General features: G+C 40.8%; 1 protein-coding gene across 1 annotated transcript; it reads right to left on the reverse strand.

The window, feature by feature from the left end:
• Window positions 1-22097: 22097 nt before the first annotated feature.
• Window positions 22098-54875, reverse strand: ETNPPL (ethanolamine-phosphate phospho-lyase). The gene is made up of 13 exons (XM_075860517.1): window positions 54720-54875; window positions 45361-45479; window positions 45037-45196; window positions 44154-44228; window positions 43766-43859; window positions 42630-42746; window positions 38226-38308; window positions 36366-36591; window positions 32086-32240; window positions 30098-30187; window positions 28271-28401; window positions 24808-24869; window positions 22098-22792 (listed from the first exon to the last, which is right to left on the reverse strand). The coding sequence occupies exons 1-13, from the start codon at window positions 54773-54775 to the stop codon at window positions 22679-22681; spliced, it is 1482 nt and encodes a 493-aa protein (XP_075716632.1). The 5' UTR covers window positions 54776-54875; the 3' UTR covers window positions 22098-22678.
• Between the last annotated feature and the right edge of the window lie 17214 nt (window positions 54876-72089).

Here is a 72089-nt window from a genome sequence, read left to right on the forward strand (position 1 = left end):
ATCCTAATAATACTGGGGCCTCCCAAGGGTAGTGGGCCTCGGCACTTACCCGGGTTCGCCAGGTGCAGACACCGTCCCTGGTTAAAACTATATTGACCTATTATACCAAAACTCTAATTTTGAGATTTCAGATTTCTTCCAGGTCTGTATGCTCGACTTTCTTCTGACGCATGGTGGCTTATTGGTGGTGATACAAACCTCAGGGGCCCTATAAGGAGCCTGCTGTGCCATTGGTTAACCTCTACCATATTAGTGAATTTTAAAATAATTTTGACCTGCTCAAGCTGGAAGATGTGGGAGGAACCCTAGAGGGCTTTGAACATTTTGTTTTATAAGGCTCAAACATTTCTAATGCCGGCTTTGATAATTTCACACCATTTTGTTCAGTACTGAATGATAAAAATTACCCTAGCTACCATTTCAAATTTTTTTCAAATCGCCTTAGTGTAAAAGCTACATTCTGATGTAGTGAGGTTTGGAAGCTCTTTTTTTTTGCGTCAAGTAAAGGGGGTTTGATCATTTCAACATTAGGCTAATGTTTCAGGGCCCATGGTCAAAAGGGCACAAGAGTTACCCCTGATTCTGATGCAGGTTTAAGCGTGGGGTATGCAACATAAAATACCCAAAAACAAAAACAGACAAGAGCCGTATAACAATACAGTATACAATTTGCCTAAATAGACTACATAAAGCAGATCTGTCAGGTCTCCTTGTGTGGGCCATAAAAAGCAGGACCCACATATTTTCTCTAATAGTCCTGACAGCATTTAAACAGGTTTTTTTTTTTTTTTTTATATCAAACCATAGAAAACTATATAACCCCAAGCTCAGTGTCTCTCCCTGTATTATATTCTGCCCTCACGGTGGATAGCATAGGAAACCTGATAGATCCACTTTAAATTGAAAATTCTGCCATTTGCAGAAAATATAATAAATACAACAGTGACAACTTCCCTGTGTTTTACTGGACCAATGACAGACATCACACCTGACTGAACACCTCAAAGTCATGTGCGAGGACCCCATACAGCAGCACACAGAGTCCCTACCGATCTGTTTTTACAAACCACTTAGCACTCCTACTATTTCGGAAGAAGGGCTTTCCACATTACTCTCCAACTCTCCGCCATCACCTGCGTTCTGGAACCAATCCCATCTCATGTCATCTTCAAATTAACATTTGCATTAATTTCAGTCCTAACCCATTTCTTCAATCTGTCAATCACTCTCTGCGTCTCCCGTTCATCATTCATACATGTAACCATCACACCCACCCATAAGAAGCCATCCTTTGACCCATTCTCTCTGCCAAGCTACTGCTCCATCTCACTACTCTCCTTTGCCTCAAAGCTTCTTAATCAACATTTCCACCTGAACTGTCCTCCAACTTCTCATTCAACACTTTTTTACCCCCTATTATCTGATTTCCAAACCCACCATTCCACTGAAATTATTCCACGATCTCTTACAGGGGTCATCCCAGTATTTACACTTTCAGGACCAAGCTAATTTTGGCCCTTGAGGACCAGCCGCATTTTTTCAAATCTGACATGTGTCATTTTATGTGGTAATAACTCTGGATGCTTTTGCCTATCCAAGCGATTCTGAGACTGTTTTCTCGTGACATATTGTACTTTAAATAAATATTCATTTTCATTTGTGAAAAATCTACTTGTAAAACAGATAGTTATACCACACAAAATTGTTGCTAATTAACATCCCCCATGTGTCTACTTTATATTTGCATAGTTTTTTTTAACATTATTTTATTTTTCTAGGACGTTACAAGGCTTAGAACTTTAGCAGCAATTTCTCACATTTTCAAGAAAATTTCAAAAGGCTGTTTTTCAAGGACCAGTTCAGTTCTGAAGTGGCTTTGACGGCCTTATGTACTAGATAGACCCCATAAATCAATCCATTTTAAAAACTGCACCGCTCAAAGTATTCAAAAAAGCATTCAGAAAGTTTCTTAACCCTTTAGGCGTTTCACAGGAATGAAAGCAAAAGTAGAGGTGAAACTTATATTTTTGCCAAAATTCATTTGTAATAAAAAAAAATCTGGAACACAGAAAGTTTTACCAGAGAAACGCAACTCAATATTTATTGCTCAGACTCTGCAGTTTTTGGGAATATCCCACATGTGGCTCTAGTGTGCTAATGAACTGAAGCACAGGCCCTAGAAGCAAAGGAGCACCTAGAGGATTTTGGGGCCTTCTTTTTATTAGAATATATTTTAGGCACCATGTCAGGTGTGAAGAGGTCTTGTGGGGCCAAAACAGTGGAAACTCCCCAAAAGTGACATGGTTTTGGAAACTACACACCTCAAGGAATTTATCTAGGGGTATAGTTAGCATCTTGACCCAACAGGTCTTTTCTGAAAAAATATAAAAAAATAAATTTTTTACAAGGAATAAAGAATAAAAGCCCCCCAAAACTTGTAAAACTACTTCTCCCGAATATATATACAATACCCCATCTGTGATAATAAACTGCTGTTGGAACCCACGGCAGGGCTCAGAAGGGAAGGAGCGTCATTTGGCTTTTGGAGCGCAGATTTTGTTTGGTAATAGTTCGGTTTGGGGTTTTGCTGGTATTTCAGTTTATTATTTGGGGGCATATGTAAGCTTTTTTTTTTACAGTGTTCACCGTGCGCTATAGATGACATTTTATTTTATTCTGCGGGTCGATACGATTACAGCGATACCATATTTATATTGTTTTTTTTTATGTTTTGTGACGTTTGCGCAATAAAATCACTTTTCTGTAAAATTATTTATTTTTTGTGTCACCATATTCTGAGAGCCATAACTTTTTTATTTTTCAGTCAAAAAAGCTGTGTAAGAGCTTGTTTTTTGCGGGACGGTTTGTGGTTTTTAATTTTTTTTGCGGTGTTCACTGTGCGGGAAAAATAATATTAAAGTTTTATAGTTTGGGTCGTTACGAATGCGGTGATACCAAATATGTGTACTTTTTTAGCGTTTTCATTTTTTTCCTATAATAAAAGACTTTTTAAAGGAAAAAAAAGCATTTTTTGTTTTTGTAACTTATAACTTATTTTTACACTATTATAAAACATTTTTATTACTTTTTTTTTTTTTCTACTTGAACCTACCTAGGTAGTGTAATGTGTTATAAATTGTCAGCCTCCGGCTGGTCCTCATAGGCTTCCATGCATGGCAGACCCGGAGGCCGTTGTATGGCCTCCAGTTTTGCCATGCAACCTACGGCAGGACCAGCAATCGGTCCCCGGGAAAGTTTGTTGTAGCAACAAACATTCCAGTTTGTTGCTACAACAAACTTTCCCTGCGATCACATGATCGGGACCTGAAGCAATCAGGTCCCGATCATGTCTCCGGGACCAGACACCCGGATCGCGCTTTTAATACCCACTGTCAGTTCACGTCGGTGCTATACAGAGCCCAGCAAGCACCGACGTGAATTTACAGTGGGTGGTCAGGAAACAGTTAATAATGGTGATCATATTCTCTGTAGCTGAACCAATTGGTTCGGCTGTCAGAGAACAGGTTGCTGGGGTGCCGGAGACACTGACACCGCCGGCGTCAGAGCGCTCTCCCCAGCGCTATGCCGGCAGAAGCAGAGGTCTGCAGATTCACCTCCTCGCTGCATGGGGTATATGGACGTGAATCTACAGATTGTCGGCATGAAAGGGTTAAATGTTATTGCAATATAATTCAGCAGTAAAAAGTAGTTTGTTTAATAATTTATCTTATGCTACAAAAATACTCCAGTTGCAAGATATTCCATTTACTTCATTATAATGACGCCCCCCCCCCCCCCTGTGTTCAATCTGTGGGGACATTTGTAAAGCTTCTCCTAGAGAGGAGTATGAGGCAGTGAAACTGAATGATCTGCCTATACAAGCTATGACAGGGAGGGGCTGCACCAGAAAGGACACGCCTCCTGAGCTGCCAGCCTGAAGAAAATCTAGCAGAGCAATGAGATCTCTGGATCCATGTGAGATACAGGGCTGGTTCTAGCGTTGGTAGAAAGAGGTTGTCATGCACTACATTATGTCAGATTTTATTTTTTTTCTCATTAATTTTGGGAAAACCTCTTTAACTGCTAAAGCCATGTACTCCTTTTAGACCTGTCCTCAGCCTTCAACACAGTCTACTACTACTTTCTATTACAAATTCTCTCAGCCCTTGGCATCACAAACTTGTATCTCCCCATACCACATCAATCCAACATCTAGTGTTTTACTCGCACACCGCCTTCTTTTTCTGTTGGTGCCCCTCAAGTTTCTATCTAGAGTTCAAGAGCTATCTTCTCCCTCTATTCCCACTTACCAAAACTCAACAATGACAAAACTGAACTAATCCTCTTTTTAACCCGTCTACTTGATTTCAATGGGGTTTTTGAGGCGGAAAACGGCTCAAGATAGGGCATGTCGCTTTGTTTTCACGCGTTTTTTTTTTCTTGCAGTAAAAAAAAACGCCTCCACCTCCAATTGAAAACAATGGGAGTCTGTGTGAACAGGGCCCAATTCCTCACCATTTTTAAGATCTATGTTTGCTGTCAGCAAATGAAAACATTCTTTTTTACATCAGAGGCTGAAAACCGATACATACCTAATCCTCGTGTCAGATGAAAGGGGATACAATTGCATCCAGTTTAGGTAATGCTCTGTGAACTAAACAAACTGATACATTGGATTATATTGTAGCAAATCTGAGAGATTAGTGCTGCGGTTTATGTGTTTAGATCACTGAGGACTACCTAGTTTACCTTACATAAAAGCACAAAATATCTTTAAGGCTGGGTTCACACACCCTATTTACGGACGTAATTCGGGCGTTTTAACCTCGAATTACGTCCGAAAATACAGCAGGAAAGCGTCGGCAAACATCTGCCCATTCATTTGAATGGGCTTTACGATGTTCTGTGCCGATGGTCATTTTTTTAATGCGCCGCTGTCAAAAGACGGCGCATAAAAAAAATGCCTGCGTCAAAGAAGTGCCTGTCACTTCTTGAGACGTAATTGGAGCCGTTTTCCATTGACACCATGGAAAAACAGCTCCAATTACGTCCGTAATGGACGCAGCGAAAAGCGCCTGCACTTGCCATTACGTCTGAAATGCCGGAGCTGTTTTCTCCTGAAAACAGCTCCGTAATTTCAGCCGTAACGGAGGCTGCCGTGTGAACATACCCTAATGCTTAAAAATCCAATATCCTGGACTATACCGAATTAGTGCCATGTTTGCCTCAAATAATGATATTCTTAGAATTACAAAATAAACAGTGTGAAATAGGTTCTCCAGAATTTTCTAATATAATAAGAGTTAAAAGTGCAGTAGAATCATGCTTCAGCTTTACTAATATGCCCTTTGTAAGGAGAGAGGCTGGTTGTGTTTTACATGAACTACCTGCAGGATCATTTGGGCAGTCTGCTTTACTTCACGGGAAGAAAGTTTTATACAAATTCAATTCATATTCAAACCGTACAGGGAGTACAGAAATCTATTTGGGCAGCTGTGTTGCACAACATCTTCTTATATGGTTAGGGTGCATGTCTTTAAGACCTCTCCTGTAGGCAGGTGATAACAGCAGCATTCTTTGACTAAAGACAGCACTCGCGATATCATGCTGTGACAGGACTTCCTCCAGCAGGTCCTTCACCGGAGCGACGGAAAAGATTCAACAGACATCGCCTCCAGCCGTGCCAGGATGTTTATCCGAATCTGCAGAGGCTGGAGGGGACGTCTGTTCAGTCTTCCATGGCTCCGGTGAAGGACCTGTGAGAGGAAGTCCCGTCACTGCGTGATCTCACGAGATCACGCTGTGCAGTGAAACAAGCTGGGCATGAATGAAGAGAAGTGTATACACTTTTCTTTACAACGTCCACTTGGTGAATAGTAGAAAAAACACCCAATTGGGCATTTAGAACAAATTAGCATAAAACTAAAAATTATCATAAATTGGTCAACGCTTCTATGAATAAATCACATGCGTCTCGGGTACGATACATTCCTCCTACTCCAACTAGTCTACAGGTAGCGCGTTCCTTTCAATCCATTGATGTTATAGATATATGGCGGGATTTAAAGAGGCTCTGTCACCAGATTTTGCAACCCCTATCTGCTATTGCAGCAGATAGGCGCTGCAATGTAGATTACAGTAACGTTTTTATTTTTAAAAAACGAGCATTTTTGGCCAAGATATGACCATTTTTGTAGTTATGCAAATGAGGCTTGCAAAAGTCCAAGTGGGTGTGTTTAAAAGTAAAAGTAAAAGTCCAAGTGGGCGTGTATTATGTGTGTACATCGGGGCGTTTTTAATACTTTTACTAGCTGGGCGCTCTGAAGAGAAGTAACATCCTCTTCTCTTCAGAACGCCCAGCTTCTGACAGTGCAGATCTGTGACGTCACTCACAGGTCCTGCATCGTGACGGCCACATCGGCACCAGAGGCTACAGTTGATTCTGCAGCAGCATCAGCGTTTGCAGGTAAGATCGACTTACCTGCAAACGCTGATGCTGCTGCAGAATCAACTGTAGCCTCTGGTGCCGATGTGGCCGTCACGATGCAGGACCTGTGAGTGACGTCACAGGTCTGCACTGTCAGAAGCTGGGCGTTCTGAAGAGAAGAGGATGTTACTTCTCTTCAGAGCGCCCAGCTAGTGAAAGTATTAAAAACGCCCCGATATACGCACATAATACACGCCCACTTGGACTTTTACTTTTAAACACACCCACTTGGACTTTTGCAAGCCTCATTTGCATAACTACAAAAATGGTCATATCTTGGCCAAAAATGCTCGTTTTTTAAAAATAAAAACGTTACTGTAATCTACATTGCAGCGCCTATCTGCTGCAATAGCAGATAGGGGTTGCAAAATCTGGTGACAGAGCCTCTTTAAACCCTACCGCAAGGGATTATACCCTGTTTTCTTCAGGTCATAATATTCATACTCGCATCAATCATGTTTTGCTTTCCACTAGTTTGCTTCCTAAATGATGCTAGAATTTTGGCTACCTCTTTGTCTGATCATGATCCGATTGTGGTTAGTTTATCTGATTTTTGTGGTAGACCTCCTATCTCATCTTGGAGATTGAACGAGTCCTTACTTTCGGACCGAGAGATAGTCAAAGAAATTCAACAGGAATTGGAAACTTATTTCTTACTTAATAAAGCCCAGGATACTTCGGTAATGTCCAATTGGGTGGCTCATAAAGCTGTGATTAGGGGTAAGATCATTCAGATAGCCTCACGTACTAAGAAACGCTCTAAAGATTTATTAGCTTCAAAGAAGAAAAAGTTTGCAGATTTGTCAAGTCTATTTAAAAGAGACCCATCGGGAACCACAAAAGCCCAACTTGTTGAAGCACGGACTGAATTGAATTTGTGTCTGACTAGCTGGGTGGAAAAAAGCCTCAGGTGGTCACAGCATAAATTTTTTTCACAAGGGGATAAACCGGGGACTTTACTTGCTAGACGTCTCACTCCTAGATTGGTTGACTCAACACCTCCGAAATTGCATTTAGCTGATGGAACTCTTTCGCAGAATCCCACAAAGGTTTTGAAGACCTTTTACGATTTTTATACAACATTGTATTCGGCACCATCTAGGTTTGATGTTAATGCCGCTGAAGCCCTTTTGTAGACTGCTATTCCTGCTCGGCTTTCCCAATTGGATAGAGATGTGCTTGATGCAGAATTTAGTCTGGATGAAGTGTTAGATGTTGTTAAAAATCTGAAGGCTCACAAAGCCCGGTACCTGATGGTTTCTCTTCAGGACCTTATAAAAAATTTCAAGATGTTCTGGCACCACATTTAGTGGAGATGTTCAATGCATATAGGGGGGGGGGGGGGTTTATGGTTTGCCTCCCTTTTCAAATTTGGCTTACATATACCTTATTCCTAAACCTCATAAGGATCATACCGACCATTCCAATTATCGTCCGATTTCCCTTCTAGATGTAGATCTTAAAATTATGACTAAAATTTTGGCAGCCAGATTGAACTCCTTTCTCCCATCCTATATTCACAAAGATCAAACGTGTTTTATTCAATTTCGTTTTTACTGTTTCTGTGGTAGTTACAGCAGAGGAAGCGTAATCTCGCGAGATTACGCTGTAGATGACAGGTTACAACAGGATTACGCTTCCTCTGCTGTAACTACCATAGAAACAGTAACGAAGTGCAGAGATTGTGAATAGACATCCCGTGGAATGTCTATTCATTGTCTAAACACTTCAGTATTGTTAATGTGTTACTATAAGACAGCACATAGCGATCTAAAAGGATCCCTATGCGCTGACTAAATGAATGGAGAGGAGTGCAGGACGCTGATTGGTCAGCGTCATACACTCCTCTGTACAACGCCCACTTGGTCTAAAGTAAAAACACGCCCACTTGGGCATTAAGCAACTCATTAGCATAAATCTAAAATCGCTAATAAAGTGGTGAAAACAGATCGTTTTTTTAAATAAAAAGCACTGCTGTGACCTACATTATAGCGCCCATCTTATTATGTAGGAGATAGGGCACTTATCATGTGGTGACAGAGCCTCTTTAACAAAGGGTTCTACAGGATTAAGGATTTCTTTATTAGGGGGGACATTAAAACTTTGGATTACTTTAAAAAAATCACATTTGTTGCCTCCATCGGAACATTTGAGATATATGCAGATACGCCATTTCTTGTTAGCCTGGAAATCCAAGATGGAGGATGTCAGTACCTTGACTACCTTTGAACGTTTTTGTTGGCTCCCTAATTCTAGACGTAAGATATCTACTATTTATTCAGATCTGGTAACTCCTGTGGGTAAACTTCCTTACATGACCAGTTGGGAGGGTGATTTGGGTTCTGAAGTCGACCTGGAACAGTGGAGAGAGATGGCGTATCTGACATAGAAATTATCGATTAATATATCCTTGGTTGAGGCGGGTTATAAGGTTTTGATGAGTTGGTATATGCTTCCGACTCGTATAGCTCAATTCTATCCTTCTGCTTACTCCCATTGCTTTAGGCAGTGCGGTGCTGAAGGCACACTTTTGCATATTCTATCGGAATGCCAAATCGTCGTCAGTTTTTGGCGACATGTATACCAGCTCATTCAAAATGTTATTCAAGTTGAACCTCACAATAATGTTGTTACGGCACTGCTATTTGGTCCCATTCCGTCAGTTCGAGCATACACGCGTAAATTCATTCAATATGTATTTTTGGCAGCTAAAAATTACCATTGCTAGGGCCTGGCGTTCATCTACATTATTTATGGAGATATTGATCTCTACGATCTCGTGGATAATGGTCAATGATCGCCTTACACAAATTTGATAAAATATGGGATCCATGGAGGAACCGTGCACTTCCGTGAATACATAGAGGTGGTTATGACCCCCTTCTACCCTCTACCTTTCCTCCCTCCCACATCTTTGCTATTGTTATTGTGTGTTTTTTCTTATCCTATGAGGATACTTAGGCCTCATTCACATGGCAGGGTTTCCCGGCTGGGTGCCGGCCGTTCATAAATCGGCCGGCACCCGGCTGCATTAGGAATAATAGACCCCTAATGGGGCTATTCACACGACCGATTTTTTGACGGCCGGGAAAACCGGGCGTCAAAAAATAGGACATGCTCTATCTTTGCCCGGGTACCCGGCCGCCCGGCTCCCATAGAAGTCTATGGGGCCGGGTAATACACGGCCATCACCTGGATGTGTCCCGAGTGATGGCCGGGTTTTCCGGCGCTTGCGCTCTATCTCCTCCTCCTCACAGCGCAGAGTGCATGTGAGGAGGAGTTGATGCCATTCTGATGAATGGCATCGCTGTACACTGTGTGGCAGGGCCGGGGTGTACAGCAGGTGGAAGGGAGCGCTGCGCTGGCTCCCTTCCCCTGCTTGATTTAAAAGCACCCTGGCCCGGCGACACCTTCCATGGCGCCGCTAGCAGCTGCTGCTGCTGCGGCTGCTACTACTGTAGCGACGCCACTATAGCAGAGCAGGGAGGTATCTCCCCGCTCTGCTATGTGCTAGCCGCACTTTAGCTCCTTGAAGGAGCGGAATCCCCGTGTGTTCGGGGATTCCACTCCTGGACAGAGCGCTTGATGTCTCTGTCCATATCTGGGCAGTGACATCAGGCGAAACTCCTGAAGCGGAATCCCTGAACACATGGGGATTCCCCTTCAGGAGTTGCCGCTGATGTCACTGTCCGGATCTGCCCGGCCCGGCACGGATGCAAAACTTAATGCAAACCGGCTGGGCAAAATGGCCGATTTTACCGGCCGACACTCGGGCTCGGGAACGGCCCGGTCGTGTGATTCCCGCCTTAGTGTACCTCTATAAGAAATGTGATGCCGATGATAGTTACCTATTTTTGATACGATTGCATTTACATGTTTTATATTTTGCAGGATTTTTTACATCATAGATTTCATGTAATGTGAATGTGGATAAGGGGCCATGTTGGCCTAATTCATTATATACTTTGTATTATTGTATTTCAATTTATGTGACTCTGCAATTCTGTATTTTTGTTACTTTCTCAAAAAAAAAAAAATTAAGAAAAACTGTTCAATAAAAATCGATTGAAATAAAAATAAAAGTTTTTTTTTAAAAAAATAACAAAAACTTTGCAGGCTTTGTAGGCCAAGGCAGATGACCTAGAGACATTGGTTACACCAAAATAACATGCATACTAAACTAGTGGAGAGGTCTAACTCTGATAACTATTGTAAGGAGTGGATTTTAGAGACATTCAGCAAGGACAATCTGATGCTACTCTATGCGGTGGAAAGGGCTCATAGGGTTCCTACTCGCCAATGGCCTGCAGGAATGGCCCCCCTCATCAAGGTATATGTTAAAGAGGCTCTATCACCAGATTATAAGTGCCCTATCTCCTACATAATCTGATCGGAGCTATAATGTAGATAACAGCAGTGGTTTTTATTTTGAAAAATGATCATTTTTGAGCAAGTTATGAGCAATTTTATATTTATGCTAATTCGTTTCTTAAAGCCCAACTGGGCGTGTTTTTACTTTTTACCAATTGGGCGTTGTACAGAGGAGTGTATGATGCAGATCAATCATTGACCGATCAGCGTCATACACTTCTCATTGTTCCAGCCCATTGTTACAGCGTGATTGTGCAGTGAAAGAAGCTGGGCTGGAACAATGAGAAGTGTATGATGCTGATTGGTCACTGATTGGTCAGCATCATACACTCCTCTGTACAACTGGGCGTTGTACAGAGGAGTGTATGATGCTGACCAATCACGCCCAGTTGGGCTTTAAGAAACGAATTAGCTTAAATCTAAAATTGCTCATAACTTGCTAAAAAATGATCGTTTTTCAAAATAAAAAACACTGCTGTTATCTACATTACAGCGCCGATCAGATTATGTAGGAGATAGGGCACTTATAATCTGGTGACAGAGCCTCTTTAAGTTCTTACTTTACAAAGATAGAAATCTTAGACTGCGACAAGCAAGAGGTTGGCGAGACATCTGTATTAATGGGACTCAGGTTTCCTTTTATCCATATTATTCAGCAGAGGTTCAATGCAAGAGGCTGTATATTCTAGACATCACGAAATGGCTGAGGGTCCTAGATGTGCGATACTCTATGCTGTACCCGGTGAGGCTGAGAGTGGTGGTGCTGGGGTCTACGGTTTTCTTTGACACTCCAAGGGAGGCACTTCGGTGGCTGGACACACATGAAAACCAACTACGCCGTTCTCAGTAGGTAGCTGGAGAGTAAAATGCTACATTTGCCAGACATGTGTCTGGCTAGGATACGGAACTGCTCGATGGTTCTGCTGGTTTTCCAATGTATGGCCTGATTTTGTTTCTGCTTGTTGCTGAGATGGACTGTTGTGATTATTTTATTACTGCGGTCATTATGCTGAGGAAGAAGATTGTTTCTCTTAAAGATTGCTTATACTCCGGATTGCAGAGGACAGTTACCAGGAAAAGGATTGTCTGTTTGATCTCACTGATAGGATCGAATGTCATACCTTTCTCAGTGCTACGCTTATGGTTGAGGGGAGAGATGGCAATCTTCGTGCAGGAGACAACTAGAGATTCAGCTCAACCCTATAGGGAGGGCAGGTTTACAGTGGGGCTGTTCTTGAAGAGTTTTATTGTTTAGGGGGGGAGTTGGGGGAAGGGTGCAACTTGCATATAAAAGATGGGTTAATGCTAATTTGGAATGTATGTGCCTAAACATTTTGATATGCCATATTATGATGGGGATAAGGTAAATTTCTTATTGTGGAATGTTAGGGGGATGGGTGACGTCACCAAACGTCATGCGATTTTTGAATGTATAAAGAAACATGCTTCGGCTGTTACAGGAGACAAACACCACTAGTGGTACAGTTCAGAGTCTACATAGAGTCTGGATCAGACATAGTTTTCATTCATTCTCTTCTTCTTACTCTTGTGGTGCGAGTTTACTGATTCATAGAGATCTCCCAATTCAATGTTATGAATCTTTCACCGACACTGAGGGAAGATATGTTGGTTTTTACTGTCGGTGTCACGTACTTTCTGCCTGCAGCTTCCTCGGTCTGCAGGACATCGAGAGTTACTCGCTCGGGCATCGCCCGGCCTGGCAGACTGAGGCAGTCTGCAGCCAATAAGAGCTCAGGAACGTCAGGCCAATCAAAGCCTGGCTGATGTTCCTGAGCTCCCGCCCTCTCCTTATTTAGTTCAGCCTGGGATAGTAGGCCTTTGTCTGTAATTAGAGTTACCTTGCCTGGTGCTTTCCCTTGTTTCAGACTCCCCTGAGCTACTTGAATTTTGACTCCTTGTGACCTGACCCCGGCTGGACTCCTGACTTTTCTTTGCCTTCTGACTTTTGTTTGCTCCGCTCTCTCCCTGTTTGACCCTGCCTGCCTTACTCCGCCTTTTTCACCTGGACTTGTCCGCGGCGCAATTGCCCTGCCTCTCGCTCCGTGTACTTCCCAGGTGACCCTTTGTTATTTCGTACTGTCTCTGTCTTATCCGTTTGTCAGTTTCACTTGTACCAGAATAGGGAACGCCGCCCAGTTGTGCGCCGTTGTTTAGGTCGGGTCGTACATGTAGGTAGGGACAGAGGTTTGGGAAGAACAGGGACCTCACTGTTCAATGTATATTTGTTCATGACAGTCGGGTTTATAACTGGGAATGCATAATTGTGGTGATGTACACCCCCCCCACCACATTCTAGTGTCCTGTTGAGACAGGTATTAGAGCGCTTTGCACGACTGCCTGAGTACCAACTTTGTTCATGGGGATGTTAATAATATACTGGATTGGGGCTTGGATAGATTTCTGGTTGAGGTTTGGGAGGGGGAAGTTGGGATAACTCCATTTGCTAGATTTATGCAGAAGGTTGGTCTAACTGAGGTGTGAAAAGTGAAGTGGCTGCCTACTAAGCAATACTCATGTGTATCATCAACATATTGTACATTGTCTACGATTGACATGTTTTTTTGCGAATGCCCTAGGGCTAACCTTTGTAGACCATAATGAAATTCCTGCCTAGGTCCATATCAGATCCTTCCCCACTGCTTATGAGAGTTCAGTTGGAATTCCATACTAGACGTGGGGGTTGAAACTTAATCCCTTCTGGACCCCTTAATGTATTCAGAGCCCAAACCACATTACTAAATTAATTAATGCTCCAGATCAGACCGCTAAATTAATTGAGACCCCAGATCAGACCCCTAAAAAAATTCAGACCCCCAGACCAAAGCCTTAAATTAATTGAGACTCCAAACCAGACCCCTAAATTAATTGAGACACAAGACAAAACTGCAAAATTAACTCAAAACCCAGAATTATTTTAGACCCTAAACCAGACCCCTACTTTAAATTAGGACCCCAGACCAGTCCCCAAAATAAATTAGCACCCTAAATAAGAAACAAAAATGTAATTCAGACCCCAGACCTGACTGCCCTATTTACTTACAGCTCCTGGCTTCTCTTCACTACTGAGCCCCGTACATTGTATGAACCACCGCCTCTCAGACCGGATTCACACGAGCGTGTGCGTTTTGCCCGTTAAAAAAACGCTGCGTTTTGCGCACGCAAAAGGCAATTGACAGCTCCGTGTGTCAGCCCCTTATGATGCGCGGCTGCGTGCTTTTCGCGCAGCCGCCATCATTATGACACTCCGTTTGGATGTTTGTAAACAGAAAAGCACGTGGTGCTTTTCTGTTTTCATTCATCCTTTTCACAGCTGTTGCGCGAATCACGCTCATCCCACAGAAGTGCTTCCGTGTGGTGCGCGTGATTTTCACGCACCCATTGACTTCAATGGGTGCGTGATGCGCGAAATACACCCAAAGAACTGACATGTCATGACTTTTTCACAGCGGACTGACGCTGCGGAAAAATCATGCAACTGTCTGCACTGCCCCATAGACTAATATAGGTCCGTGCGACGCGCTTGAAAATCACGCGCGTTTCACGGACATATATCCCGTTCGTCTGAATAAGCCCTTAGTGTCAGTACCTGGTATACGCCACCTCAAACAACAGCCTGATGCTGGCCAGTTGGCTAAAGCACTTTATGTGGCACTTTAGGGCACGGTTGCAAATGTAACCCCTATAGCTATGCCCAGGGGCGTAGCTAAAGGCTCATGGGCCCCGATGCAAAAGTTCTTATTGGGCCCCCCCCGCAAACTCCTCATGGCCGACGGTCCGCAGCTTTCAGCTGCATCGCTGGGTCTCCTAAGTGACCCAACAATGCAGCACTAGCAGCCGGGGTGTCACTAAGGCTGGGTTCACACACCCTATTTACGGACGTAATTCGGGTGTTTTAGCATTGAATTACGTCCGAAAATGTGGCTCAAAAGCGTTGGCAAACATCTGCCCATTCATTTGAATGGGTTTTACGATGTTCTGTGCCGACGGTCATTTTTTTTACGTGCCGCTGTCAAAAGGCGGCGCGTAAAAAAGACGCCCGCGTCAAAGAAGTGCCTGTCACTTCTTCAGACGTAAATGGAGCCGTTTTCCATGGAAAAACAGCTCCAATTACGTCCGTAATGGACACAGCGAAAAACGCCTGCACATGCCTTTACGGCTGAAATTCCGGAACTGTTTTCTCCTGAAAACAGTACCGTAATTTCAGCCGTAACGGAAGCTGCCGTGTGAACATACCCTCAGGCCTTAAAATGTCAGGGGAAATAGCCCCAATACATATGTGTCCACCCAAAAAAAATAATGTGTGTATAGGAGACAGCATAGCATATCTATAGCACTACGACCCTATCAACTATGGATAGGATTAGATACATTGGCTCAGCAGACAGTATCACTCATGATAGGATTAGATACAGTGGCTCAGCAGACAGTATCACACATGATAGGATTAGATACAGTGGCTCAGCAGACTGTATCACACATGATAAGATTAGATACAGTGGCTCAGCAGACAGTATCACACATGATAGGATTAGATACAGTGGCTCAGCAGACAGTATCACACATGATAGGATTAGATACAGTGGCTCAGCAGACAGTACCACACATGATAGGATTAGATACAGTGGCTCAGCAGACAGTATCACACATGATAGGATTAGATACAGTGGCTCAGCAGACAGTATCACACATGATAGGATTAGATACAGTGGCTCGGAAGGCAGTATCACACATGATAGGATTAGATACAGCGACTCAGCAGACAGTATCACACATGATAGGATTAGATATAGGGCCCAGCAGACAGTATCACACATGATAGGATTAGATACAGCGGCTCAGCAGACAGTATCACACATGATTGGATTACATATAGGGCCCAGCAGACAGTATCACACATGATAGGATTAGATACAGTGGCTCAGCAGACAGTATCACACATGATTAGATTAGATATAGGGCCCAGTAGACAGTATCACACATGATAGGATTAGATATAGGGCCCAGCACAGTATCACACATGATACGATTAGATACAGGGCCCAGCAGACGGTATCACACATGATTGGATTAGATACAGGGCTCATCTCGCTGACATTGCGGCTCCAGCGCTGGACCCAGGAAAGGTAAGAATAATAATTTTGCTTCTTTATGTGTTACTGATTATTTTTGTGTGTTTGTGTTTTTTTACAGGTTCGGTTGTTGGACTTCGGATTCGAGGACTTCAATGACGGCGTTTTTTTTATTCTCAATAAAATGGTTAATGAGGGTTGTGTTTTTTTATTTCAATAAAATATTTTTTCTATGTGCTTGTATCTTTTTAAACTTTATTATCACCGCCTTAGTAATGGCCGCTGGCTGATTGACAACCTCCATTACTAAGGCGGAGCTTAATGTTAGCAGGTGCAGAGGCTAACACTAACCCCCATTATTACCCCGGTACCCACCGCCACCAGGGGTGCTGGGAAGAGCCGGGTACGAACCAGTACCCGACCATCTGCAGTGACGGTCAGGCACCGGGGCGGCCGCAAGCTGGTAGTATTAGGCTGGGGAAGGCCAAAAACAGTGGCCCCTACCACCCTGGTAATGCTGCCTGCTGCTGCTGTGTTGTATCTGGCTGGTTATGAAAATTGGGGGGGACCCGACATCGTTCTTTCCAATTATTATTATTTTTATTTTTTTTTAAATGACGTGGGGTCCCCCCATTTTTCATAACCAGCCAGATACAATAAAGCAGCAGCAGCAGCCTAGCATTACCAGGGTGGGAAGGGCCACTGTATCTGGCCTTTCCCCTCCTGATAATACCAGCCTGCGGCCACCCCAGTGGCCGACCATCACTACAGATGGTCAAGTACTGGATCGTACCCGGCTCTTCCCAGCACCCCTGGTGGCGGTGGGTACTGGGGTAATAAAGGGGGTTAGTGTTCGCCTCTGCACCGGCTAACACTAAGCCCCGCCTTAGCAATGGATACTGTCAATCAGCCGGCGGCCATTACTAAAGGCGGTAGTAATATAGTTTTAAAAAAAACCACAAAGACATAGAAAAAATATTTTATTGAAATAAAAAAGCCCCCACACAACCCTTATTAACCATCTTATTGATAATAAAAAAAAAGCCGTCATCGAAGTAGTCCTGGAATCCGCCATAGTCCAACGACCGAACCTGTAAGAAAACACACAAGAAAAACGATTAGTAACACATGTGTTAGGCTTAGATACAGGGCCCATGTGTGATACTGTCTGTGGGACCCTGTATCTAAGCCTACCACAAGGTAGGCTTAGATACAGGGTCCTTCAGACAGTAATCTTATACAGTATAAGATTACTGTGTGCTGGGGCCCTGTATCTAAACCTACAGTGTGGTAGGCTTATATACGGGGCCCATCAGACAGGATCACACATGGGCCATGTATCTAAGCCTACCACGTGATTGGCTTAGATACAGGGCCCAGCAGACAGCATCACACAATCTGTGATCCTGTCTCATGGGCCCCCTAAGCCTGCTACATCGTAGGCTTAGGGGTTGTGCAGTCCCTAAACATTGATGGCCTATCCACAGGATAGGCCATCAATAGCTGATGTGTCTCCCGGGACCCGCCAATCAGCTGTTTTGAAGGGGCTGCAGCACTCGTACGAGAGCTGCTTCCCCTTCATTTCACTACTCGCTCACACTGTGAATCGCCGACACCGATTCACAGTGTGACCGGAATTAAGTGACCGGAATGAAGGGGAGCAGCTCTCGTACGAGTGCTGCGGCCCCTTCAAAACAGCTGATTGGCGGGTCCCGGGAGTCGGACCCCGCCAGTCAGGGCTAATCTTACCTTCCTCTTCAGCCGCGGCGGTAGTTCTGTCCTCTCGATGCTGTACGCAGCGCATAGCGCTGTGACGTCATGCGCTGCGCACAGCGCTTGACGTCAGGACCACCGCTGCGATCCGGAACCAGGAAGGTAAGTAAAGTCTGTTACTGTAGTAACAGGGGCCCGCGGCCCGAGTTACTATAGTAACTTTTTATTGATGTGGTGCGGGGGGCTGTGGGCCCCCCTGGCTTTGGGGCCCGGTCGCAATTGCGACCGCTGCGACCCCAATAGCTACGCCAGTGATGATGTTAAGGATCTGCCAGGCACAGCTTCTGTATCCACGCCCATAGGTAATCAGTCTGCACCTGCTTCTATGTCTGTGAGACTGACTCCATCTTCCACCACTAAGGATGGCAGGCTTAGGAGTGGGAAAGCCTATAACAGCCTGGCCAGACGGAGCTAGCTCCCGCCCTCTGTCTATTTATACCTGCCTTTCCTGTTCCTCCTTGCTTGTGATTCTTCTCTGTTGGTTTCCTGGCCCTGCTGCAGCTTCTTGAACTATTTGTCCCTGCTTCGTATTGACCCTGGCTTACTGACTACTCTCCTGCTCTGCGTTTGGTACCTCGTACACTCCTGGTTTGACTCGGCTTGTTCACTACTCTCCTGCTCTCCGTTTGGCACCTCGTACTCTCCTGGTTTGACTCGCCTCGTTTACTACTCTTGTTGCTCACGGTGTTGCCGTAGGCAACTGCCCCATTTCCCTTTGTTCTGTGTTTCCTTGTCTGTTGTCTGTCGTGCACTTATTAAGTGTAGGGACCATCGCCCAGTTGTACCCGGTCCCCTAGGGCGGGTCGTTGCAAGTAGGCAGGGACTGAGTGGCGGGTAGATTAGGGCTCACTTGTCTGTTTCCCTATCCCTGTCATTACAGATGAGAGATAATATTTCTGGTGTAAATAAAAGCAATAAAAAAAAGGCCAGAACTCAATGTGGTAAATATGGTATTTTCCTGAAGGGCCTCTATACAGTATATAGGCCTGTGACTGTTGTGAAATTACTCTTGGCCTATTTATAGCATTCCTGTCTCATTTTCTTAGGGTATGTGCACACGCTAGCTTCCTTTTACGTCTGAAAAGACAGACTGTTTTTAAAAGAAAACAGCTGCGTCGTTTCAGACATAAAAGCTCCTCCTCGCATTTTGCGAGGCGTCTTTGACACCCGTAATCTTGAGCTGTTCTTCATTGACTTCAATGAAGAACGGCTCAAATTACGTCCAAAGAAGTGTCCTGCACTTCTTTGACGAGGCAGTCATTTTACGCGTCGTCGTTTGACAGCTGTCAAACGACGACGCGTAAATTACTGGTCGTCGGCACAGTACGTCGGCAAACCCATTCAAATGAATGGGCTGATGTTTGCCGACGTATTGGAGCCGTATTTTCAGGCGTAAATCGAGGCATAATACGCCTCGTTTACGCCTGAAAATAGGTCATGTGAACTCAGCCTCAGAGCAAAACGCAACTGCTATAAATGGAATTGTTTTCTATTTGACTGCTCTATACAACTGACTATGTAATGATGATGTTGGGACCATATGTACAAGACAGCAGGACTTTACAATGTCTTATTAGAATCTTTATATTATAACCATGCTTTGCTTAATGTTGCTCTTATGGCCCAATATCAACTTTAAATGAATCATAATTTGAACTGATGCCAGTCTTAGGAAGAGGATCCAAGAACTGTTCCTAACCACAAAAATAAACTGCATAAACAACCATCTATGCTTATGAGAAGTTCACGTCAGGACAGCTCAGGATGTCACGGGCCAAGACACGCAGAAGCACATGGAAATAAAAAAAAGTGGTTGGTTACATAATATAATACATACAGTACTATGATATGTTTATACATTTGAACTATTATCTCTAAACTTATTCTTTAATTAAAATGTAACTGCACCAAAAGTACAGAATTCACTATTACTTTAGTTTATCATTTACCGGTATTTCTTTGCAGACATTTTATGCTATGCTGCTGAGTTTAAGAAATATTACAACCTTTGGCAACCTTTTTATGCTAATATTATATGTGCGATATAGGCTCTATAGTTTTCACAGTAGGGGAAGATGAGGATGCAAAGGCCGCCTAAGTGGATTAGTCCATATCCAGCAATGTCCAACAATGGCATACAAGTTGACATCAGCAAAACTTTATCTGTATTTTTATGGCATATATAACACCAACAGGTAACGTTTTGGCTTATACAAAAGTGATTTTCAAACAATGTGATAGGCATAAAGCTCATGTATATATGTAGACATATATATATACACAGCGCATTTGTCAGTGCTGCCAATTAGTGGGCTGATTTAAGTGCGTCCATAGTAATGGTGTAAGTACAGATTTCCACTCACACAGTAGCTCTGGAAGAATTATACTGAGTTCACACGTCACGATTTGTGTCGTGTTTCATATGCCATTTTTCAGGATACGGACAAAAAAGGGAAGCTTACCCTGTTGACAGGACAGTGTACACTGATTGGCCGCCCCCGATTGAAGGCCCTGTTTAACTGAGAGAAGCGTGGTTTCTAAGGCGACATAGAAGCCTGGACATGTGCACAATGACTGATATACGCAGTAGTGACTTTAAACGTGGCACTGTCATAGCATACCACCTTTGCCACAAGTCAGTTTGAGAAATGTCGGATCTGCTAGATCTGCCTAGGTCAACTGGAAGTTCTATTGTGATTTGGAAGCATTTAGGAGTCACAACAGCTTAGTCACAAAGCGGTAGACCATGCAAATAGGAGAAAGGAGATGCCAAGGGCTGCAGTGCATGGAGCATAAAAATTGCCTATCCTCTTTTTCCATCACTCTCTACAGAGGTTCCAAACTTTCTCTGGTAGTGACATCAGCACAAGAAGTGTGCATCCAGAGCTTCATGAAATGCGTTTCCATGATCAAGCAGCTATACACGAGCCTAAGATCACCATGTGCAATGCCAAGTGTCGGCTGAAGCTGTGTAACACCGCCACGGCACTCTGGAGGAGTGAAAATTTGTTCTCTGGAGTGATGAATCACATTTCACTGTCTGGCAGTCTGATCGATAAATCTGGGTTTGGCAGATGCCCGCAAAACATTTCCTACTGGAATGCATAGTGCCTATTGTAAAACTTGATTTAGGTGGAATAATAGTCTGGGGCTGTATTTTAGGGTTGGCTTTGTCCTTTTTTTTTAATAATGTTTATGTTACAGCATACGAAGACATTTTAGACAATGTATGCCTTCAACTTTGTGACAACAGTCTGGGAAGGCCCTTTCAGCATTACTCTGCCCCAGTGCACAAAGCAAGGTCCATAAAGACATGGTTGAATTTGGGGTGGAGGCACTCAAATTGTCTGTCCTAAACCCCAATAAACACTTTGGGATGAATTGGAACACCAATTGCTAAGATAGACTTTGTTGTCCAACATCAGTGTCTGACCTCATAAATGCTCTTTTGGTTGAATGGACACAAATTTAACAGACACACTCCAGAATCTTGTACAAAGCCTTGCCAAAAGAGTGCAGTCTCCAACTATTAACAACCATGGTGTTCCCAACAAGCTATTATAGGTGTAAGGGTATGTGCACACGTAGTGACCAAAAACTTCTGAAAATACGGAGCTGTTTTCAATGGAAAACAGCCCCTGATTTTCAGACGTTTTTTGAGCAACTCACGTTTTTCGCGGCGTTTTTCGCGGCGTTTTCGCAGCGTTTTTTACGTCCGTTTTTGGAGCTGTTTTCATTGGAGTCTATGAGAAAACGGCTCCAAAAACGTCCAAAGAAGTGTCCTGCACTTCTTTTGACGAGGCTGTATTTTTACGCGTCGTCGTTTGACAGCTGTCAAACGACGACGCGTAAATGACAGGTTGTCTGTACAGTACGTCGGCAAACCCATTCAAATGAATGGGCAGATGTTTGCCGACGTATTGTAGCCCTATTTTCAGACGTAAAACGAGGCATAATACGCCTCGTTTACGTCTGAAAATAGGTCGTGTGAACCCAGCCTGATGGTCAACACTACAGTAAAAAACACTAAAAACATAGGGTTCAATAATAGTATACAAGTTGACATCAGCAAAACCTCAACTTAATGTTCATGTTCCATACAACACCAACAGGCAACGTTTCGGCTTAGACAATACATTTTTCAAGCAATGTGATAGCCAGTAAGGATAGATAGATAGATAGATAGATAGATAGATAGATAGATAGATAGATAGATAGATAGATAGATAGATAGATAGATAGAGAGAGAGAGAGAGGGATGGATGGATGGATGGATGGATGGATGGATGGATGGATGGATAGACATATTTTGCATTGGGGCACAATCACACCTCTGGATAGAATCATGTTAAATGATACACATCAACTAAAACAAAAACTGTTAAATGAAATAGTTTATTGACATTAACATAAGCTAAATGTTCCAGTACAGTATTATTCAACATGCATATCCCATTAAAGTACACATTAAGTTAACCATATCACTAAGAGTTCACCACACGATTTCATGAATTATACAGTACTGTAAGTTGTTCTCCACTTGAAGTGAAAGTTTATTCCTATTACTTTATTGCATGATTTATTGGTTAGACTTTGGATTGTGAAACAGCCCTTCAAATAGAATGCTAGATAAATTAAGAATTCAGCATATTAATTTGCAGAATCTGATATCATGATGAAATATTGTAACTAGGAAATATGTATAAAAAGGTCATCTGATGGCATCCCACTCCCATAATGCACTGCCCCATAACCAGAAATATGTTAAATTGTATTATATGTTTAAGCCATTAAAACATGGATATAGTTTTCATTCCAATATGATATATTGAAATTACAGGCACATGCAATTCAGATTGTAGTAAAACCATGTTGCTCTACATTTAACAAGCCATACACAGGCATTTCATCGCAATGTTGGAAGAATTAAAAACTAAAAATGAATCTTGCATCTTATTTATGTTCTTATTCTTTTGTTGGTTTTATGATTTTCTGAGTGAAATCCACTTCCTTGGGTTCTGCAAGGATTCCCGTGTAAATTCTTAGTGCTCTCATGTACGTGGCTGGTATCCTGTAAAGACAAACACTTTATGTAGATGAGGGTTGCATGTCCATAGCAAATGATAAAGGTGTTTGTGGTCAGCTTTCTGATATGAGCTATATTATATCTCAAAAGGTGACATGAATAGAAATCAGCCTATGAGAATGGCTTTCCCACTTCAAGATCATTTGTTTTTTCAACCACTTACTATGCATTGAATTCTAAATAGGATACAAATACCTAATAGATTGGTAGAACTGCTGTCTTGCACCATGGCTGTGGCTTAAAGAGGCTCTGTCACCAGATTATCAAACCCCTATCTCCTATTGCATGTGATCGGCGCTGCAATGTAGATAACAGTAACGTTTTTTTTGTTTTTTTTAAACGATCATTTTTGGCCAAGTTATGAGCAATTTTATATTTATGCAAATGAGCCTTTCTAATGGACAACTGGGCGTGTTTTCTCTTATTTCCAACTGGGCGTGTATTGTGTTTGTAACATCTGGGCGTGTTTACTTGTTTTACTAGCTGGGCGTTGTGAATAGAAGTGTTTGTCAGCATCATATGTCAGCATTATACACTTCTATTCACAACGCCCAGCTAGTAAAACAAGTAAACACGCCCAGATGTTACAAACACAATACACGCCCAGTTGGAAATAAGAGAAAACACACTCCCAGTTGTCCATTAGAAAGGCTCATTTGCATAAATATAAAATTGCTCATAACTTGGCCAAAAATGATCGTTTTAAAAAAAAAAAACACACGTTACTGTTATCTACATTGCAGCGCCAATCACATGCAATAGGAGATAGGGATTTCAGAATCTGGTGACAGATCCTCTTTAACTAAAGCAACATCTGTTATGGACACCTATGGCACCACTTATCTTCTGAAGAAGCAAAAGTTTGGGAATTCTGAGCTATTGTTTCCGGTAAATCTACATACATCTCAACGGAAACCCGACAGCACCCATTAAAGTTATGGTTGTCAGCTGGTTGTCCCCGTTGTTCAACAGTGCCTGTGTTTCAAGCATTTCCATTGTTCTGCTCTTCTGATGGAGTACAACAGAAACCCCAATACAGATCTGAACAGGGCCTCATTTGCCACAGTGGCAGACATTGGGCAGGAATCATAGACATGATACTGTCTGTGGGTCACCATAATCCTGCACGCTGGCAAAGACCAATGTGGATGACAAACTGCGTTATGTAAATAATTAAAGATAACTAATTTAAAGACATAAAGGAGAAATTATTAAATATATATTTAGACATAGAATAAACGCATACGTGTCTCATGTAAACAGCATATACATAGATATAGAAGACTAAGGGCGCAATTTATTAAGTGTAACACATTTTTTAAGAGGTGAAGGCCCCTCAATAAATGTGTTGCATCTTTCGGCAGGACCATGCGCCACACTAGTGGCACAAAAAATGTGGCCATACTCATTGCTCCTCTTCTCCCCCTCGGGGTCCCTTCATCATTATAGCGCGGCTCATCAAAGGTCCTGAAACCAAGCAGCGTTAAGACCTTATATGCGATGCAGCACATAACGTCATCAGTGCTGCATCAGATACAACATCCTGACACTGCCCGGCGTCATTAAGTTGTAGAAACCCGTGCTGGAATGATGAGGGAGCTTGAGGGGAGAACAGAAGCGATGAGGTGAGTAAATTTTTTTTGTCATATTTTTGTTATTATTTTTATTTACTGCCCATTGGGGGACGGGGGTTAATTTGATCGGAGGAGGCAAAATACGAGGTCCAGAGCTGGTCTCTACCTTGCTGTGCCCCATAGAGTGAAATTATGCTAAAAATTAGAATACATTTGATGGGCTGCTGTGGCCATGACCCCTTTCCTCGAAGCCCCACCTCCTTCACAAAAGTGGTGCGGGTTGCGCAAAAAGGCGTAGAAAGGTTGATAAATTACCCCCAAGTATTTACTCACAAGACACTGTATTTTGTATTTGCTAGCCATTAAACTGAATGCTTACATTGCTCAAAGGATACAATGCTAAAAATCTGCATGTTAGATACTTACTTTTCTTTTGTTCGCAGTTTGTGCATTCGCAGCTAGTTTTGTTCCTGTTGCTTCTTCTATAGCTGAAGACAAACAAGTAAACAGATGTTGTTTATGACCAAGGTTTTACATTACACAAGGTCATATAATTGTAGTGTGCTGTAAAGCGTTATCTGTTGCAATGATGGTTCATAAAAGTCTGAACTGAAGGCAAAATAAAGCAGGCTGCAATTTTCTTAACTCTTAACTTTTTACTTAATTACTTATATATACACTACCGTTCAAAAGTTTAGGATAACAGAAATTTCCTTATCTTTTAAAGAAAAGCACCGTTTTTTTCAATGAAGATAACATTAAATTAATCAGAAATACACTCTATACATTGTTAATGTGCTAAATGACTATTCTAGCTGCAAACGTCTGGTTTATAATGCAATATCTACATAAGTGTATAAAGGCCCATTTCCAGCAACCATCACTCCAGTGTTCTAATGGTACATTGTGTTTGCTAACTGTGTTAGAAGGCTAATGGATGATTAGAAGACACTTGAAAACCCTTGTGCAATTATGTTAGCACCGCTGTAAACTGTTTTGCTGTTTAGAGGAGCTATAAAACTGACCTTCCTTTGAGCTAGTTGAGAATCTGGAGCATTACATTTGTGGGTTCGATGAAACTCTCAAAATGGCTAGAAAAAGAGAGCTTTCATGTGAAACTCGACAGTCTATTCTTGTTCTTAGAAATGAAGGCTATTCCATGCGAGAAATTGCCAAGAAACTACAACGGTGTGTACTACTCCCTTCAGAGGACAGCACACACAGGCTCTAACCAGAGTAGAAAGAGAAGTGGGAGGCCCCGCTGCACAACTGAGCAACAAGACAAGTACTAGACAAGTATTAGAGTCTCTAGTTTGAGAAATAGACGCCTCACAGGTCCTCAACTGGCAGCTTCATTAAATAGTACCCGCAAAACGCCAGTGTCAACGTCTACAGTGAAGAAGCGACTCCGGGATGCTGGCCTTCAGGGCAGAGTGGCAAAGAAAAAGCCATATCTGAGACTGGCTAATAAAAGGAAAAGATTAATATGGGCAAAAGCACACAGACATTGGACAGAGGAAGATAGAAAAAAATTGTTATGGACAGACGAATTGAAGTTTTAGGTGTTTGGATCACACAGAAGAACATTTGTGAGACGCAGAACAACTGAAAAGATGCTGGAAGAGTGCCTGACACCATCTGTCAAGCATGGTGGAGGTAATGTGATGGTCTGGGGTTGCTTTGGTGCTGGTAAAGTGAGAGATTTGTACAAGGTAAAAGGGATTTTGAATAAGGAAGGCTATCACTCCATTTTGCAACGCCATGCCATACCCTGTGGACAGCACTTCATTGGAGCCAATTTCATCCTACAACAGGACAATGACCCAAAGCACACCTCCAAATTATGCAAGAACTATTTAGGGAAGAAGCAGGCAGCTGGTATTCTATCTGTAATGGAGTGGTCAGCGCAGTCACCAGATCTCAACCCCATAGAGCTGTTGTGGGAGCAGCTTGACCGTATGGTACGCAAGAAGTGTCCATCAAGCCAATCCAACTTGTGGGAGGGGCTTCTGGAAGCATGGGGTGAAATTTCTCCCGATTACCTCAGCAAATTAACAGCTAGAATGCCAAAGGTCTGCAATGCTGTAATTGCTGCAAATGGAGCATTCTTTGACGAAAGCAAAGTTTGAAGGAGAAAATTATTATTTCAAATAAAAATCATTATTTCTAACCTTGTCAATGTCTTGACTATATTTTCTAGTCATTTTGCAACTCATTTGATAAATATAAGTGTGAGTTTTCATAGAAAACACAAAATTGTCTGGGTGACCCCAAACTTTTGAACGGTAGTGTAACTTTTGTATGTTGTATTTGGAATAAGGCAGTGCTTTCAAATAAAGGTTCCCTAGGTGGTTCCCTGGCAGACAGAATCACTTAAGCTGCAGAGAAAAATGGTCTTGTATGGACAAATCATCAAACAAGTCTTATTCTGCCAATACTGCCCTAATAGTTTGTCCTCCCACTGAGTGTCTCCGAACAGGCTGAGATCAGTGTACATTGTGGTGAATTTGTCCCAATGTTATATGTGTTGTCCACATGAGCACGTGTACTTTGTTGGATTGGTTTACTGCAATGAAGATAATTCTTTGTCTTGGTCACCCCCTTATTAGGTCACATAGACTTCAAAGACCGGGGGAGGGGTGAATGTGTCAAACCATCAGGCAATTGTAGATCTTGTTGGCACTTAGGACTGTTTTTTTAAATTAATAATATGTTGTAATACAGAATCGGGAGATCTTTTCAAAAAGACATGCTAAATGTTACTGAGGAATATCTGAAAATGGACATTTTAGGTGAAATGTTCCACAGAGCTGAAAACCTTGTAAGGTGTAAAACATTCTGCTCTAGTATATGTTTGCTTGTGGGTTAAGTGCTCATAATTTTTTTAAAAACACCATAAACAAATTACAGTTTAAAATAAATTATTAATGAATTAGGAAAAATGCCTAACACAAAAAATGGCAATGCAATCTGCCTAACCTTGCTCATTGCAGATTATTGCACATATCACTAGTTGTCAAGGCAATAAACGTTAGCGTACAGATATATAAACAAATTGTAGACATAAACAAGTAGTTCGTTACTCTCTGTACATGTGTGAAGGAGATAATTTTAACTATATGGCTTGCCTTGCTATATCACATGGGTAGTATGCGTATCTTATAACAGATAAGAGGCCCAAGAACTCCACCTACTTCTTTATTGACCTATTTTCTTCTTTTCAACACTGTGAGCTTTTTTAACTGTTTTATTACAAGATTGTTCCCTATCAAGGTGATGTCCGTATGGGCTGTCATTTACAGCAGCGAGCGCCGATCAACGAGACATAATATATCGGCGCTCGTTTGCTCCTGTCACATGGAGCTATGGATGGGGACGAGCGGTCGTTACTACGATCGCTCGTCTCCATACATTATTACTGTTTACACTGGGAGATGTGCTGCCGACAATGATAATATTTCACTTTTTTAAAACAATACGACCAGCAGATGATCGAGCATTTGCTTGTTCATCTGCTGATCGTTCCCCTGTTTACATAGGACAATTATCGGCAACAAGCGTTCTATGAATGCTTGTCTACCAGATAATTGTCCAGTGTAAAACCCCCTTTACTCTTTCCATACGCAGTATTTCTGTAATATTACCCTAATCATAAGGGAATTAGACTAGAACTTTTATCACATCTATTACAATACAGTACTGGAAATGGTTATATAAACAGAGACATTCTCCATTGATCATATCTTTATATGATAACATTAGTCGTTTGCACTACTTATATCTACCAGTTCATATATTAGGGCAGTTGTTGGAATGGTCTCCCTAGATTCTGATCTGAACATTTCTCATAATAGTGGTTATACATTATAGCAAAATTTGTAGCCCTTACCAGTAAGAAGTTTATCTATGGCATCCACCACCATCGCAGCATCCTCCATTGTAAAGCACATTGGAGGTTTAAATTTAAGAACATTTCTATGTGGGCCGTCTGCACTCAGAAGAATACGTTTTTCTTTCAACCTAAAATAGACAATTTTTTTTTTTAGCATTTCATGTCATCTTTAGATTGCCATAAATGCAAAACGATAAAACTCACATAATGAACAAAGGGCCAACAATTATGTTGTAATATCTTCCAGGTAAGTCAAGAAACGTTTTTTTTTGTGAGCTATAGTTATAGTGTTGAAGTGGTATTCTTATCTCAGATAGTTATGGCATATCCACAGAATGTCTAAAAGGAGAACAGGGATCTGCTTACTTGGATTTTTCTGTCAAATCCGTGGCCCCTCTTTATTTATTCTCCACCTGGATGTGGTAACCACCTCACCAGCACCCACACCTATCAGACATTTATGGCATATTCTGTGGATTTGCCTTAAATGTCTGAAATGGGAATACCATTTTAAGTTGACTAATGACCTTGCTAAATTGACAGAGGATTTTTTTTCTCTTAGCAAGGAAAATTATTAAAAGTATAATTATTTTAGGTAACATGTACAGCAAAAGCTGTAAATCATTTGTCTCACCAAGACAATACCTTTTGTAAAACAGCCGCCCATGCCCTCAGGTCTGGCCCCTGGAACGTCAGCTGTTATAGGTCACAGCTGCTGCATTGAAAATGCAATATTACATGGCGCCCCTTCAAATGAATGGGTGACCATGTAATACATGACCAGGCCAAATCCGCCAAAGCAAGAGCCACTCAATGGTGAAAATTAATCATTTATACATATAAATTATCATGTGTGCTTCAATTTTAACACGTAAATGGTTATTCTCTGACTTGACCTACTTATATATATTACGAGTATAAATCGTGTTATTCATACTATGTAGATAGTACTAGAGGTGTAGGCCTAGGCAGCCATGGTATGGTCTTAAAGGGGTTTTCCAGCCAGTAAAAATGTATAGCCTATCCACAGGATAGGTCATCAATAGCTGATGGGTGAGGGTCTGACTCCCGGGACCCCCACTGATCAGCTGGGAATCGGACCCCGAACCATCAGCTATTGATGGCCTATCCTTTACTAGCTAGAAAACCCCTTTAACAATCTTGGTAGTTGACCATAGTAAATTTTAGAGTGTAATAGATTTGATTAGGTATTACTCAAAATAAATGTAAGCCTTATACATACCCTACCATTTACTATTAACTGTTTTACAGCAATTTCCTAACATATTTTAAATGGCTGGACAACAACCCCCTCCATATGTTCATATGAACATCATAGAGGGGTGTGCTCTGCTAGGGACCCCACTCTATAAGAGAAAGAGCGGCTCTAGCTCTGTTGGTCCCAGGCCATCCATTTATTACACGGTTGGTCATTCATATGAATGGCCGACATGTAATATTACATTTCCCCTGAATTGGGCATTGTATGGTTGGCTACAGCTTCCCCGGGAACTATAACAATCAGCTGATTGACATGTCGACTTCAATTTAGAAAAAGGTTGTTTACATGAGACAGCCACTTTAATGAGCAAATATTAGAAACAGAACTACTTGATCACATTCACACTCTAGTTACAAGAACTTAAAATATTCTAGACATGTAGTTATTACTTTATCTTGTGATAAGTGTTACCATAAGCAGTGACCTAAGATAACCAGTAAGCATTAGGCTTATCTCTTAATGTACACATGGGAAATGTTACTTGCATATTGGATCGCTCATATTTAGTTACATGAGTATCATACAATCAATGAAATACTTACTTATATATAATGTGTTGGGCTTCTGCTGTAGCCGGAGTCCTCAGTTGCCTATCTTTAACTAGATCTACACCGATGAACAATCCAACACCTCTGAAGAAATGAAGAATGATATTGTAAAGTAATATTATCTTACAAAACATATACACAGTATGCACTACAAATATTAACTACATGCTCTGCAAATTGATATGTTCTTCACAATCTTTGGTTTACTAAAATTTTTACTTATTGTTAAAATGAGCCATAGATGATCATATGTACTACATTATATTCTGCAAATAATCAATACAGAATGCTTTATAGCCTGTTTCAATTGCTAGAAAATATCCTGTAAAAAAAGCCTGCATAATTCAACTGGAGTGTACAAGGATTAGAAAAACAGGCCTGATTTTTTTTCTTCAAACTGAGCCATACCTGTCAATGGGTTGCGTCTGGCATCGCAGCTCAGCTCCATTGAAGTAAATGGGTCTGAGCTGCTATACCCCACAAAACCTGTAGACAGGTGTGGCGCTGTTTTAGGAAGAATTCAGAATTCATGTTTTTTTAATGCCCATTAATGAGCATACCTAGGTTTATGATCCAAAAATAAAAAACATTTATAAAAACATTTAAGAACACCAGCCATTGCATACATGTTTCAGGACTCATTGGCCCTCACTCATAGCTAAAGGCTGCAAAAAAGTTTGAGTCTTAGGCTGGGTTCACACGACCTATTTTCAGGCGTAAACGAGGCGTATTATGCCTCGATTTACGCCTGAAAATACGGCTCCAATACATCGGCAAACATCTGCCCATTCATTTGAATGGGTTTGCCGACGTACTGTGCCGACGACCTGTCATTTTACGCGTCGCTGTCAAAAGATGACGCGTAAAATGACTGCCTCGTCAAAGAAGTGCAGGACACTTCTTTGGACGTAATTTGAGCCGTTTTTCATTGAATCCAATGAAGAACAGCTCCAAATTACGGCCGTCAAAGACGCCTCGCAAAATGCGAGTACGAGCAATTACGTCTGAAATGACGGAGCTGTTTTTTCCTGAAAACAGCTCCGTAATTTCAGACGTAATGGTCGTTATCGTGTGCACATACCCTAAGGGTATGTTCACACAGAGTTTTTTTGCAGGCAGGAAAATTTGAGGCAGATTTTGACTTGCCTGCACTTTCCTTGCTGCGTTTTTCGCTGTGTTTTTTCGTAGCAGCTGCATGGTCTGTCTCTATGGTATGTACACCTTTGTTCTAAGGGTATGTGCACACACAAAATAAAAAAACAGGAAAACAAAGGAAAACAGCTCCTGATTTTCAGATGTTTTTTAATCAAAGTCGCGTTTTTCGCTGCGTTTTTAACAGACATTTTTGGAGCTGTTTGTCTATAGTCTATAGATGAATCCTCCTGTCAGCAGTTGGGAGTAGAAACAGTGGTGGTCACTTGCTCATCCCTCTACTCCACATGCAGGGCAATGTATACTAGGACATGTAGTCCACATCACAGAATATTTCAAATTCAAAGTGTTTACTTGGTGCTCATTTCTATTTTTCCCATGTGGCATTATCAGGAAAAAAAATCCATGCTAGTGAGATAAAAAAAATTATGTGCAGCTATTTTTCCAGAGAAATTGCATCATTGGAGCTATTTATAAGGTATTTTTCCATCACATGAAGCATCTTATGTCCGAGCGTTAACAGAACATTTCATCACTGGAATAAATCATTACTATGAGTTGCTATTTCTCCATTGAACATTGCGGAAATTGAACATAGATATATATATATAAACACCCAAATACTAATAATCATACTATTCATTATATTTATGATTATATAAGTTTTGTTAGGGAAAAACTGCCGCTATACATGTCTTCTTTATGGTAAGAAAGAAGGAGAAGAGAAATAAGGCCTGACAGAGGGACAGCTGGTGACCTTGACCTGCAGAAAGGTGTTTTGGAAATCTATTTTAGAATCGATGCAGATTGCTTTCACAGAGAGCGGTTACCTGATATCGCCTATCATCTGGTGTTTTTCTTTCTGCTCCTGCAGCAGCTCCACAAGATAGTTTCCCACTATGGTAGCGTTTCCTCGCAAATCTTCTTTTTCAATAACATCAAGCACGGCCAAGCCAATAGCACAAGATACAGGGTTTCCTCCAAACTGCAAGCATAGCAAAGAGCAATATAACCACAACTTAAAAATAAAAAGCAAAAATCTGCGTAAAAATAAACGACTTCATGTGGAATATTAAAAATACTCTGGAAACTGTCCTAAAAAATTAACAAAAGCACTGAAATGCTCAGTCTCTTGAACAGTCTTTGCTACGATTTCTTGGTTTATGCCGACCACATACTCACCCAATTGTAGGTGCATCAATAAATTAGCCCACTGTTGCAGTTTGTTTGGTCCTAAATGACCCTTATGACCTTGTTTTTTTAGAGGGTTCCCCGAATAATAAGCTGATCACAGAATGTCCTGCTGCGGGGATACCCAGCGATCAGCTGTACACCTTGGGTAAACCCAGCAGAAAATGTTTGGAGCTGGAAGAAGGCAAAGAGGAAATGTGTGGGTGGTCATAGATTTCCTGTGAAAAGTGTAGTATTACAAGTATATGGACAGGGGATGTCCTGAAAAGTCAACCTTTAAGGGCAAAGCCCCACGTGGCGGAATTGCTCTGAATTTCCGCTGCGGACACTCCGCAGCGTTAATCCGCAGCGGACCCGTTTCTCCATTGCCTTCCACTTCTTTTTAGTAGGCTTCGTTTAGACGAGGCGGAAAATTCCGCTGCGGAGCATAGGCTGCGGTGCGGAATTTGGTGTCCGCAGCATACAATGGATGTTGCGGACCAGTGGCGGACTGGTTGCGGACTCATTGTGGAAGTTCTCCATTGACTTCAATGGAGATTCTAAGTTCCGCAATGAAGTCTGCAGATGTCATGCACATGTTATGTGTGCTGCGGATGCGTATTGCTTTTTTAACATGACATTTCTTCATTCTGGCTGGACCTATGTATTTCCAGCTCTACAGCAAGACTGAGGAAGTCAATGGGGCTCCCGTAATTACGGGTGACTATGTGTGTGCACCCGTAATTACGGGAGCGTTGCTAGGCGACGTCAGTAAATAGTCACTGTCCAGGGTGCTGAAAGAGTTAAGCGATCGGCAGTAACTGTTTCAGCACCCTGGACAGTGACTACCGATCCCAATATACAGCAACCTGTAAAAAAAATAGAAGTTCCTACTTACCGAGAACTCCCTGCTTCTTTCTCCAGTCCGGCTTCCCAGGATGACGTTTCAGTCTAAGTGACGGCTGCAGCCAATCACAGGCTGCAGCGGTCACATGGACTGCCGCGTCATCCAGGGAGGTCGGGCTGGATGCCGAAAGAGGGACGCGTCACCAAGACAACGGCCGGTAAGTATGAAATTCTTTTACTTTCACTAGGGAAAGTGCTGTCCCTTCTCTCTATCCTGCACTGATAGAGAGAAGGGAAGTACTTTTACCGCAATACGAAGCAGCTAGTCCGCATCAATTTACTGCACATTTTGGGCAGATCCGCCACAGAATCTGCAACGCAGATTCTGTGCGGCATTGATGTGGACATTTGCTGAGGAAAACCGCCACGTGGGGGCATGTCCTAATGGAAAATCTGCCCAGCTATATGAAGCAACAATCTTGTTTTACTCTAGCATCAAATTTTTGTTAGTGTCCCCTATGAAAGATACTCAAACATTAGAAATGATGGGATTGAGTATGTGTTGTATTGTTCTTTTGTTTGTTTGTTTGTTTGCTATTTAACCCCTTAGTGACCAGCCCATTTTAGGCCCTAATGACCAAGCTATTTTATTCGTTTTTCTATAGTCGCATTCAAAGAGCTATAACTTTTTACGTTTTTCGTCTACATAGCTGAAATGAGGACTTGTTTTTTGCGGGATTAGTTGTTCTTTTTAATAGCACCATTTTTGGGTACATATAATTTTTTTATTAACTTTTATTAACTTTTTTTTGGGGGATTATAAAAAAAACCTGAAATTCCGCCATTGTTCTATGCGTTTTTAAATTGACGCCGTTCACTGTGCGACGTAAATAACACATTACCTTTATTCTATTGATCGGTACGATTACGGAGATACCACATATGTAGAGTTTTTTTTTATGTATTACGACTTTTGCACAATAAAAACACTTTTGTACTAAAATTATTTGTTTTTGCATCGTTGCTTTCCAAGAGCCGTAACTTTTTTATTTTTCCATCAATGTAGTGATTTTTTGGGCTTGTTTTCTGCGGGACGAGACGTAGTTTTGATTGGTACTGTTTTGGGGTGCATGGCACTTATTGATTCATTTTTATTATGACTTTTTTGGGGGGCAATGGAATTTTTTTTTAATTTCGCCATTGTTTTTTGAGTTTTTTTTACGGTGTTTACCTTGCGGTTTAAATTACATATTAACTTTATCAATGGAGTCATTATGGTCGCGGCGATACCATATATGTGTACTGTTATTTATTTTTTACACTTTTACTAAATAAAACCACTTTTTAGGGAAAAAAATGGTTTTATTTATTTTTTTACTGTAATTTTTATTATTAATCTTTATTTCACATTTATGACTTATTTCACTAGTCCCACTAGGGAACTTTACTGTGCGATCTTCAGATCGCTGCTATAATGCTTTGATATACTTCGTATACCAGAGCATTATTGCCTGTCAGTGTAAATCTGACAGGCAATCCGTTAGGACGTGCCTCCGGCGCGTCCAAACAGGCATATGTCCAGGGCAGACCTGGGGGCTTTTATCAAGCCCCCGGCTGCCATGACTACCCATCGGAGACCCGCGATTGCATTTGCGGGCCGCCGATGGGTGACAGAGGGAGCGCACTCCCTCTGTAAACAAAGTAAAATGCTGCGGTCGCTATTGACGGCGGCATTTAACGGGTTAAACGGCCGCGATCGAAGTAAACTTTGATCGCGGGTGTTGGAGCAGGAGCTCAGCTGTCATCAGGACTTAGACTAGGCTCACGTGAAAAGGCGTCAGCCTAGCCTAAGGCCCCTTAGTGACCAACGTGAAAAGGCGTATTGGTCACTAAGGGGTTAACTATTATTAGTACTATTAAGGCTTGTCCACACGTAACAGTATTGCTGCAGAAAATTTCTGCAGCAATTCCACAGAAATTAGCAGAAATTCTGCTGCGGAATAACCGCACCATTTCCCGTGTTTTTTACTGCAGAATATGGTGCGGATTTTGCTGCATTTTTTTCAATGCTGGGAGATGGTGACATCTCCTCTGAAAAACTCAACAATTAAGTCCACTTTCCGCAGCAGGAATTGACATGCTGCGGTACTAAATATACGCACTGCAGGTGAATATCTGCTCGGAATTTGTACGCAGCGTGTGGATGAGATTTGTTAAATCTCACCCACTTTGCTGCTAGTGTATTCTGCTGCGTATTTTCCATCTGCAATTCTGGACGGAAAATACGAAGCAATTTCGTTACGTGTGGACAAGCACTTACACTGGGACTACATGGAGACTTTTTGTAGCACGACTTTCAAATATTAACTCCTTTTATACCACAGTTGAAGTCTAGGGGATGCACGCAACTCAATTTACTTTTGTAGAATGCAGCAGTTGCCTGACAGTTAAAATTTGAAAGTCACACTACAAAAAGTTGCCGTGTAGACCTAGCTGTATTCTCATTATACTGTATAACTTGAATGTCTAGGCATCTTTACATACTTTATAAAGGACTGTAGTAGTACCATAGTATAGTATAGTAGTAAGGAGTATTCCCATCTCAGACATTTATGGAATATCCACAGAATATGCAATAAATATCTGATAGATGCAGGTCCCACATCGGGGACTCGCACCTTTCTCTAGAACAGGGCCCCTGACCCCCATCCTACCTTCTGCTGCACTCGACTTCGGCCACTGTCTAATGAGTTGGCCGGGTTTCCCAGGAAACAGCCAAGTGCGTTTTCTTAGGCTGTTTCCGGACCTGTGAAGTGAATGGATGTTACGGAAACAGCTTAGCACAGTGAGCTACGCTGTTTCCGGAACTCGGTTGCTAGGGAAACAGTGTAGCTCATTCTGCTATGCTGTTTCAGTTGGCTGGAGAACCTCGACAGCACAAAAGGTAAGACAGGGGTCAGGGGGCCTCATTCTAGAGATAGGTGCGGGACCCATAGTTGGGACCCGCATATATCAGTCTTTTTTGGCATATGCTGTGAATACGCCACACATTTCCGAGATGAGAATGCCCCATTAACATTTTACACAAATTTACCGTGTTAAAGTATTCCAAACCAGTCGCCCCAAAGGCTTCTGCAATTTCTCTTGTTGTAACGACACAAGACATTGGATGTCCATTACCAATGGGTTTTCCCATGGTGACAATGTCTGGTACAAAATCTTCACCCTGTAGCTGGAAACTCCAGAAATGTCTTCCAACTCGTCCAAAGCCAACCTGCACTTCATCAGCTATGAATACGCCTCCAGCCTTATGTACATACCTAAAATTAAAGAAATACAGCAATCGAGCATGGAAATACAGCTAAGAATTATAGCAGCTTTCAGGGAATGCAAGCTCAGAAGGTATTTGGTCTTCAGTCAGAATTATTTTGCAGTCAATGGAGCCTGTAGTGATAAAATGATCCCTCTGGTGGGCCATGTCTCATCCATTGTTATCAATTTGATTTATGGTAAAATCGAAACATTTATGCATGTCTATTATGAACTTTAATCTCACTGCTCTTTCTAGAAATGTTATCTCTGCATTTCTTTATACTGAAACATGCACAGGAATCATTCCATAAAGATTTGGAAAAGTTGAGAGTTAACAGAACCAGTTCTGTCCCAGTGAATTGCACAAACCATCAGTCTTGCTTATTGATAAAATAGCCTGTAAAATATCCTCTTAAAAAATTATATTTTGCAACATTAAAGGGAATGTATTATGTAGTTTATGTTTTATTCATTAAATGTAAGTAAGTAGAAGAAAAATAATGCATTTGTTATTTTTTATAGAATTTTTTTTCCCATGGGGCGGCCATATTGAAAGCTCACACATCCATCCAGCTATGTCTGTACACACAGTGCAACAGGGAGTGTGTGCTTTATGGCAATGCATGGGAGATAATGAACAGAAAAGCATCAAAAGATTTAATGCAGTCTTCAGGAAGCGATGCAGTACAGCTCCCCTCCCCCAGAGACTAGGGAGTGCCAGGCGAGCCTTAGCTGTATGTATGGTGTATAATGTTGCTATGCTTCTTTATCTTTGCCTCCTATAGTACAATAGAGCTGTCATCTGTCATTGAATCCCCCGCTGATCCTAATATGATCGCTCTGTGACCTGCCTAGTGTACACAGCAAAGTTGACAAGCAAAGCTTCTTTCACACTAGCGTTACTATACGTTTACCTCTCTTCCGTCAGAGGAAGAGAGGATCAATACATTAAACAGAAAGCGACCGTTCCGTTAGAATTACCATTGATTTCACTGATAATTCTTTTGTATCAGTTGCTTTCTGTTTGTCTCCGTTCGCTAGGTTTCTGTGTTTTTGAACGGAAACGAAAGTTTTGCAGACTGCACATTTGTTTCCGTTCAAAAAAATGGAAACCTAGTGAACGAAGACAAACGAGGAGCAACTAATACAAAAGAATTACCATTGAAATCAATGGTAATTCTAACGGAACCGTTGCTTTCCGTTTACTGTATCAATCCTCTCTTTCTCTGACGGAAGAGCGGTAAACTGATAGTAACTGTAGTGTGAACTTAGCCTAAGCTGCCGAAAAATAGGAAATTCACACAACTTATTGTGTGCTCTCTAGAAGCCAGCATGAAAACTGAATACCTCATAATAGACACATAAAAAAATACAAAAAAATTACTTTAAAAAAAATATGTGTACAATTAACACCTGATTTAAATAATATGTCATCTTCTGAGGATATGTTCCCAATAGTTTTTTCTCACATAGTTTTAGCACTCCAGGGACAATGAAACGTATACATATTTTTTCCTAATGTTATCAGCTCTTTAAAGACTTGATAATTATGTTTTTGATATGATGTCATTAGAAATAAGATTCCTTTTGATAACGTTCCTATTTTTTACCCAAGCAAATCCTTCTTAAACTGGGTACATACTCTGCCACTTTCTGGAAATAGCCAGGTGGTGGGATAATTTGACCTCCACAGCTCTGCATGGATTCAGCAATGAAAGCAGCAATCTATATAAGAGAAGAAAATATCAGGGCAATGCTCTACTGGATGTGTTAATATGTCTTTAGTCCAGGCTGTGTAACCTTTTTTGAGTGGAAAATCATTAGTCTAAGGTCTCCAAATATAGTAGCCCAAAACCCATTGTGAAATCACAGTTTGGCAGTAAGAAGGTTAGAATTCATGGGCTAGACCATCATTAGTCAGTAATGTCTTCAATGCTACTTGACATCAGCCAAGATGACCTTCACTAGATGCACAAGAGCACTGAGCAACGCAAGGTATTTGTTTAGTTCATTCCTAGCAACAATCATCGCCTGTATTGCCAACAACGGATCATTTTCTAGGAAGGGAAATTCAAGGTTATTAGGAATAAAAAAAAAAATCATATATAATTATACATGATAATGTTTCTTAGATAAGTTGTTATTATTAAGTCTCCAACTGGGAAAGATAAAAAAAAGGTCAATTCTTCAAAGCTATGATTTATACCACATATTTCCAAAGTCAGTTATAATTGTCTGCAAAATATATGGCCCTTAAAATGTAAAACAATATTGACAACATGGCATGAGTCCCTTAAATCAACCCTCCAGTCCCGCGACAACATTTGAAATATGAATGTGTATATTGAGTAATATTACCTGGTGCCTTCTAGTTGCACCTCTCTGCCATTGATCCACCGCTTTGTGGTACTGTGTTGTCCCAAAATGTCTGCAGCACATCAAAGTCTGAGTCTAAGACACTCCCTTTGTTCTCGGATTGGCCAGAGCTGCTCACGTGAGCAGTTCTGTCCAATCCGAGAACATTGTGAGTGTTTTAGACTGTATGTGGAGTGCTGTGTCCATTTTGGGACAACACAGAGGGGACCCCAAAGCGGTGGATCCACAGCAGAGGGGCACAACTAGAGGGCATCAGCTAATATAACTCCATACACCCCATCACATTTATAATTTTGTCCTTGGTCCGGAGCGTCACTTTAAGAGTTAAAGTGGATACACATTATTTATATACATAACAGACCAATCAAGTTTCAGTACAGCAACAGGTAGATGACCACAAGCTATCACACATGTTTCCAAGGGATTTTTATGTTAAAAAAAGATGCTCAAAAAGGGTGATTCAAAAAAATCTTCATATATAGAAACAATGGTCACTCTATTCACAAAATATACCCCACATAGTTGCCATTCCTTCTTAAATATATACGGATGCATCTCTCCCGCTCATTGCTGAAAGACGCCATGTTTTATGTGTGTGATTCATGGTACTTGTCTTTTTCTTGTACACAATCACCTTCAAGTGCTACCACAAGTAAAAATCAAGGGGGCTGAGTTTTTGGGAACTTGGGGGCCACTCTATGAAGCTAAGGCAACCAATCCCCAAGCCTGGAAACTTTTGAGTCCCGCTATTCCCATTATATGGAGACATTTGAATCACTCTGTTTTATTTTATTAGCTGATCTGTGGTCTGTATTATATTTTTATTGTTTTCTTTCCACACTATAACACATTGATGGGTAAAGCATCATCATCCATCATCTGAAAATACAAAGTTGTGAATAAATAAATATATACACTATATAGTCGAAGAGAGCACTACAGTGCAACATCATGGCGAATTCCAAAGGAGAGATATAAGTCTTTAGCACAGCTTGGTCAGCAACTGGGTAACGCCATCAACACCTACAATATGTAAAAGGGAGATAAAGGGAAAAGAAAAACTGACTATTAGTAAGAAGGTTTTGCACGGTTGATCCATAAATTCCTTAGTGTAAAAGAAACATTTTACAGAATTATGTCACTCGATTACGATTAGCATGAACCAAGTGTTCCAGGCTTGCAAGGCTCGTGTTTCATAACCATCCTTTTGTCTCACAAATGAATGCAAGTCTTTCTTTCCCTATGACAAAGGCTTTTTATAAGGCCAGAAGAATAAACAGTATATAAATAATCTTGTTTTCTATCTTTATGTCACCCATTTTGCATTTCGATGTATTTCGTAGCCCAAAATGCACTTACCCACCCCCCAAATGTCATAGTCACATCTGTTAATTTTATAGTAAACTGAAATGATACCTATTTTTAATAGTTACACAATGACCTACGCTTCTGTGACATCCATATGTTCCTTGTAATGTGGTTTAATGATAAAAGTAGTATATTTTTATTTCATGGAATAATAGCTTTGAAACATGAATTGACAACAGAATGCTGTCATGAATGTTCGAAGGAACAGATGATTATTACATTTTGTTCTGCAAATCCAAAGCCCTTGGCAGAAGAAGGATTCATTATTAGGGCCTAGACCAGATCACAGGATATCCTTGTGGTCTTTAGCAGATGCGTAGGAACCTTTCCTCAACTTGAAAAATGTATACTCTAGTAAAGAATAATAAATCCAGTCCCAAAGCAGCAGTGGGTTGTTAAATATTTTCGAATGGGTAACACCCTGAACCAGAACAGAAATAAGAAGTCTAAAAAAAGGAAACAAGTTAAACAGAATACTGGTGTGTCTGTCTAAAGGAGAGAATAAAAATCAAGGCGTCAGTTATTAAACTACCTACACCAAATAAAATCAATCACAAGCAGCTTCAGCAGACCCTTTTTCATTCTTTCATGAGGCACCGCTAGGTAGTTGTAGTGTAAGGGTATGTTCACACGCAGTGTTTTCACATGTTTTTCAAGGCGTAAACGCCTCAAAAAAATGCCTGAAAAAAGGCAGCTGAACGCCTCCAAACCTCCGCCCATTGATTTCAATAGCAAAAATGGCGCTTCGTTCAGACAGGCGTTTTTTTTACGCGGCCGTTTGAAAAAACAGCGTGTAAAAAAACACCCCGTTAAAAGAGGTGCATGTCACTTCTTGAGCTGTTTTTGAAGCAGTTTTTCATTCTGTCAATAGAAAAACAACTAAAAAAACGCATCAAAAAACGTTTGATGCTTTAAAAACGGCTGAAAATCAGATTTTTTTTCCCTTGAAAACCGCTCCATATTTTACAGCCTGTTCTACTGTAGCATGTGAACATAGCCTAAGGCTGGATTCACACATGTATTTTTCGTGGCAGTTTTTAATGCAGTTTTGTGCCAAAGCCAAGAGTGGATCCAAAAATAAGGAAAAGTATCAGTCTTACCCTTAGGCCAGGATTACACAGTTGTAATGCAGTTTTGGTGCAGTTTTTGCCTCCGTTTTTTGAGCCAAACACAGGACTGGACACAAAAGAAAGGAGATGCGTCAGTCTTTTCTTTATACCATTCCCTCCTTTTGCATGCACTTTTGGCTTTGACTGAAAAAACACAGCCAAAAACTGCAACAAAACTGTGTGTGTGTGTGTGTGTGTGTGTGTGCTACAAAACTGCATGTGTGATTCAAGTCTAGCAATGTATGTATCCCATTAGCTCAGTTATGTCCACCAGAAGAATATATAGCAGGCAAAACATGTCGTACAGACTTCAGTATAAGTAATGAGGCATGTATGAAATGTCAAGTAAACCTGTGGCAGATGTTGACATGGCATTACAATGGTGTCATGCAACTGGTAAATGGTGCACAGGATTCTTCAGCAGCAAAATCGGAGGGACATTGTGTGACATTGCTGTTCTCCAAATAAGAAGTGACTACTACATTCACCAAATATAAGACATATTCACGGCACTTCAGCTTCACTATACCATATATACCACTATAATCTATATATTTATACATATTACACATCCCTCATAATATCCCCTGCTATCATTCCACACATAGGTCATTATTAGGGAATAAACTGTTATTTGCAAAGAAACAAAAACAAACCCAAAATATAATATACAGCAGCAATGCCAATAACAACTTTCTTACAATAACATGTCAGAGGCTGGACCCACCAGTGGTCCTCAGTTCCTTAGGTGGGCCCGTCCAGCCTTGTATACAGTTATGCTGTATGTTGACTGAACTAATGCATAGAGAGCAAAAAGATATAGATATAGATTTAACAACCAGAACAGAAGTTTTAACCAAAAGAACAGCACTATAACATGCCCATTCTGCAAATGTTTACATGAAACAACTGAAATGGAAAAGAATACAATACATTGCATGTTGGTCAATTTTCGGCAATCATCATTTACTGTCAACAATATTCTCATTATTCTTTGTGTGTGGTATAAATGCATTTTTTTGTTGTGCATTGTAATGTAGTTACTGTTCAAACAAAAGTACAAACACACTGTCGGAAAGATAAAGTTATCATACATAGACAGATGCATAGATACATACCTAGATACATTGCATACATATATGAATCAGCAAACATCTACGTCTAAGGTAGAGTGTCTGTGTTTCCAAACTAACCTTTCGATTATTTTGGTGAGCCTCTCCAATTATTTCATTTACTTCATCAGCATATGCCTCTCCAGGGTCAGGGTGGTCTTCCCTGTATTTACCCCTGTAGGTATCAGGTGACGGAGCCTGGAACAAGCAAGTATTTTTTAAGCATTTAAAAAAAACATGGAAAATAAACACAAACTTAAAAGTTAGCAGAGTATCCAAAAACATTATTTTTTGCTTTTAATATGGGAAATGGTTACGGCGCTTGCTTTTGTAAAGGAGCAGTATCATTGAGAGTGAGTGATTTTGATGCACTATTGGGAACATTCAAATATTGCAATTGAGCTTTATATCCATGCATGTGCCATATTTTATAAGCATAGCTCATGTTTTTTTGCGGGTCCCAGAGGGGAAACTATAACCACAGCATAAAATAAAATAAAAAAAATGTAAAAATTCCAGAGGGAGTCATTAACATTGAATACATAAAAGGGACATGTACTGTGAAAAACCAATTTGAAGGGAATGATACACTGGTACACTACATTAATGTCATTCTTTATTCTTGTTTAGATGAATATATTCACTATTTTCTACCAATATATGAATTTAATAATATATCTAATTGATTAAAAAAAAAAAAAAAAAAAAAAATGGAATAGGAAGTTCTAATTCTGTAGCCATTTTTACTATCTTAAACAAACCGCACTAAAGAATTGTGAAAGAATTGGCTTAACTTCTTAAATAAAATGTATAAAAATTTTGGGTTTTGAGTTGCCTTGTACAACTGCTTTAAGTTTTTATTGAGTTCCTCCCAGATTACAATAAAATAGGTTAAAGTTTACCTATAATTTTATTTCTTTTTTAAATCCAAAAAGGATCAATAGTCTGTGATAATGAATTTAATATTATATTTTTATAGGTTGTAAAGATCTGTTGTGTCTAACACTGAGCCTCTGAAACCGGATTCATCGTTGAGTTAAATCGCAGCAGTATAAATCCTTCTTTTAGTACGTTTTCCTATTACAAAGTTGACATTTCTAAATATAAGTATGAGATAACAGAAAAATTAAGAGTTGGCATAATCTATGGGGAAGCAATGAAGATATCGATATGTAAACAGAAAATGCTAGCAAATAGAAGTGGTAATGAACACTCACCACGTGAACATATATTTTTTTGGCTTCTTTTCCTAGTTGTTCAAATTTGTATGGACTTATGTCAATCAAAGACGTCACATGTCCATGGTAGGCACTGAATCAACGGATGACAGATAGATTATGCATTTGTATGAAGTATGATTATAATGACATACCCAATATTATTATTATTATTATTATTATTATTATTGCTTTTTATGTTCTTTACCTAGAATTCAAGTTTATTTACATAGTATTACAATTTATGTATTTATTTCAGGCTTAAGTAAAAGCATTCTTAGCTGAACATGAACTATATATAATTGACAGGAGCTTCTCTACTTTCTTACAGATTTAATGAGTAAGCAAAGGTGACTGCTCTATGGTATAATGACATTGAAAAACTTACTGGTCAAGGGTTATCACATCATCGTGGCCAGAGTACTGTCGTGCCAAACGTAAAGCTAGGTCATTTGCTTCTGACCTGCAGGAGAAAGTTAAACAAATAAGGAGGGGAACACCTTTATATGCTGTTTGTGTGGAAAGTGTTTCAGAAAGAAGATAAGCCCCTGCAGGGTTGTCCCTGGGTTGTAGCATAACCACTAAAGGTGAGCAGGTTCCCTACTGTTTACCCTTCCATTTCTTCAAGGTATTGGTCCATGAAATGCCCTGTTGTGTTTTTTTTTTATCTCATTAATTTAGTTAACAAATGACACCCCTGGAACTACACACTGTTGTGGAGATCTGATGGTGTCATCCAACTTCAGTAAAAGAGAAAGTATACCCCAGAAGGGGGCTAATGCACTTCTGAATCAGAATGAAGATAAGGAGGAAAGCATGCACAACATTTTGCAGGGGAGGGGGAAGAGATCACACACTCCTCATCATCAGAGTCAGTCTATGCCCAGTAAAAAGATTATACAGGATCTATGGAAAGCAGTACAGGAATGAAGCTGTGCTGATACATGACAGATAGTGAAGGAAGCAGCATCGTGGACACAATCGCATCTAGCATGTATTACTGGAAGGGACATGCCCAAAAAAAAAAAAGTCTGAAGCAAGGAGCAGGTTGTAAATTGAATATCAGGGAGTCTGAAAATGAATGGAGAATGCAGCCTGAAACGTAATTTTTTTTAATCCAGGTAATTACCAATATATATATAAAAATATTTTTTTTCAATGTAAAAGGTGTCCATAACTTTTAAAATCTGGGGCATAATATAGCTAACTTTAAAAACAATCCTAATAAGATATATTGTATACAGAAAAAAAAACATTATTTACAAACATACCCTGAGTTAACAAAGTAGCAAACAGAGAGCTTCTCAGGAAGGGTAGCTGTTAGGCGTTCAGCATACTGGACAAGGTTGTCATGCAGGAATCTAGAGTTTGTATTCAGTAATTCCATCTGCTTCACTGCAGCCTTTGTCACCTCGGGATGACTATGTCCAACTACAAGTGAGGAAAAAAATTAATTATTCATGTACAAGTGCTGCCAAAGGAACACAATGATCCAATGAGATCATACAAACAGGACCTCCGGCAGTTGTGTTATACAATCTATTGTGTATATGTGTAGATTGACTTACTCTGCTATATTTAATTGATCAACTTACCATGAGCAACATTATTTATGCAATCGAGGTATCTTTCTCCTCTTTCATCAAACATGTACTGTCCTTTTGCGCATACAATCTTAATTGGATCTTTTGCAAAAAATACTTTGCAGGATGGTCTAAAGGGAATAAATACGAAAAATAAATGGCGTTATATTCTATGCTGCTGTCTTATAACAAATACTTACCTACCAACCAACCAAGATTATTGTAGACTTTTGCACTTACTATTTTCAGAAGCAATATTAAGGCCTATTTACTAATAATCAGAATTCTTGAAAACTTGTAAAATATTTCCTTACATGCATCAAACGTAATTCATCTGTGGAACCCACAGGTTTTTTTTATCATAGATTCATATAGAGAAAAAACCCTCTGTGTGTCTTCATAACATTGGAGTCACAAAGAGGTACAGTATGGACCCATAGAAGTCTATAGGCACCGTACTCCAAGATTCAAACAATATGGATTTGTAATACAGAAGAGAGTGGATGCCAGGTCTCAGAGATGTGATACAGGGTATGCCTTAATCTACTGAGTGTAGTGTTGAGCATTGCTAACTGTAATGCTTCTTGTTATGGCTCAATATAGAAAGGTGAGAACAAAGCAAAGCAGTGGTACAACTTTCAAATACTCAGCCAAGGGCACCACAAAGAGTGCTTGGATAAGAGGTTAGGCAGAGCTTTAAAGAACATCAGTATTAAAAGTTTTTTTTCCAGGATATTATGATAATTGGACATCGATGTATGATCATGGGGGTCTTAACCAGGGGACTCCCATAATCACCAAAACTAAGCGGTGGCCTCTTCACTCCAATACCAAACACAACATCCTCGATATGATGTTGTGATGATGTGGCTATGCCAAGTACCGCAGCTCGGCCATGCTCAGCCTCATTCACTTGAATGGGCCTGGCTGCAGTACCAGGCACAGCCATACTCATATGGACATATTTGTGCAGGGTACACCAGTGAAGGCCCGATACACCTTTGTTCTGTTTATTAATGGGATAAGGATGGGCCATCAATGTAAAACCCTTTTTAAGTAATGTAATCAGAGGAACTGCTATCTTGCCACCTTATTATGAGTGATTTTAACTGGCAACAAAAAGAACAGATGAACCATACAGAACAATCTAAAAAGTAAACAAACATTATATATTGGTGAGAAGCATATAAGGTTAATTTGTAGCAAAGATCACTTTAATAACAAGTAGTATCCTGTTTAATATCAATATAAGAGTTCCACAGCACAAATTGACACATCAGCTGAGCTACAGGTCCTCAGCAAACAATGAACTTGGTCAAAAGTAAAAACACGCCCAGTTGGTCTTTAAGAAACTAATTAGCATAAATCTAAAATTGCTCATAACTTGCTCAAAAATGATCGTTTTTCAAAATAAAAACCACTGTTGTTATCTACATTACAGCGCCAATCAGATTATGTAGGAGACGGGGCACTTATAATCTGGAGACAGAGCCTCTTTAAAGAGGCTCTGTCACCAGATTTTGCAAGCCCTATCTGCTATTGCAGCAGATAGGCGCTGCAATGTAGATTACAGTAACGTTTTTATTTTTAAAAAAACGAGCATTTTTGGCCAAGTTATGACCATTTTTGTAGTTATGCAAATGAGGCTTGCAAAAGTCCAACTGGACGTGTTTAAAGTAAAAGTCCAACTGGGCGTGTATGATGTGCGTACATCGGGGCGTGTTTACTACTTTTACTAGCTGGGCGTTCTGATGAGAAGTATCATCCACTTCTCTTCAGAACGCCCAGCTTCTGACAGTGCAGACACACAGCGTGTTCTCGAGAGATCACGCTGTGACGTCACTCACAGGTCCTGCATCGTGTCGGCCACATCGGCACCAGAGGCTACAGTTGATTCTGCAGCAGCATCAGCGTTTGCAGGTAAGTAGCTACATCGACTTACCTGCAAACGCCGATGCTGCTGCAGAATCAACTGTAGCCTCTGGTGCCGACGTGTCCTCGCTCGTCTGACACGATGCAGGACCTGGGGAAGTGACGTCACAGCGTGATCTCTCGAGAACACGCTGTGTGTCTGCACTGCCAGAAGCTGGGCGTTCTGAAGAGAAGTGGATGATACTTCTCGTCAGAACGCCCAGCTAGTAAAAGTAGTAAACACGCCCAGATGTAACACACATAATACACGCCCAGTTGGACTTTTACTTTAAACACGTCCAGTTGGACTTTTGCAAGCCTCATTTGCATAAATACGAAAATGTTCATAACTTGGCCAAAAAATGCTCATTTTTTAAAAATAAAAACGTTACTCCTATCTCCATTGCAGCGCCGATCTGCTGCAATAGCAGATAGGGGTTGCAAAATCTGGTGGCAGAGCCTCTTTAAATAGAGGAATATGTTGTAGTCACAATGCATAACATATGTCTTGTCACTTTCAGAGTCTGCTCACATTTATCCTGCAAAACCAGATCAGACTGGTTGTAGGGTACTAAATAACTACAGTCAGCTGTCACCGCGGATAATAAGTAGACAAACAGTCTTTCACTAAAAAAGCAAAGTTCAGAAAAATCTTAATTTAAACAAACATTAGTAAAATTGTTCTGTCTCTTATACACCCAATCATGAAGAAATGCAAACGAATGGAACATTTACCTCATCTCATTGTTACATGTTCATCCTCATGTCTATGATGTATGTTGTGCATTATATAGTTTTTTTATTTTTATGCTTTATTTGTTACGAATGAACTCTAGGTTGTCTTAAGGCACTGTTCACATTTACATTGGAAGCCTCCATCGCAAACTCCCAGGACTATTTTACCTGTCATAAGTACAGAAATCACAATGGAACCTGTGGACCCCATTATAAGTCAATGTAACCTATTGGGCGGCGGTGGGATCCATCATATGACAGATCTGTCACTTCTGCTCTAGCCGGAAAGCCAGAACGCAGATATTACAAGAGCCTTAGCATGCCTAATAATAGTAGATATGCAAGTTAGTTCTCCTCCAAGAGAAGGAAAACAATCTCTCTAGTCAATGTCTGACCTACAGAAGAACCTTGAAACATAACCAGAGATTTTAGCCAAGTCAGAATCTCCTTCAAAAGAAAGAAAAATACATCTGTAAACAGCCCCTTGTCAATACAGTGGAGGGTGCTGGGCTAGAGGTCTTCAATGTAGCACTCGGGGGTGGAGGGCCGGTTCTTACAGCTCATATGTAGTGTTACAGGCAATGCTACATGGGAAAGAAAATATGCAAGTTAGTTTTTCTCCAGAAGGAAAATAATCTCTCTAGTGCCACCTATTGGAGGTAGCACCACAGTAAGTCAATGGCCAACCCACAGCCTTGAAACATGACTAGGCATTTTAGCCAAGCTAGATTTAAGTTTGTATACATAAAGTTAAGTAAAATGCATAGCGAAATTTACCATATCTATTATATATTTTAGGACTATCAAAGGATAAGAATTGCCACTAAAAGTTCTAGAGGGTTATGTATCTTTTTATTTGGCAACATAATCAGCTTAGGTTTTGTCCTAATGCCAAATAATTTATTTATAATAGGTACATTTGTAAACTAGATATTCTTATGTTGAGGAGCAAACTTGGACTTGGATTGCGGCTAATGGCTTCAAACAATTTTTAAGGTGGCCCATGTAGAAATACTGTATGAAAGTGAGTATCCGTGAATAACTAATACAGCATGTGCTAAGGATGTGCTGAAGGGAGAATAGCTGTTGTCTATATCAGTGTTCCCTAACCTATGGTTTTCCAGCTATTGCAAAAATACAGCATGCATGGCTGTCAGGGCACGATGGGAGTTGTAGTTTTACAACTTAAGAGCCACAAGTTGGGTAACACTGGTCTATAATATAGATGGTCCTGGTCATCTACCTCTATGATGAGTTTAAATATGAATGAATTTGTGTAGCATTGGGAAGCGATGACACATTGGGGCAGATTTTTGTATTAAGGGCTTGTCCACACGTAACGGAATTGCTGCAGAAAATTTCTGCAGCATTTCCGTTGAAACTAGCAGACAATCCGTTGTGGAAAAAATGCACCATTTCTTGTGTTTTTTAGTACTGAAAAGAGTGAGGATTTTGCTGCATTTTTCCCATCTCCTCTGAAAAACGCAGCAATTCAGTCCACTTTCCGCAGCAGGAATTGACATGCTGCGGAACGATAAAATACGTACCGCAGGTGAATTTCTGGATGGAAATTTTACGTAGCGTGTTGTTGGGTCTCACCCACTTTGCTGCTACTGTATTCCGCTGCGTATTTTCTGTACGCAATTCCGGGCTGAAAATATGCAGCAATTTCCGTTACGTTAAGTTTTAGACAGCGTAAACATTTGTCTGTTTTGCCTCACTTTCTTTTGATCTTTTTGCACCTTGCACTTTTTTCCATTACAGTACACTTCTGCATTTTAGTGTTATCACTCAATAATGGCAAACTTAGTTTGCCCGCTATATGCCATCTACACATTGTCTGTATATAGATTCCTATAGTCACTTTTCCCTCTCCCTCCCGGACGGTGCCTGCGCTGCTGTTTTTCCTGCGCATGCCCCGTTCGCCATGGAGGTATTCCGTTCCTTACCACTGTTCATATGACGTTTTTTAGTCACCACCCCCTGTTAGTGATGGACGCACTGCCCGACCAATTATTCATTTTCACTTTTATGATGCACTTCCGCCTTATTCCCGCACCGAATGCAGTATGTAAGGTCTTCTCATTGCCCTTCTTCCGGTCTTAGCATATCACTGACACTCACTTCACCCAATCTCTGTTGCTTTCACATATACCGCCGGTCTCACTTTGTTCCTACAATGTTTTCTATTGGTCATTTGGCTTGACTGCTTCCAACTAGACCATTTCCGGTCTGTAATCATGATGGCACTAACCATACCTCAGGTAAATCTAATTAAACTAAAATCTTTAGACATATATAATACCTTATTTTCCCCTTGAGCCATTATCTTGCCTGGTGGCGAAACGCGTTGGGTGTAAGTGGGCTCCTGGCACATCGCTACTCTTTACCTCATTGTGTATCTGCATGGTTTGTTACTTGTTTCTTATTTCCTGGTTACTTTGCCATTACTGTCTAGCTATTATGATGGTCAAATTGATTAGTTCTAAACCTGTCTCTTGACTTACCATTGCTGATTAGCTACAATGTACTATACTATGGTATAGATGTTTTGGCCAGTAGCCCACTAAGTATTTTCTCACTGTGTGGACTCATTTTAATTTTTACTTTTATGCTACCATTTGTATTTTTAAATCATGTCTCAATAAAAAACGATATTACTTGAAATGTTTGGGTCATTTAACACTGGACGTTCGTATTGGTGTTTAAGTTATGACTTTGGTGTTTGTCCAGTTATATATTGGGGCACATTGTCTTTGGTGTTACAGCGTAAATATAGACAAGGCAGTCCGAAAACGCGCCTTCCTTTTCTCTTCCTTATACCACATTTTAGTTGGCTTAGATCATGGCAGTTATTTGCGCCTAAAGTTTGGCGCATGGCGTCACATTTTAAACCAGGCCACCTTTCTGCTAGAACACGCCACCTCTCAAGCGTGTCCAAAAAAATTGTCTAAAACATTTAATGAATGTGACGCACAGCATGTACGCCAGAATTCTGGTGAATTTTTAGTAGTAAATCTGCTCCATTGAGTTTATATCTCAACTGTGTTCAAAGGCCTTACTTTGTTTCTTGGTACAGCTTGGGAACAAAAGTTAAAACAGGAAGAATCGTCAGTGTGTGCCTGATCCTTTTTCTCCGCAGGAGGGCAGCGCCTGCCAGATCCCTCTCCCCATTGTATTAAACATGCACGCTTGACTCGGATGAGTCTAATGAAATAGCTGCTGGCCGAATAAGTGTTTAGTAGACAGCTATTGCATGTGTATGGCTAGTTAAAAGATAAACCTTAAAGGGGTTTTCCGAGATTTGATAAAAAAAAATTATTTACTTGAAGCCGCCTTAATTTTTCCAACATAAACCCCCCAAATATATTTTTTTCCTTTACAAGTCCTTTCTGTTCTAAAAACGGCTACTGTTGTCCCTCAGCACTTTGTTTACATCCTTCTGCTCCCAGCATGCACTGATTCTATACCAGCATGCTGTGCGCTGGGAACGCAGGCCATATCAAATGCATGTGTGGTTCAAAGAGACATTCTTTCAACCGTGCATGCCCCCAGATGATGCCTGGTCATCTGGGAGAACATACTGACGCGTTGGTGACGCACCGCTCAGTGAGCCGGCCGGAAGAGGCATTCGTCCAGAAGAAGAGAAGAGCACTGAACGGTCGGGACAGCATCGGAAGACCTGAATTCCATTGGGGCCACGTCACATGACCGAAGTTGCGATCAGGAGAAATCAAGATCTTTAAAAAGGTAAGTATATTAGAAAGTTTGTTTAAAAGGCAATTGTTATGTGTATGTGAATAATATTTGGAAAGTGGAAAAGCACTTTAGGTACAAGAAATGACTGAGTATTTTTCCCTACATGAACAGTTATTGTATGACTGTTCACAAAATGTTTTCTTGAATTTGACAAAAATAAAAGTGTTTGTTAGATAAAGGATAATCATATAAAATAATTACATACATAAAACCAAGTATTACAAAGTGAAGAAGAATCCATCCGAAGCCCAAATATCAACAATATTGCAAATGAAGAGACGCTCATAAATGTCTGTCTGCGAGTGAGGATATACTTATACTAAAGGAGACAAGACATAGACTGGGGGTAGGGGGGGGGGATTCCAGAACTTTTATAGAGGGATTTTAAAAGCTTACAGGACTCCAGATGGAATAGGGCCCCTCAGATTTTTGGGGGATTTAAAGTGAGCTTTTACTAAGCAACGACAAGTTTGTTTACTGGCTGGGAGGCTTGGAACAAGTGAGCACATAGGAAATGCTTACAAAGTGTGGGCTTCTGCTTAAATTAAAAACAACTGGCTGGCAGAGAAGAGAGGACATATATGTACAGCCAGATCTGCACAGCTGTGGCGTTCTGGTATTCGAGGTGACTGCAGGGCACTGCTGTTTTTTCACTTCAAGCAATTCTACTCATTTCTGCTACTTCAGTGAAATGTGAGATTTTTAACCTTCCTTTAAAAATAATCAACTAAATGAACGGGTATTTGGGATCATGCCCACAGATCTTTTTGGCATTGTGCCCACAAAGTAAAATGCATAGAAAAGGTTACCGTATCTAGGCTTGTTCTCACCTGTCGCTATGAAGTCTCGGAGTTTGGTATAATCTTTATTTTCCCTAGAGCCTCAGCAGTCCGTGTCTATTGCTTTAGATAGCCTGGTTATTAGCTATGAGAAATGCTGGAATGCCTACCTAGCGCCTCACCGATTTATCATTTACATGCACTGCCTCTAGCTGAAATCTAATGAGAGGGGCAACTACTAAACATCTACCATTACTAGAACAAATGACAACATACATGTCTTTGGGGGGTTAACATCAAGTTTAGGTTGATTTCTTGCACACTAAGAACAACCATGAGGTCAAGTAAATATAGAATGTGCCCAATGAGCATGTCCTCCGGATGGCCGTCCATGTCTTACACGTGATCTGTTGTTTAGAAGCAGTTATATTCTACTTCACTTTGTATTTATAAGAGCAATATGATCTAATGTCCCTACCAAACACATATTAACACAGTCTACAGCAGGGGCGGACACAGATAGCAAAGGAACCCTGTGCAAGAACAGTCTATGGACCCTTATTCTCATATAGTTCTTCATAGAACCCCCCCCCCCCCCCTTATGTCTCTAAGAATCCACCAGTAACTGGGAGCTATCAAATGTATTAGATCATTCTCTTACATATAATCTAATAGACAGTGGAGGTCTGCTTTGAAGATGGCAGTGGCCCCCTTTCCTTCTGGGCCCCTATGCAACTGCATAAGTTGCACATATGGTATGTCTGGCCCTGGACTACAGCCAAATATTCTTGGAAAACGGCAGCCTTTGGAAGGCATTTTATTGGGACTGCTTGCTCAACCTCCCCTGCTGTCTGGCTGTACAAGAGGCTCACATGTTTAAAGAGACGTAAGAAATTGGGGAAAAACATAGATGATGTATGGTGTATATGACTTGTGTCTGTTCCTGCCTGCAGAGTGGCTATGTCCAGTACTATTGATCCTCATCTAAATAAAGAGTTGCACTGAGTTCAGTTCCCCAAGGTAACCTGTCAAGCCCTCCTTTGTTAGCTGGCTTTAGAGATATATATATATATAATCCTATTTGCGTGTGAGAGTACACAGAATTGAGCTCTCCTATACTCTCTGTAAAGTTTCCTTTCTAACACAGGAGAGCTAAACAGGATATATGGGACAAGAAAAGGTATTTTACCTTCTATCTATCTATCTATCTATCTATCTATCTATCTATCTATCTATCTATCTATCTATCTATCTATCTATCTATCTATCTATCTATCTATCTATCTATCTATCTATCTATCTGTCTGTCTGTCTTTCTGTCTGTCTATCGAGTCATCTATTTATTGCACACGAACACATTTTAAGAATAACATAATACAGTAGATTCTTTTGTACGTATTGTTATCAAATATTTAAAATCTCAGGTAGAAGATATTGCATTTGATAAATCTTGCTTGTAAGATTTATAGAAGTTTCCTGAGTTTTCTTCTCTCGTAGAACATATGTGTTAATTACCCAGAAATGTGAGAAGCCTCTTTCCTTTTAGAATGAACTCAGGAAACCGCTGTGTTTATTCTTTTAGGAAGTGCCTGACTTGTAGTTTGTCTGCTACTACTTGCCCTGGACTACTTTATCCATCAGTCAATGTTACTGACATACCGGTATGTTTAACTCCTATGTAGCATAACATCTTTCTATAGGTGTTCCTTTTAGGAGTGACTGCAGGGAATGACAAGTACAGAAGATTATTAAGAAATCTGTGTACACTAGGATCTGTTTTGGGTCGGATTGTCACATATTAGGATTAGTTTTATTTTGGGTACTTTGACATTCAAGGACTCGGTACTATGGCATCCTGACATGTCATGTTACATCTTACCCCATCCAATCACAGTCGCCATCAAACTTAAAGAAGCAAAAACTTACATTATTGCTCAGGTTTGTTACAACTAGGATATACGTTTTCAACTTCTTGGATAATGCGGTTATTATCTTATAATGCTATTTTGTATGTACTAGTAACATATGGTTAGAAACTTAGAAACAATACAAGACTATAGGATATGACATTGTCCGGATTGTTTATTCTTAACACTAAAACAATATTCCTGAAGCTGTAAGAGTAGATCCTAATTGTATTATATTAATGTTCCATTAGGTGAAAAGCAGCTGTACATCTTTGCTTACCCTATGTGCTTTTTCCTCATTTCAATGGTTTTCTCCTTGGAGTATGGCTCACACATGTTTGTTCCTGTCAATCTTTCCTTGGCACAGATCTACAGATCAGCTGAGCTCCCAGGACGGTTGTATGGCCACTGACTGAGGTGTGAGCTGTTCTCTTGCCTTATGCTCCCACTCTATTTATAAGCCTGCCGAGTTTTCTAAGGACACTGCCTCCTTCACTCCCCTCTCACGCCTCTTCCTGACATTAACTCCTCCAATGATGATAGGCTAGCAAATGGTTAACTTTTCCAACTTTTGCTCTAGTTAATAACGTAAAATCTGTAATGAATGCCCAAAACAGGTCTTGTATGTAGTTAATGTACATACTTTATCCTTAGAGCTATGCCTATATTTGTGTGGGTTATGACCTGCTGGCTGTTAAGGAGTTAATTTTTATGGTTTTCTGACAAACTTTGGATTATTCTGCTTTCTTAACTGTTCTTGTGACTAGCCTTTACTCTGTTGACAACAGCTTTACCCAATGTTCCTGATATGTACTCGTCTATGCATACTGTTATGTTCTTATGAGTTTTCATTGTCATAATGTTTAGGTTCGTTTTAAGACATGCAATAAAAGGACCAATAGGAAACCCTTGACAATATGTCCCTAAATAAAAAGAATTAGAAACAATCCACAGCTGCGGTATTTAGATTAACTAAATAATCAAGTATCAAATTATGTAAATAAAGTAAATAAAAAGCTGACCAAATATTAAATTAGAATTATAAAAAAATCTAAAAAAAAAAAGATTAGGAGGTCAGACGTTTCCAAAAAAAAACATACAAAAAAATATCTATTTACCCAAATGTCTGAAATATTTCAAAAACGATACAGTGAAACGCTTTAAAAACATCACCTCTGAAGGAAGGCAACCCCTTATCCAGACGGGATTTTCTGTGACAGATTTTCCGTTTTATATACTTCCTATACTGGCCTTCTCCTCTGAGAGGAGTACCCACATAAAACACATTTTTTCAATGCAATTGTGATGGTCGTCTCAACGAGGTTTAACTGTATTCTGTATTTACAAATTGCAAGTCTCACCATATTCTGTAACTGTTTCTGTCCGACAGTTGCCTTCATTGTAATAAAAAAGAGAGAGCAGGAAAAAGTTTGTGTATACTAGTATCAGGTGACTGGTAGACCAAAAATAGTAATCCATTATTTAAAAAATGGCTGACAACCATTTACATCTTCTTGTTCCCTATTACAATATGAAAAGCAACTCTGAAGCACAAATTTTTATAGCAAATTAAGAGCAGGAACATTATATTATTTGAGTGGAATTTGTTTTTAATTATTATTATTATTATTATTATTATTATTATTATTATTATTATTATTATTATTATTATTATTATCATGTTCATTATTTATTAATATGATGATGATGATGATGATGATGATGATGATAATTAATAATTACAACAGACGTCATGGCTAGAAATCTTTTATTCCACTTCTCCTGCTGGGAACCCACTGATGATTGAGGTTTCTGAAAGTTAGTGAATTTCATGGTCTAAACAAACTATTTAGTAATATCTGGAAACCTGAACTTTAAAAAATAAATAAAAATTCTTCCAAGTGTTTCACCATGTGCTGTGCAACTTTCACACGTCAGTATTTCGGTCAGTATTTCGCATCAGTATTTTCAAACCAAAACCAGGAGTGGATTCAAAACACTGAAGAGGTACAAATCTTTCCTTTATACTTTCTCTGTATTGGCTTCACTCCTAGTTTTGGCTTCCAAATACTGATACAAAATACTGACCAAAATACTGTAACTTGAAAGAGACGTCACGTACATATTGCCTAAGATATAAGTCCGTATTATTGCACATTGCATCATGACTCATTTACATGTGTGTAAGATAGGCATTATCTAGGGGTAAGCAGCAGCTGCAGAAACCCATGGTTCAAGAAGTACAAATTATTGAGTGTAGAGAGTGAGTATTAGCACCCTGGACATATTAGGACTAAATGGAATTCTTGCTGCGGCTTTACAATTTTTTTCAAGATACAGTTCTTGGTAAAAACAATTCTAGAACTGCTGATATTGGTTTGGGCATGTTTTTGTTAATGCCGCAGTTAGTTTTCACTTCAGTGGAGGAAGGCCACAGCGTGCCATGAATACTGCATGGTGTAGGGTTTGTTCACATGCACAAGTAAAAACGCCTGAAAATTACGGAGCTATTTTCAAGAGAAAACCGCCTCTGATTTTAAGCCTTTTTTGAAACAGAAAATGTTTTTTGAGGCTTCTTTTTTAGCTGTTTTTAGAGTGGTTTTTCAATTGACCTTATGAAATACAGCTCCAAAAATGGCACAAGAAGTGACATGCTCCTTCTTTTTACACAGCGTTTTTCTCCACGCCTTTTCTAAAACAGCGGTGTAAAAAAAACGCCACAACCGTACTAAACTACGTTTTTCCCATTGATTTCAATGGTAAGGTGTTTGTCTGCGTTTTTCAAGACGTATTTCGAGGCATTTATGCCCCGAAGATCACTGTATGTGTACATAACCTTATGATCACATAGTGTAAAACAGGTTTTAATACCTTTCATTACAATAGAAAATCTGTCTGGTGCAGTAAATTACGCCACTGTTCAAAATGCAACTGTTATGTTATGTTATGTGTGTAAGTACCCACATTTTTTTATAAAGTTTTTAAAGTTTTTGGTTCAGTTTCTTTTATTCAAATCCAGAAGTGGATCCAAAAGGAAGGAAAATAAAAGTCAGATGCATCTCCTTTCTTGTGTGTACTCTCTTGTGTTTGGTCAAAAAAAACTATTCTAAAAAATGTGAAAAAAAACTGCATCAAAACTGTGTGTGTAATCTTTAGGCTGGATTCACACGAGGTCATTACGTCCGCAATTGACGGACGTATTTCGGCCGCAAGTCCTGGACCATCCACAGTGCAGGGAGCCGGGCTCCTAGCATCATAGTTATGTACAATGCTAGGAGTCCCTGCCTCGCTTCCAGACAACTGTCCCGTACTGTACTCATGTTTTCAGCACAGGACAGTTGTCCGGCAGCGAGGCAGGGACTCCTAGCATCGTACATAACTATGATGCTAGGAGCCCGGCTCCCTGCACTGTGTTCGGTCCGGGACTTGCGGCCGAAATACGTACGTCTATTACGGACGTAATGACCTCGTGTGAATCCAGCCTTAGGCTGCTTTCACATGAACATATTTTTTTATCAGTATTCCATCCGTTTCTTTCTGTTTGTATTAGGGTATGTTCACATGGCTTATTTTCAACCATTTTTCAGGCCATAAATGCCTAAAAAAACTGCTGAAAAAACGGAAGCTGAACGCCTCCAAACATCTACCCATTGATTATAATGGGAAAAGCGGCATTTCGTTCCGACAGGGCCTTTTTTTACGCGGTCGTTTGAAGTAATGGCGCGTAAATAAAAACTCCCCGTATAAAGAAGTGCATGTCACTTCTTGAGCTGTTTTTGGAGACATTTTTCATTGTTTTAATAGAAAAGCAGCTCTAAAAACGTCCGTAAAAAACGCATCAAAAAACGATTGATGCTTTAAAAAACGGATGAAAATCAGGGTCTGTTTTCCCTTGAAAACAGCTGCGTATTTTACGTCCGTTTTTAGTTTGCCGTGTGAACATACCCTCACAGAGCCAATGTGGATCAATAAGACCCTCACAGAGCTAATGTGAATCAATAAGAGTTTATAAAAGGGGCTATTCACATGGGTTTATAAAAGGGGCTGTCTTATGTCATTCAATGATCTCCCTTGAAGATAGCCCATCAGTATTAGGAATCTGCAATACTAATGCAAGACATATGAAATAATGTTGACATACTAATTATCATAATATGTTGGTTTTGCAGGTCTGTATTGCGTAAGTTTACAAATATGCTTGTGTGAAAAAGATCCAAGAGTACCCACGCACGTTGCGGACGTCCCGTAATGTATCCTCAGCATTTTCACAGCAAAATACGCATTAGTTACGTACGTGTGTATTTTGCTGCAGATTTGCCCCCTTTTACATTGAAAAGAGTGAAATTCACAGTGAACATACAGAACAGAATGACTGAGTTGTGAAAATCCGCAGCATTCTCTAAATTTCCGTGCTGAAAATATTCAGCATCATGTGGATGAGATTTTCTAAATCTCATCCACTTGCCTACAACAGTCTTCGCTGCAGATTTTTTGATGGAAAATCCACAACAAATCTGCTATGAGTGCAGGGGAAAAATAACCTAATGGCTTCTACTACAGCATATTACACAATGGGAGAGACATCAAAACTGGTGCAAAGTGGAGGAGTTGCCCATAGCAACCATAAAGGTTTGAGCTTTAATTTTAAACACCCTCTGAAAAATGAGAGCTGTAATTTGTATCTTTTCCTGTACAACAGTTTTGATAAACCCCTTCATGTGCTTATTATACCAGAACATTCGTTAATCTGAGCTTTTACTTAATTTGGTGTAAAAATGAAACATCAAGAAACTTATTAAATATGTTCTACAGCTATAACAAAAGGTATTCTGTAAAAAAAAAAAATCGATGCTCGTAAAACAAGTACAAAATCCTAGCTGAATGGCGTCTCTGTCTCTTTCTGCTTTTGTACTCATCATGCTTAATCTTCCAAAGAAGAAATTCCATAATTAAATAAATGGAGACTGAACAGTATAAGTAAATTCTGTGTAATTTCCTTTTTACTTGCAAATCGAGGTACTCTGGGACTCTACTTTTCAGGCTAGATAAAATATATAAATCTGCCTGCACACAGCAACCATTAGGGGAAGCTACAGGATTTATGCAGCCAGGGCCGCACTATCCATGAGGCGAGATGAGCTTCTCACCTCAGGCGGTGGCCTGCTGCCTCTATGAGGTGGCGGCGGCCTGCTGCCTCTATGAGGGGGCGGTGGCTCCACTGAAACCAGCTGCCGCCACCCCCTCCTGCACTATAATTGAACCTGCGTCTATAGAACGCAGATACAATTACATGCATAAGCGCTGAATGGCCGGGCATCCACAGGGGGCACTATATACAGGGGGAGCTGTATGTGGGTTACAATCTACAGGGGGGGCTATATGTGTGGCACTATATACAGGGGGGCTATATGTAGGGTACTATCTACAGGGGGGATATGTGGGGCACTATCTACAGGGGACTATATGTGGGGCACTATCTACAGGGGGGATATATGTGGGACACTATCTACAGAGGGCTGTATGTGGGGCACTACCTACAGGGGCTACTATCTACAGGGGGTCTATGGGGGGCTCTATGGGTGCCACTATCTACGGGGGGCTCTATGGTGGTCACTATCTACAGGGGGATCTATGTAGGGCACTATCAACATGGGGCTCTATGAGGGCACTATCTACAGGGGGCTCTATGGGGTGCACTCTCTACAGGGGGCATTGTGTGTGTGTGTGTGTGTGTGTGTGTGTGTGTGTGTGTGGGACACAGTGTATGGTGCTATTATAGTCAGGGACACAGAGTAGGGGGCTATTATAATCAGGGACACAGTGTTTGGGACTAATAAAATCAGGGAAACAGTGCAGTGGTGTAACTATAGGGGTCGCAGCGGTCGCAATTGTGACCGGGCCCCAAAGCCCCTCTGCCCCACATTAATGAAAAATTACTATAGTAACTGGGGCCTATGTAATAAACTACACGGGCTCCTGTTACTATAGTAACTGACAGTACTTACGCCCATCTTTCCGGAGCGCAGCGGAGGTCCTGACGTCACAGCGCTGTGCGCATTGCATAACGTCACAATGCTATGCGCTGAGCACAACATCCCGACCCTGGATGGAGTCAGCTTTGCTGCGGCCGAAGAGGAGGGTAAGTTTAATACCACTGTCTGCTGGAGTTTATAGGTCGGGGTCCGAATCCCAGGACCTCCGCCAATCAGCTGTTTTTAAGGAGGTGCAGCACTCGTACAAGCGCTACTTCCCCTTCATTTCGGTCACTTTCTTACACTGAATTGCCGATACGGACGTGTCAGCGATTCACAGGGTGAGCAAATAAGGGAAATGAAGGGGAAGCAGCGCTCGTACGAGCGCTGCATCCCCTTCAAAACAGCTGATTGTCGGGAGTCCCGGGAGTCGGACCCCGACCCATCAGCTATTGATGGCCTATCCTGAGGATAGGCCACCAATGTTTAGGGACTGGACAACCCCTTTAAGCTTACCTGGTTAGGCTTAGATACAGGGTCCAATAAACAGTATCACACATGCACATGGGACCTGTATCTAAGCCTAGCATATGTGTTAGGCTGTGTTCACATAACTATTGCCGTTCCTTTGAGGGGTTCCGTAGGAGGTCTCCGTCGGGTAAACCCTCAACGGAAAGGCAAACTGAAACCTCAGCTTCCGTTTACCTCACCATTAATCTCAATGGTGATGGAAACGTTGCTAAAGGTTTCCGTTTGTCACTGTTGTGACAGGGTTCTGTTGTTCTTGCTGGAACCAATTGTGCAGTTGACTGCGATATTGATTCCGTCAAAACAACAGTAATGTCAACAGGCCCTTAGTAATGTTTTTTTGTGTGTGTTTGTGTTTTTTTACAGGTTCAGTTGTTGGACTACGTCGGATTCGAGGACTACTTCGATGACAGCTTTTTTTTTATCAATAAAATGGTTAACGAAGGAGTTTGTCTATGTCTATTTATTTATTGCTACCCCCTTAGTAATGGCCGCTGACTGATTGACAGCATCCATTACTAAGGCGGGGCTTAGTGTTAGCCGGTGCAGAGGCTAACACTAACCACCATTATTACCCTGGTACCAAACGCCACAGGGTTTCCAGGAAGAGCAGGGTACGATCCAGTACCCGACCATCTGTTGTGACGGCTGGTCACTGGGACGGCCGCAGGCTGGTATTATTAGGCTGGGAAAGGCCAAACACAGTGGCCCTTCCCACCCTGGTAATGCTAGGCTGCTGCTGCCATGTTGTATCTGGCAGGCTATGAAAAATGGGGGGGACCCCACAACATTTAATTTCTTTTTTTTATTAGAAAGCACGATGTGGGGATCCCCCATTTTTATAACCAGCCAGATACAACATAGCAGCAGCAGGTTAGCAATACCAGGGAAGGGCCACTGTTTCTGGGCTTTCCCGGCCTAATAATACCAGCCTGCGGCCGCCCCAGTGATCCTCCATCGCTACAGATGGTCAGGTTAAGGATCGTACCTGGCTCTTCGTGGTACCCCTGGTGGAGTTGGGTACCGGAGTAATAATGTATGTTAGTGTTAGCCTATTCATGTCTAACATTAAGCCCCACCTTAGTAATGGACGTTGTCAATCAGCCAGTGGTCATTACTAAGGCGGTAGTAATAAAGTTTAAAAAAAATACAAAGACATAGAAAAAATATTTTATTTAAATAAAAATCCCACACACAACCCTCGTTATCCATTTTATTGAGAATACAAAAAACGCTGTTTTCTAAGTAGTCCTCGAATCCGAAGTAGTCCAAAAACCGAACTTGTAAAAAAAAAAAAAAACACATAAAAAAGCAAAAAAAGTTCTTATACTTACCTTTACTGGGTCCAGCGCTGGAGCCGCAATGTCAGCGAGTTGGGCCCTATTTCTAAGTCTATGTGTGATACTGTCTGCTGAGCCGCTCTATCTGCTATAGGGTCGTAGCGCTATAGATATGCTGTCTCATATATATACGCACACATATACATACACGCACACACAGTTTTTTTGGGGGGACACATGTATTGGGGCTATTGCCCCTGGCGTTTTAAGACCTTAATGACGCCCCTAGCTGCTAGTGCTGCATCGTTGGGTCACTTAGGATACCCAGCGATGCAGCTGAAAGCAGCGGGCCATTGGCCATTAGAAGTTTGGGGGGCCCAAGAAGAGCCTTTGCATCGGGCCCATAAACCTTTAGCTACGCCCCTGAAACAGTGTATGGCACCATCATAATTAGAGGTGCAGTGTATAGCACTATTATATTTAGGGGAGTAGCCTGTAGCACTAGGAGAATTTTATCTTCGTTTATAGGTGCAGAAATGTTTGAAAAGTGAGAAGCTGAAGATATCTGAGTGGAAAACTGCAGAAATGGGCTGTGGCCGGGAGAAGAGTTATCAAAGAGGTCTGGACCGGATGGAGAAGAAAAGAGAAAAAGAACAACTAGAATCTAAGAAGATGTCACCTGTGAGTCACTTAATGTAAATATTTATTCTGCCTCTAATATGTACTGTAGTCACTTTATGATCTGCAGCGAGATGATGGGTGGTCTGATTTTTTTTTTCCTGAAGCAGCAGCTCTCAACATATCCATACTTGGTTCGGGCCATGCTGGGAGCAGTAGTTTACGCCGTACAAACCTATACGGCAGGGGTTGCACTAAATGTAGCAGTTTTTGTGCTGGTGTTGTATTTATGTACTGAGCTTTGTTCTGGTGCTGTATTTATGTACTGAGCTTTGTTCTGGTGCTGTATTTATGTACTGAGCTTTGTTCTGGTACTGTATTTATGTACTCAGCTTGATTCTGGTGCTGTATTTATGTAATAATCTTGGTTCTGGATCTTGGCAAATATTTTTTTTTCAGTTTCCCAGTACATTATATGGTACTTTAAATGCTACCAATATAAACTACAACTCCTCCTGCAAAAGCTAAGCCCTCACACCACTCTATTGACGGAAAAAGAAAAGAGTTAAAGCTCGTGGAAGGCGAGGGGTAAAAAACGAATAACAAAAATCAAAAAATGGCGCAGTCCTGAAATTGTTAATGGGAACCTGTCAGGTAGTTTTAACCCTTTTAACCGCTACCATTCAGTAATACATGACCTGAAAATATTTCCAAACGTTCCCCTGTATGTTTTTTTAAGATGAAGCAAAATCTATAAAATCAACTTTTAAAACGGAGCTCGCTATATGCTAATTACTCTATAAAGGGTCATTGGGCCGTGCCGCTATCCTGAAGACTCACATAGTCTTGTCTCCAAATCCACAATTCCATGCTTGATTGACATCCCCTGGCTGTTATACATCACTACCAGTCTCCTCCAACTTTTTTCGATGCGCCATTGCCTTGTACTACTTGGGCACGCACCGTGCAGCGAGATGTACTCTGCCCGGCTTCATCGATGCACCGCGCATGCCAGGGGAGTACAAGGCAACGGCGCAACTGCAAGAGTTGGAGGAGGCTGCTAGTGATGTAGAACAGCCAGGGGGGTGTCAATCAAAATCTGGGCGGCGGCATTTACATTTTCACCTCAGGTAGCAGAAAAGCTAGAATTGGCACTGTATGCAGCTAGAATTGAATTGTATGAAGTGAGCTCCCCCTAGTGGTGGCTGCAGTTCACTGCCAAGCCTCCTCCCACCCTGGGCCCCATGATAGTCAAATGACTTACCTCTATGATAAAAGGCCATTGATTGAAGGTTAAAGGGATGCACTCATCTATATATGTAAACTCCAATGTGGTTGTTATTTGCTAACCTCATCTACTTGCCACATGAATATGGAATTCAGTTTCGGGCTCTAAATTGTAAAAAGGATACAGTTAAGCTGGAGAGGGTTCAAAGGCAGGCAACTAGATTATTAAATGGTATGGGAGGTGTCTCTTTCAATGAAAGGCTAGAGCAATTCAGCTTGGAAAAAAGATGCCTTAGAGGTGATCTTATAAACATATATAAGTACACATTTCGAGTCACATTATTATGACCACCTCCTACTTTCGATGTCGGCAGCACGTAGTCCATGAAGGAAGTGATGTGTCATGGGCTGGCTTGCTGGGTATATAAGGTGTGTGATAGGCTGTCTGAGCACATATTACTCATTGTTGCAATGGGTAAAGGGCGATTTATCAGAGTTGCAAAAAGGGATGATTATTGGCTTTCGGTCCAAGGGTGGCAGTATTTCTTCAACAGCGCAGTTTGTTCACGTGCTGCTGTGGTGAAAATGTATCGTGAGAGGACAAATGGCACCATTGGGAATAACCGACGTGGAAACTGCGGAGCACCACGTGCCATTGATGTGAGAGGTGAACGTCAGCTATGAAGGTGCGTGAGGGCCAACGACACGTTACAGTGGAGCATCTCACCGTGAAAATCAACCAGGGGGCTACCAGACGTGTGTCTAAAACAAAAGCTCAGCAAACCCTACTGCGTATGGGGCTCCGAAGAAGACGGATGGTCACTGCTCGTATGCTAACAAAGGTATTTTGGAAAAAAAGGCTTCAATTTGAACGGCAGTATCGGAATTGGACCACCGATGATTAGCAAAGGGTTGCCTTCTCCAATTCGTCACATTTTCTGCTTCATCGAACAGATGGATGGTGTGTCAGGTGAGAAACGTCAGAGAACAAACATCCTGCAACCATTGCTGGAAGAACACAAGCTGGTGGCAGCAATGTTATGGTCTAGCTGCTGTCCGTGCTGCACACGGCGGTTACTCTGGATATTAGCTGGTGGTCATAATAATGTGACTCGACTGCGTATATGTGTGGTCAATACAAAGAACTAGCACATACTCTTTTCTTTCCAAGGACTCTACAAAGGACTAGGGGACATTAATTGCGTGCGGAGGAAAGACGTTTCTGACGTCACTTTAGGAAAGGGTTCTTTACAGTTAGAGTAGTCAAACTATGGCAGATAATATGTCATCATTTAAAAAAAAAAAGACTAGATGATTATTTACTGATGAATGGCATTGAGGGTTACAACTAATGTACCAATGAATGATGTGTAATTGAGTGAGAAAGGTTGGGCTTGATGGATCTGTGTCTTTTTTTCAACCTATGTAACTATGTAACCTTGTAATGATGTAACTATGTAACATGGTAAATGGTATACATGGAACATGGCTGGTGCATTGAATACATCATCTAGAATGACAGTTTGACAGCAACCATATTGACATGTGATTGTATATACAGGTTTCATGCTTTCAAAACACTTGTAAACTGTATAACTTTATACTTGTACTGTGAAACGTGGATTGTACAGGATTGCTCAGAAGCTTTTATGTTATATCAAAGCTCAGCAGAAGTGTCAACAATAATCTACTATACTGTCTACCATTTGGAAAATGTTACACAATTTCATAGGAATACATAGTGAAAGACTTCCAGTCCACACAGCAGACGCTATAGGAATCGCTCGGTCACAGTGCGGTCATGGGACATAATTGCGGCCGGGATATTTCTGCAATAAAGCGCCCGGTAAGAGGATGGCCTGCCCTACCTTTTACCGTGTGTACTTTACAAATGGGGTCCACAATACAATTTTTTGCTGGAGTGGCTCTTTAAGACTAGTTCACATAAAGTTATTTCATACATGGAGTAATTAGCAAAAAAAAAACAAAAACTCAAAAGGACTGGAAAATGTTCCTCAAAGGAACAATATGCTTAGGACTTCCGAGGCACCAGTGCAACACAGGTTTTATTTTATATAGAACACTGTGCGATTTTCTTAGATGTCTCAGCTTTCCTTATGAGGACTCTCCACTTTTTACAATGCGTTTTTGTTGGAATGGTCCTCGAAGCCAACAGCAAGTATTCAATTACCCTGCAGCGCCACCACAGGGGACTTGACACATTACATGGTGACCATTTAAATCAGTAAACTACGCAGTGTGTGGACGTGCTGGATCCTCTAGAGAGATGGATGCTCTTTGTAGCTGCTCTTTGCTCTTGCTAATTGATGGAGATCCCAAAGGAGGGATCTCTTTTTATTAACTCAGTATTCCCTAATAGGATGTTTGGAGATGAATTTCACATCTGCTTTTACAAAGATCACATGCATGCTTATACACTGAATGGCCATTTTATTAACCCCTTCCCCCTGCTTGCATTCTGGGCCCTAATGACAAAGCCATTTTTTACGTTTTTCCATTGTCACATTCGAAGAGCTTTAACTTTTTTATTTTTAAGTCAAAATAGCTGTATAAGGTCTTGTTTCTTGCGGGACAAGTTGTACTTTTTAATAGCACCATTTTGGGGTACATATAATTTATTCATTAACTTTTAGTAACTTTTTTTGGGGGGGATAGAAGAAAACCTGAAATTTCACCACTCTTTTTTTGCGCCCTAAATCTACGTTGTTTACGTGTGGTATAAATAACACAATAACTTTATTCAGCGGGTTGTTACGATTGCAATGATACCAAATTTGTATAGATTTTGTATGTTTTACTACTTACACAGTAAAAACACTTTTTCTTCAAAATTATTTGTTCTTGCGTCTCCATATTTGAAGAGCCATAACTATTTTATTGTTCCGCCGATGCAGTTGTATGAGGGCTTTTATTTTGCGGGACGACTTGTAGTTTTTATTGGTACCATTTGAGAGTAGATGCAACTTTTTGATCACTTTTTATCACATATTTTTTAAGTCAGGATTAACAGAAAACAGCAATTTTTCCATTGTTTTTTATTTTATTTTTTACGGCGTTCACCGTGCGAGTTAAATAATGTAAATGCTTTATAGTCAGGGTCGTTACGGACGCGGCAATACCAAATATGTGTAACGTTTTTGCTTTATTGTGTTTTTTTTTAATAGTAAAGCATTTTGTAAGGGGAAAAAGTGGGTTTTTCTTTTTTTTTTCACATTTTTTTCTATTAACTTTATTCAACTACTAATACTAATACTAATATCGATCTCACCCGGTCGAGCAGGGACGCCCCCAGCCCTCAGCTACCTCTGGCAGCTGAGAGCAGGGAGATTTGACAGCTCCCTGCTCTGTTTACTTTATTCTAATGTAGCGCTGTGGAATGGAGGCGCTGTAGAATAAAGCCCACTAATGACCGCCGTGAAAAGGCTAATCGGCGGTCATTAAGAGGTTAAAGAAACCTGCTCCTTCACAATTGGAGCTTCCTTGTATGGACATTAGATACGTGACCCCGCATTGCAGCATAATATCAAGTGAGCAAGTTTTCCATGATTCAGTTTCAGTGTAAATCCAAATTAGAATGGGAAAATCGAGCGATCTGAGCAACTTAGAACAAGTCATGGTCATCGGTGCCAGACTAGTCGGGGCCAGTATTGAAAAAACTGACAACCTTCTGGAGTTTTCTCATGCAACGTTGTCGAGCTTATAACAAGAATGGTGCGATCAAGGAAAAACATTCAGTGAAAGGGCATCCTGTGGACGTCAACAACTCATTGACGGAGTAGGATGTCAAGAATTGTTCTGATGAACAGGCGGTGCACAGTCAAGCAAATTGCAGCCGAATACAATGCTGGTGCTGCAACTAACGTGTCTGAACACACAACTCGTAGTCTCCTAGCGCGGATGGGCTGTAACAGCAGATGACCAGGCCAAGTGCCATTGCTGTCTAAGGGTAACCGGAAGGCAGGACCCCAGTGGGCAAAATAGCGCAAAATCTGCATCTCTGAGCAGTAAAAAGCATTGCTTGGTCAGATGAATTCAGATTTCAGTTGCACCATGCTGATGGGAGGGTCAGAATTTGGCGCAAGCAGCATGAACCCTTCCTGTCAGGTGTCAACAGTTCAGACTGGTGAAGGTGGAGTAATGGTGTGGAGAATGTTTTCTTGGCACACCCTGGGTACTTTGATACCTGTGAATGGACGTTTGAACAGTTGGGCTTACCTAAGCATTGTAGTCCTTCCCTTCATGGCAGCTGTTTACCCTATGGCAGACATTTTAGCGGCAACTGCGAGAAGCTATCCTGTCCACATGGGCCCATATTCCTGCAAAACGGTAGAATCTATGACACGACAAAGTGCTACTGTACTGAAGGCCAAAGGAGTTCCAACGTGCTCTCTAATAAAGCGGCCAATACGTGTATATGCTTATATACAGGAGGGCTCATGTGTGGTCCTGTTCATCAGTCCAGGAGGAGGAAGCAAAACAACGTTCAGATTGTGGTTGATTGCATTAACGTTTCTTTGATGATTGAGAATATATTATACTGCTAAACTGATGAAAAAGGAAAGTAATCACTTGAAGACTGGTCGTACAGCTAGGCAACAGAAAATGCGAACTGTTTATACAGAGACTGCTCACTATGTCTATATATCTCTCATATCAGACAGACAGAAATAATGCTGTCCCATCATAAAACAAGTCATTTGACATAGAGGCGCATACTGTATATGAAGAAGTCTTCACTGAAACAGATACTGTGGTATAATATGTGTGTTAGGAATGGATAGATATATTATTATTTTTTAAATAATAATATTATTAATAATAATAATAATAAAAAATTATTATAAATCATGTTGGTCTATATATATATAATATAGTTCAATGCTTCTCAAACTGTGAGATGTCCCCAGTGGTCGGTGAGGCAGTGAAGGGGGGGGGGGGTTAGTTTTGACAGAATTGATTCTATGCTGTACAGCCCTTTCTATGGTTGCACCAATCTCCGATTTAGCATTAAATTCAAAGGGAAAGAAGAAAACCACGATGAAATCCTATTCATTACTTGTAGATCCGTGGCAAAATACACAAGTCCTGATAGTTTAAAACGCGTCCCTGGTCCCCAGCCGCTCCCTGTATACCCCGACCTCCAGAAATGACACGTCATGTTGACACGTGATGGCTGCAGCCAATCAAAGGTGCCATGGTCACGTGATGACACATCATACATGGAGGCCGAATGTACAGTGAACGGCGAAGGAACACGGAAGTTTTGCTATTGGAGCGCCAGGGGAGGTGAGTATAATGTAGTTGTTTTTTAAATTCACACACCTATTTTCTGCTGCAGATTTCCCTGCATCTTTCTGCAGAAATTCCTCGGACATTTTCTGCAGCCTATCCGCTACATGTGCATGTAGCCTTACAGGCAACCTGCAAGCAGGGAAAGCAAACTACAAGCTGCTGTAAGGGGAAGAAGCTGTCACTCTCCCCTTATAAGATAAAGTGCAAAGTTTTATACAGTATATTCATATGTATTACTGATTTATGCTAAATGAATATTATGAAAGCTACTATGTAAATAAACAATGATAAATGTAATATCGTCTTGATAGATAACAGTCTCCTTTGTTAGGCCTCATGCACACGGCCGTGATTTTCGGGGTCGGCCGGGGGCGGAGTGTTACCCGCAAACTGCCCACAAATCGCGGGCCGTGCACATGGCCGCGGCCATTATTTGCTATGAGCCTGGACTGCAGAACACGGTCGTAATAAGACTTGCCCGTTCTTTCTGCGGTCCGAGCTCCTGGGTCATGCACGGACCGTGGAAATCACGGTCGTGTGCATGGCCCCATAGGAATGAATGGGGACGCAATTCTCCCATGAATTTTCGGGGGAATTGAGGCTGCAAAAGCACGTTCGTGTGCATGGGGCCTTACCATTGTAAACAATTATCTAACGAAGTAACAAATTGTAATCCAGAAATCTGACATCAACCAGCACAAAGATTTTACTACTCCTTCCTCCCTAGTATTTCTTGCTACTTACCTTAAATGGCTTAGAGTGAAACTTTGGTTGTAATCCAGACAGTCAGGTGTTTCCAGATACAAACTCATTTATTTATTTTTTGTGAAGACAGCAATTTTTTACCCATTCACTGCAAATAATATTATGCTGACTCAACCTATGTGCTTGAGCTTGAGACTGAACTGCCTTCATAGTCTACCCCTGCCGCTGGTATGTCAACTAGCTTATCTGGAAGGAATGTGTAGCCTGTCCAGTGTGTGTATGATAAAATACAAGTGGAGTAGAGAATTAAAGACTGAAATGTATAATATATAGAATAGTAGATTAAAATCCTGAAGAGAGAGATTGAGGACCGTCATGAATGTTCTTAAAGGCACCAGCTGTATGCCAGCACTTCCCTAGCGTACAATTACTCCACTTTATAAGGCAAAATTATGCAATTTGGAGCTGATTTTCAAAGCATTTTTGATTTTTGTAAGTGTTTTTAAAGCGTGTTATGAGGTTAATTTTCAAAGCATTTTTTAATGGTCAAAGGGAGAAGGGAAGAATCAGCTTGTAAAGCATTTCAAGAAGTGACGTTACTTATTTCAAGTATATTTCAGAGCGTAAGGGTATGTTCACACAGGGCGGATACGAAAACGCACATAAACTGACCTGCGGTGCAGTTACTTCAACCGCAGCATGTCAATTAATTCTGCGGATACGCAAATCTCTTCTGTTGCGGGTTTACCCATTGAATTCAATGGGGTGCTTAAACCCGTAACAAAGCAATTTTTTTTACGCAGCCTGTAGATGACATTTGTTCAAATCTCGTCCACATTGCTGCTACTGTATTACGCTGCAGGTTTTTAGAAATGAATTATATGGGCATACACGTAGCCTACAAAGTTTTACGCAGCGAAACGCGCCTTGAAATATGCCGTGTGAACATAGCCTTATAAGCCATACTCAAGCAAAAAACTAGCCTCAGCAGTCATGATCATATGTATTTCCACCTGCAATAAGGTATGCAAAACAGAAACCATATTACACACCATATTGCAGCTATATAGTTTCATGTGAGGTGACAAATATCGGACCCCGTTTTTGCTTTAACCCCTTCCCGCCGCAGCCCCTTTTCAGATTTTCATTTTAGTTTTTTCCTCCCCACCTTCCAAAAGCCATAACGTCTTTATTTTTACGTCGATATAGTACTATGAAGGCTTAATTTTTGCAAGACAAGTTGTAGTTTTTCGTAGCACCATTTATTTTGCCATATAATGTACTAGCAAACGGGAAAAAAATTATTTGTGGGGTAGAAAATGAAAAAAACAGCGATTCCTCCATGGTTTTTTGCGCGCCGTTTTTATGGAATTCACTGTGCAATTAAAACAACAAGTAAAAACCTAAGTGTAAAAAAGAAAATTTATTTTGTGTCGCCAAATTCCGAGAGCCATTCCGTCGATTAAGTGGTATGAGGGCATTTTTTTGCAGGATAAACTGTCGTTTTTAATAATACCATTTTGGTGTACATGCGATGGTTTGATCACTTTTTATTTCATTTTTTGTGGGAGATTAGGTGACCAAAAAATAGAGATTCTGGCGTTTACAATTTATTTTTTTTACAGCGTTCACCGTGCGGGTTAAATAATGATATATTGTAATAGTTCAGACTTTTACGGATGCGGCAATACCAATTATGTTTATTTATTGAATTTTTTTACTATGCTCTAAGGGGGAATTTGGAAAAGGTTTTTTTTTTTTACTTTTAATATTTTTATTTTATTTTTTTACACAAAAAGCAACTTTATTTAACTAATTTTTACTTTTTTTTATTAGTCCCCCTAGGGGACTTCAACCAGCGATCGTTAGATCGCTTGCGCGATATACTGCCGGAGGCTTAATAGGTGCACAAAGATGGCGGACCTGGTGGCCTTCATTAGGCCCCCAGACAGCCATAACAACAATCGCCCCCCGCGATTTAGTTGCAGGGGGGCGCGATGAGCTGTT

This window comes from Rhinoderma darwinii, chromosome 1 (genome assembly GCF_050947455.1).
Source record: "Rhinoderma darwinii isolate aRhiDar2 chromosome 1, aRhiDar2.hap1, whole genome shotgun sequence".
Taxonomy (NCBI): domain Eukaryota; kingdom Metazoa; phylum Chordata; class Amphibia; order Anura; family Rhinodermatidae; genus Rhinoderma; species Rhinoderma darwinii.

Excerpts from the sequence above, each read along its gene's own strand:
- ETNPPL (XM_075860517.1), bottom strand. The coding sequence starts at position 54,775 with ATGTGTGAGCCATACTCCAAGGAGAAAACCATTGAAATGAGGAAAAAG. Across the intron at positions 45,480-54,719 it reads ATGAGGAAAAAGCACATAGG|ACCATCCTGCAAAGTATTTT; the intron begins GTAAGCAAAGAT and ends TATTCCCTTTAG. Across the intron at positions 45,197-45,360 it reads CATAAATAATGTTGCTCATG|TTGGACATAGTCATCCCGAG; the intron begins GTAAGTTGATCA and ends CCTCACTTGTAG.